The sequence below is a fragment of the Myotis daubentonii genome (genome assembly GCF_963259705.1).
Source record: "Myotis daubentonii chromosome 1 unlocalized genomic scaffold, mMyoDau2.1 SUPER_1_unloc_1, whole genome shotgun sequence".
NCBI lineage: Eukaryota > Metazoa > Chordata > Mammalia > Chiroptera > Vespertilionidae > Myotis > Myotis daubentonii.
The window spans coordinates 790538-860999 of NW_026775446.1; the positions used below are offsets into that span (position 1 = coordinate 790538).

General features: G+C 49.0%; 1 protein-coding gene and 1 gene segment (V, D, J or C); one reads left to right on the top strand and one right to left on the bottom strand.

Moving 5' to 3' along the window:
* Positions 1 to 5511: 5511 nt before the first annotated feature.
* Positions 5512 to 25364, bottom strand: LOC132225724 (Ig heavy chain V region 1B43-like). The segment is given in 3 exon segments: positions 5512 to 5589; positions 6220 to 6521; positions 25276 to 25364. Coding segments are annotated over 3 exon segments (426 nt in total).
* On the top strand, positions 20250 to 22445 carry LOC132225674 (disintegrin and metalloproteinase domain-containing protein 21-like). Its single transcript, XM_059680711.1, has one exon. It carries the CDS (start codon positions 20250 to 20252, stop codon positions 22443 to 22445), a length of 2196 nt encoding a protein of 731 aa, XP_059536694.1.
* Positions 25365 to 70462: the final 45098 nt, after the last annotated feature.

The following is a 70462-nucleotide window of genomic DNA, read 5'->3' on the forward strand; positions in this document are numbered from 1 at the left end:
CCTTTTTGTTCTCAAAAGTCCCTAAAGCTAGACCTAGGAAAGGGCTTTCTGTGAGCTCTGAGGCTGAGCCTCAGAGCAAAACTAATTTAAGATGGAGCAGGAAATGGTATCTTTTCTCAACTCTGCACCTGCTCCTGGACAGGGCCTTGTGCTGGTCCTGAGCACTCCCTGCTGGTCATGGACGCTCCCTGCAGGCCAGCCCTGATGTCTCCTCAGGGAGGTTTGTGTCTGGGCTCACACTGACTTCCTCTCACTGTGTGTCTTGCACAGTAATACACGGCCGTGTCCTCGGCTCTCAGGCTGCTCATTTGAAGATACAGCATGTTCTTGGCATTGTCTCTGGAGATGGTGAAGCGGCCCTTCACAGAGGCGGTGTAGTATATGGTACTACCACCACCATTACTAATGTACTGGTATGCGACTCACTCCAGCCCCTTCCCTGGAGCCTGGCGGACCCAGTTCATCCCATAGTCTCTGAAGGTGAATCCAGAGGCTGAACAGGAGAGTCTCAGAGACCCCCCAGGCTGCACCAGGCCTCCCCCAGACTCCACCAGCTGCACATCACACTGGACACCTGCAAACACAGAGACACAAGGTGGACTGAGAATCACATGGAAGCACCAACAGGCACAGGAACAGGTCTCAGCGCTCCCCACTCCTGAGAACGACCTTGATAAATGATCAGGAGGAAAACGCAGCTTGGCACCAAGTCCATGGTGGAGCCGCTGGGGTCCTGTCTGAGGCGCTTGGGTTCTGGGTGTCTCCCCAACATGCCGGGCAAGGGCCCCCTTTTATGAGCGGGAGGAGAGCCCCATTTGCATGGATTCTGCATATAAGGTGCAGCTGGGACCCTGGGCTGCATGCCTGACCTTGTCATCCTAGGGGCGACCCCAGATGGGAAAGGACTCAAGGATGGTGGTCACAAGGGGTCTCATCTTGACCCCCTCCCTCCCTCCTTTCCTGAGACCCATCACCCTGACCCCATTCTTTTCAGGGCAGATTCCAGGATTGAGAGTCCTCCTTCCTTGGGGTTTTGATGAGGACCTAGGGGTGCTGCCTCCAAAGGACATGGATGGGGCTTTCTCTCACCCTCCTTCCCCCGCTGTGAGCCATGTTGCCTTTCTTGAGTTTGGGAATAAGAATCTGCATTAAATGATGCTTTTATTTTGAGACAGAAAGATTCTCCTTGTTATTTTCATCTATCAGATCATCTACAAAACTCAAACCTGTACATGTGAGGAGGCAGGAGAGGCTGGGCTGGACACTGGCCACAGCCTCCGTCTCTAAACTGCGGTTTCTGTCACAAGCACACAGCTGCCTCCTGAAACCAAAGATTTCACTCAACTTCCCTGCTGTTCACTTGCAAAATCCTGGTTCCCAGCCTCTCAAAGTGGGAGAATTTCCATCATTTACACATATCGCCCTGGCTGGTGGGGCTCAGTGGTTGGAGAGTCATCCCCACACCAAAGGGTTCGAACTCTTTAGAGTCACCACCACCATCATGTGGAGGCAGCAGGTCTTTATAATTGGGTGCACCTCCCTCTCCACACGGGAAGAAACGGATATGAACTATGTGGTACATATAGAACAAACTATATGTTGATGTAATAATTATCCAAACATGCAGAGCATGTTTATAATATTTTGTTGGGGCCAAACTGACAATTGTTAGGAAGCAGGACCTCAAATGCTACAGAGAATAACAGTTTGCAGCTACATTTGTGCATTTGAAGTTAAAGAGGGAAAGTGAGGAGTGACATGGAGATGGGAGAGAGAAAGGCGGGCACTGGATGCCAGGATAGTTCACAGGAGGTTCTCTCTCTCTCTCTCTCTCTCTCTCTCTCTCTCTCTCTCTCTCTCTCCTCTCTCCTTTCTCTTTCTCTTTTAAAATCTTTATTGTTAAAAGAATTATGTAGGCCTTCCTTTCTCCCCATAAACCCCATCCTGTTCCTGCCTGTCTCCCACCCATGTCCTCACCACGCTATTGTCAGTGTCCATGCGTTAGGCATATATGCAGACAAGTTCTTTGGTTGATCTCTTTCCACCCACCCTCCCTTGCCTTCCCTCTGAGGTTCCATGGTCTGTTCATGCTTCTATTTCTCTGGATCTATTTTTGTTCATCAGTTTATTTGGTCCATTAGCAATGCAGAGTGGTGCAGCCATTATGGTAAACAATATGGAGTTTCATTCAAAAATTAAAAATGGAACTTCTATTTGGCCCAGTGATCCCATTTCTAGGAATAAATCCTGATAAACCCAAAACACTCATCAGAAAGAATGTATGCACCCGTATGTTCATAGCTGTGCAATTTACAACAGCTAAGCTTTGGAAACAGCCTAAGTGCCCTTTAGCAGACAATTGGATTGATGGGGAAAATAAGGCATTTTGGGGGGCTAGCAATCTGAATCTGTGCACTAACCTAATGTACATTCTTGATGGTCTGTAATTAAGTCACTGCCCCTTTCTCCACAATCTGGTCTTACAAGACCGGTTTACCTAAGTACTGCTCCCATTTCACAGAGGCCATAAACCATGAAGAAGTCCCAGAGGGGGTTATAGTGCTGCAGCCAGGCCAGGCCTTTAGGTGTGGTCTCATGACCCTGACCCCAACACACGGGGCTTTTTGCAAAGCCCCAGAAAGGTCCAGAAGTCTGATCCTTCTTTGGGGGACAAAGAAACCAAAGGGTATAAAAGAAGAGCTTTCTCCATATTGGGTTGCTCAGGATTTGGAGAGAAACAGTCTCCCCTGAGTGGAACATCTGAAAATAAATGGGTTTTTCCTGTATCTCCTGTACTCCTGCGTATTTCTCGGTCGGCTGTTAAATTCTGTAACAGGATAACTGTGGTACAGAATCTACACCGTGGAATACTATGCAGCCATGAAAAAGAAAGAACTCTTATCATTTGCGACAGCATGCGTACATCTGATGAGGGGTTAATTTCCAAAATGTATATGAAATACGATTTTTTTGGACTGGAACACCCAGTACTCCACTAGGCAGGATGGTTCCGGGTTCTTTGTCCCTCGGAGCAGAAGAATTAATTCAGGGACAGTAGGTGGGACAGCAAAGGTGGAAATTTATTAAAGAACAAGTACTGACAACCACATGGGGAGCGGGAAAGAGTCTCACTGAGTCCCCTTTCCACGGTTTATAAAGGCTGCAGGTCTTTGTGCCTTCATATCCCCTCTGATTGACCACTATTCCCTTAGACTGGTTATTATGGTAACTCCTGAGCTCAAAGTTCCAAGGTCACATGGGACACATGAGGTTCTCCGTCTCTCTTCCCCATTGTTTTCTATTCCCTTTAGACTTTCTTCTCCTTTTGGATGAGGGGCTTCCTCACCTTCATTTTGTAAATGTAGACCTTGATGTTCCCAGCTCCCTCATTCTAAGGAAATCTACCTTCTACTGCTCTGCAACCCTGTGCTTTTTCCATGGTCCCCTTAAATTCTAAAATTCTTAAAAGTTGCCGAAACCGGTTTGGCTCAGTGGATAGAGCGTCGGCCTGCGGACTGAAGGGTCCCTGGTTCGATTCCAGTCAAAGGCATATACCTTGGTTGCGGGCACATCCCCAGTAGGAGATGTGCAGGAGGCAGCTGATCAATGTTTCTAACTCTCTATCTCTCTCTCCCCTCCTCTCTGTAAAAAATCAATAAAATATATTTTAAAAAAAAAGTTGCTAAACCTGTCTTTTTTTTATACCTAAAAATGCCTCTGTCATATAGAGAACTCATACAACTTAACAAAAGGAAGACAACAACACAATTGAAAAATGGGCAAAGGGCCTCATAGGTAAGTCTCCAAAGTGGACACACAGATGGCCAAGACGTGCTCTCCTGTGGGTGGTCATGCTGATGTCAAAGGTGTGTTAACCCAGATGCACAGGAACAATGGATGGGGTGCTTAAGGCAAAGATGAGCCTTTTAGTAAAGAAGTCATAGGCCTGGGCGTGCCCACCCCGAGGACTGCCCAGGTAGGACATGTGATTAGACCCTCCTGTGAGGGTCCTGTCAGTCACTGAGTTTTGTCAGATTTATGACAGAGCCCCCCTTTTGTTCGTAAATAAAATCCTTAAAATACACATAGGACAGGGATTTCTGTGAGCTCTGTGGCTGAGCCTCTGAGCAAAACTATTTTAAGATGGAGCAGGAAATGATATCTTTCCTCAACTCTCCACCTGCTCCTGGTCCTGACCCCTTCCTGGTTCTGAGCGCCCACTGGAGTTCAGGACGCACCCTGCAGCCCAGCCCTGCTGTCTCCTCAGGGAGGTTAGTGTCTGGGCTCACACTGACTTCCCCTCACTGTGTCTTGCACAGTAATACACAGCAGGGTCCTCAGTCGTCACAGAGCTCAGCTGCAGGGAGAACTGGTTGTTCGATGTATCTCTGGAGATGGAGGTTTGGCTGTTGAGGGAGGGCCTATAGTTAGTGTTTCCATTATGACTTATGTCCCACATCCACTCCAGCCCTTTCCCCAGGGGCTGGCGTATCCAGATCCAGTAGGAACCACTGGTTGTAATGGAGAAACCAGAGACAGCACAGGTGAGGGAGAGGGTCTGCGAGGGCTTCACCAGTCCCGGGCCCGACTCCTGCAGCTGCACCTGGGACAGGACACCTGCGACAGAGAGAACACAGTGAGTCCTGATCTCAGATGCAGGATCCCTATCTTCTCAACTCTAAGCCCCTGAGTCACTCACATCTGGGAGCTGACAGCAGGAAGATGAAGAGCCACATGGGAGTCATGTCTTGCATGTGAGGTCCTCGTCCTCCAGAAAGTATTCTCCAGGGTCAGGAGGCCCTGCATTTAAGTGGCCACTCACTGTGTGTGTGTCTGGTGGCCGTGTGGGCATTTGCATATGGGAGGTGTCTGCACATACAAAGGGCAAGAGGTGAGGGCAGTCCCGGTCTGTGGGGCTTCTCCTGGAAGAGGTGCTCACTGTGCCTCAGAGAACCAGGCCCTCCTTGGGGTCCTGGTCACCATTCACAGGGACCTCTCCTTCCACACCAGGGTTTATGCTGCAGGAGATGATCAGTAAGTAGGATGTGGGCACAAACAGTGACTCCTGGGTCTGTCCACCACGATGCTCTGAAGCTCACGGGCCCCTGGAGGTTCCCTCAGCACAGGTGTTAGCTGTTGGAAGTGCTCCTAGGTTAATGCTCAGCAGTGTCTCCACCTGACACAGGAGGGACCTGCACAGACTGACATCATACATGGACACTGCATGTGTGTTCAGCAGGATGGATAAGGCCTGTTTCAGGCCAACTGAGTGGCCCTTGCCCTGGTGTCTCAGGGAGGGCCTGGTACAGGAGATGGGCATGAAGGGATGACGTGGGGCTGCAATTAAGGCAAAATCTACCAAGTGGGAAGGAGAGGGCAGAGCACAACCGCATGGGATTCCTATACAGGCCCCATGGATGAGAGTGTGGGTGGCAGAGGACAGAGGGTGAGTGTGGGATGGTGTCTGCGGAGCTGGAGGCACAGCAGAGGTGGGTGGGACCATGTCTCCCTTCAACAGGTTCTCAGGATGCTGGTGGTTCCCCAGGGGAAGCGGGACTGGTGTTGGGACACGTCTCCTGGGACCAGGTTCTGAGACCCACAGGGAACAGGGCTCAGGAGGGCTGTGACAGGGCCCATCATTGGACCTCCAAGGCACACAGAGAGGCAGCGCCCACAGAGGTCAGACCCTAAACCTCCATAAGCAGCCATGCCAGTGAGGAGCAATCAGCTAACTGCCACCAAAGGGCTCCTCCAGGAGTACAGCAAGGGCTGATCACCCTCAGGTGAAGTTTGGGGCCTGGACTCCGTGTGCCTCTCTCAGCACTGCATGGAAGGTGGGGGACATCACTCTCAGTGAGTGGACAGCAATCCCTACAATGAATCCCCAAACATCAGGGACCTGGTGACAGGAAGGCTCCAGATGAGAAGTCAACCAGATCTGAAACACAGCCACTTCTTGCTTTTTCCTGCAGAGAATTTAATTAAAGACACAAAGAAGGAAGCAGGCCCTGACCCAGGGACGCTAGGAGTGAAGAAAACATTGACCCCAATAGGAAGCCTGCACAACCCTCCAGGGACAGCAGCTGAGCTGGGACCCTGGGTTTGCTGGTCCTGAGCGCTCCCTGGTGTCCTGGATGCTCCCTGCAGCCCAGCCCTGCTGTCTCCTCAGGGAGGTTAGTGTCTGGGCTCACACTGACTTCCCCTCACTGTGCCTCTTGCACAGTAATACATGGCCATGTCCTCAGTGGTTACCGAGCTCAGCTGCAGGGAGAACTGGTTCTTGGATGTCTCTCGGGTGATGGAGGTTTGGCTCTTGAAGGAGGGGCTGTAGTTAGTGCTCCCATCATAACATATAATCGCAATCCACTCCAGCCTCTTCCCTGGGGGCTGGCGGATCCAATGCCAGCAGTAACCACTGGTTGTGATGGAGTAACCAGAGACAGAGCAGGTGAGGGAGAGGGTCTGCGAGGGCTTCACCACTCCTGGGCCCGACTCCTGCAGCTGCAGCTGAGACAGAACACCTGCAATGGAGAGAACACAGTGAGTCCTGGGCTCAGATGCAGGATCCCTATCTCCTCAAGTCTAAGCCCTGAGATACTCACATCTGGGAGCTGACAGCAGGAAGAGGAAGAGCCACATGGGAGTCATGTCTTGCATGTGAGGTCCTCGTCCTCCAGAAAGTATTCTCCAGGGTGAGGAGGTCATGCATTTAAGTGGATGCTAACTGTGTGTGTGTGTGTGTGGTGGCCGATTGGGCATTTGCATATGGGAGGTGTCTGCACATACAAAGGGCAAGAGGTGAAGGAGGTCCTGGTCTCTGGGGCTTCTCCTGGAAGGAGGTGCTGACTGTGCTCTCAGAGAACCAGGGCCTCCTTGTGGTCCTAGTCACTGTGCCCAGGGACCTCTTCTTCCACAGCAGGGACTATGCTGCAGGAGGTGGTCAGGAAGTAGGATGTGGGAACAATCAGTGACTCCTTAGGGATAAAACCAATGAGGCTCTGTTTCCATGAATATAGATAGATATAGATTTATAGATATAGAGATAGAGATAGAGATAGAGATAGAGATAGAGATAGAGATAGAGAGATAGAGATGATAGAGATAGAGGTAGAGATAGAGATAGAGATAGATATAGATATAGATATAGATATGGATATGGATAGAAATTGATTTAGATATTTTTTAGATATATATATATTTTAACTATAGATGCATTTGTAGATAGACGATATAGATATAGATATAGATATAGATATAGATATAGATATAGATATAGATATAGATATAGATAGATATAGAGATTGTTTTCTTTATCCTTACTTGAGGATATTTTCATTGACTTTTAGAGAAATGGATAGGAGAGAGGGAGAGAGAGAGAAAGAGAGAGAGAGTGTAGAGAGAGAGAGAGAGAGAGAGAGAGAGAGAGAGAGAAAGATAAGAGAGAAATATTGAACAGTGAAAGACGGTGAGAAAGGGAGAGACATTGATGGCAGGGAACATATTTATCATTTGCCTCCCATATCTGTCAAGACTTGGAATCAAACCCACAACCTTGTCATTCATTTGTTTTAATATATATTACATTTTATACATTTCAGAGAGGAAGGGAGAGGGAGAGACAGATAGAAACATTAATGATGAAGGAGAATCATTGATCGGCTGCCTCTTGTGTGGTCATGACTGCGAATCAAGCCCACAACCCAGGTATGTGCCCTGACCAGTAATGGAATCATAGATCGAAGCTCAACCACTGTGCCACACCAGCATGGATTATTGCATTTTTGAAATATGTTTTCAGTTAGTTCAGAATTCAACCTTGATGGTTACTCAATTGTCCTTCAGCACTTACAGTCCTCATTTGTTGCAGGAGGTTCGTGTTCAAGAGACCAGAAGTCCCATTTGACACGGTTTCACTTACAAAGTGATCAGAGGATAAACTAAGACAAGTGTGCGCCTAGAGCCAGTGGACCAAGTGTTGGGGAGAGCGTAGTGTCTGTGAGGGTCCCTGGGAACCAGAAACATGAACTAGAGAGACACAGACTGAGCTCCCGGGTCCTATTCCCTCAGGGCAGTTTGGTGCTGGACGTGTAGCAGCTGCACGGCCTCCTTTGTTGTGTTTTTTCTCTAGACTCTGTTATCGATTGAATTTCATGTCTTGGACATAGAAGAACCTCCTTCATGATCAGGTGTGTATGGGAAAGGTGTTGGAAATAATTTAGTTTAGGTTATGAAAATCTTGTTATTGGATACCTGATGTCTGCATGTGACCCTGTGACCACTGTGCCACGTTATGGGGTTCAACTGGAACCTACACCTCATCCAGAGCCACACTGGGGGTGGGGAGCTAACTGGGAACATGATGGGGGATTAACCAAGACCGAGGACGCACATGACCAAGGCTCTTGATTCATTAGGTTGTCATCTCCTTGTTGTGTAGCCAGTTCAAGTTTTCTTCCCTCACTTTCCTCTGAAACAGCCCACATGTTTCCTAGAGCCATGAAGACACTCTGTTGAGAGGGTGCAGGGGCACAAGCCATTTGTGTGTTGGCTTTGTATCTTCCATCTTTCCTGAATTCTAGTTCTATCAGCTTCTATACTGTGTTTAGGGTTTTCTATGTACAAGATCCTGTCATCTGCTTACAGATAAGGAGAAACATTTTAACTGGTTTCTTTCTTATTTAGACATTTGAAGTTTCCTTTTCTTGCCTAATTATTCTGAGAAGGACTTCTAGTTTTAACGAATAGAAGTAGTCACAGGGGAGCCCTTGTCTTGGTCCTGATGTAGGAAGAAAAGCTTTGAAATTTTCTCTGTGTAGCATGATGTCACTTGTTGGCTTTTCAAACATGGCCTTTAGTATATTGAGGTCCATCGCTTCTACAACTAATCTGCTAAGAATTTTAATTCTGAAGCAATTTTCAATTTTAAAGGCTTTATTCTGTATCTATTTATATGACGGTATACTTTATCCTTCATTATGTGGATGAGATTTAACACAGTTACTGTTTTACGTACATTGATGCATCCTTGGATGCAAGGATGGTTTCCCACTTGACCTTGGTAAATGATCCTTTCTGTGTGCAGTTTAGTTTCCTAGCATATCTTTGAGGGTTTTGCATGTAATTTCATCAGGGATATTGACCTGTCATTTTTGTATGTTTCTACTAGACTTTGATATGAGTGTAATGGTCACTTCAAGAAATCTGTTTGGAAGTGTTGTCTCTTTCCTTAATTCTTGGAAGACATCAAGAAGAGTTAATAGAAAGTTATCAAGTCCTATTTGAAATTCTGGTAGAATTCACCCTTGAGTCCATTTGGTCCTTGGCTTTAATTTGGTGGGAGGTTTTCACTATTAATTCAATTATTTTTTAAAATTTGTAGCAATCTAGCAAAGTTGGGATCAAGTTCCTAATTGGAGCTTCTACTAAGAGGGCTGAGAACTGTTGATCTTAACAGGTGTGGCCAGTGTTGAAATAATAGTTGCTTGCAGACCTCAAATTTATTTCGTATGTTTCATATGACATTCAAGAGAATGAAATATAACCCTATTTTTTATTTTTAAACAATTAAAAAGAAATATTTCTTTATTGATTTCAGAGAGGAAGGGAGAGGGAGCGAGAGATAGAAACATCAATGATGAGAGAGAATCACTGGTTGGCTGCTTCCTGCACGTCACCCACTGGGGTATGTGCGCTTGACCAGAATGAAACCCAGGACACTTCATTCTGCAGGCCGGCGCTTTATCCACTGAGCTAAATCAGCTAGGGATAACCCCATTTTCTAATATAGAATTCATAAAGTACAGTGTATAAAGACATGAACAGTTTTGTATTATTGCTCATGAGTGAATGCATGTCTTTTCCAGAAACGAGTGTGTGACTGTGTGTGTGTTCCTGTGACTATGTGTGTGACTGTGTTTGTAACTCTGTGTGTCTGTGTATCTTATGGTTTGTGACTGTGTGTGACTGTGTATGTGACTGTTTGAGTGTGTGTGACTGCGTGTGTGTGTGACTCTGTGTGTTTGCCTATGTGTCTGTGTGACTCTGTGTTTCCTGGGCAAGTTTTAAGAGGACAGTATGGATGCAGGGAGTCCCATGGACGCTCCTTGGCTTCCAACATGCTCCCGATGCACATCTCACCAAAGTGAAGCCAGAAAACCTTGGATCCAGGAGGAAAGGTGGAGGAGGAGTTTGATGATGCACATCCCAGCCTCAGGGTAACCTGTTACCACTGTGGGGTTAGCACTGCTTCCTGATGGACAGCAGGGGCCCCAAGTGTGCATGGATGTGGGACTCCCTATGTTTGGTGCACTGAGCTGACAGCTCTTCTGGGGATCAATGTGGACCCAGAGAGGATGGGTGAGGTCCACCAGCCCTGAGTGAGCTCAGGCCTTTCAGCAGAGGGAGGGCCCTGTGATCTCCCTGGAGCCAGGCGGGGGAGGGCACATGAGAGTCAGACACTGAGGGAGATGTGACCCCCAGGGAGGGAGACAGAGCTGTACACACAGCCCAACCCCAGAAACCCACCCGTGGAGTTCACACTCATCATCGAAACGTTGAAAAGACAGTGAAAAAGCCACTTTTAGAATTTGTGAAGGAGCCTTCGTGAAGGAGAGTCCTTGTCGCTGTCACCTGCAAACACATGTCCCTTCTTCACTGTTGTCTGCACTGAGAACATGAAAAGGAAGAGCCTTCCCTGGAGGCAGCTGAGAGCTTGAGAGGAAATCCCTGCCCCCAACATGAAGGCCTTTCCCTCCCCACCTCCCTCTGCCACTGCCCCTGGGGCTGCGGGTCCTTAGCGCCCCCTGCTGTCTGGGCGCCCCTTGAAACCTAGCCCTGCTGTTTCCCTCAGGAGGTTAGTGTCTGGGTTCACACTGGCTTCCTCTCAGTGTGTCTCGCACAGTAATACACAGCCGTGTCCTCGATGGTCACGGAGCTCAGCTGCAGGGAGAACTGGTTCCTGGCTGTGTCAGCAGTGATGGAGATGCGGCCGTGGAAGGCTGGGTTGTAGCTTGTGCCCCCTGTCCAGTACCCTATCCACTGAAAACCTTTCCCTGGGGGCTGGCGGATCCAGATCCAGTAGTCACTGCTGGTGAATTAGCCCCCCCGACACAGTGCAGGGGAGGGAGAGGGTCTGCGAGGGCTTCACCAGTCCTGAGCCCGACTCCTGCAGCTGCACCTGGGACAGGACACCTGGGACAGAGAGAACACAGTGAGTTCTGAGCTCGATGCAGGGTCCCCACCTCCTCACGTCTAAGCCCTGAGTCACTCACAGCTGGGAGCTGACAGCAGGAAGAAGAAGAGCCACATGGGAGTCATGTCTTGCAGGTGAAGTCCTCTTCCCCCAGAAAGTATTCTTGAGGGTGAGGAGGCCCTGAATTTAAGTGGACGCCAACTGTGTGTGTGTGTGTCTGGTGGCCTTGTGGGCATTTGCATATGGGAGGTGTATGCACATACAAAAGGCAAGAGGTGAGGGAGGTCCTGGTCTCTGGGGCTTCTCTTGGAAGGAGGTGCTGCCTGTGCCCTCAGAGAACCAGTCCCTTTTTTGGGGTCCTGGTCACCGTTCCCAGGGATCTCTTCTTCCACACCAGGGGTTATGATGCAGGAGATGGTCAGGAAGTAGGATGTGGGCACAATCAGTGACTCCTTAGGGATAATATCAATGAGGATCTGCTCTCATGGATATAGATAGATAGATGGATATAGATATAGATGACATAGATATAGATTATACGTAAGATATATATATATAAATATAGTTATATATATCGATATAGATAGATCATGGTGCCCCCCCATCAATTGCCCTGCAGAAGATGGCCTGGGCCTCCCTCTGTGGGACGATCATGGCGCGATCTCTGAGCCCCCAATCATTGCATCACACCAGCATTGGTGGGCCTGGTGCCAGTTCGTGTCGTAGCGTGGTCGTCCGGAAGGTTTCTGAACGGTTGTTCTGATATTTGGTCATTTGGTCAATTTACATGTTATCCTTTTATTATTATAGATTATTATTATAGATATTTGACTGCTTTATTGTCTCCTTAAGGAGAAAATAAATGTGCCTCTGCTGGGATATATAGATATAGATATAGATATAGATATAGATATAGATATAGATATAGATATAGATAGATATAAATATAGGTATAGATATAGATATTGATATAGATATAGATATAGATATAGATATAGATATAGATATAGATATAGATATAGATATAGATATAGATATAGATATAGATATAGATATAGATATAGATATAGATAGATATAGATACAGATAGGTATAGATGTAGATACATATAGACATAGATATAGATATAGATACAAATATAGATAAATATAATATAGATATTTATAATAATTAAAGCCTAAGTGGCTCTTGTGCCCTCGCGTAATGCCCTCACATCATCACAATATGGCCAACACCATATAATCACAAGATGGCTGCCCCATTTAGTCACAAGAAGGCTACCACAAGATGGCCACCACAAGATGGCTGGCAGGGGAGGGTAGTTGTGCTGATCAGGCCAGCAGGGGAGTAGTTAGGAATCAATCAGGTTTGCAGGGGAGCAGTTAAGGGGCGATCAGGCAGGTGAGTGGTTAGGAGCCAGCAGTTCCAGAATGTGAAAGGAATGTCTGATTGCAGGACATCCCTGTAGGATCAGTCTAAACCCGCAGTCGGAATTCCCCCAAAGGTTTCTCAGATTGGAGAGGGTGCAGGCGGGGCTGAGGGAGCCCCCCCCCACCAGTGGCTGAATTTTGTGCACCAGGCCTCTAGTAGATATAAATATAGATACAGATATAGATGACATAGATGCATATATAAATATAGATACATATATAGATATAGATACAAATACATATGTAGATATAGCTCTTATTTTTTTAATCATCCATTGAGGATATTTTCATTTACTATTAGAGGGACAGGAAAGAAGAGAGAGAGAAACATCAATGATGAGAGACAATCATTGTTTGACTGCCCCATACTGGAGATGATGCCAGCAACCAGAACATGTGCCCTGACCAGGAATGGAACAGTGACCTCCTGGTTCATAGGTTGATGCTCAACCACTGAGCCATGCTAGCTGGGCTGTTCCTGCACTGTTTGGATTCACAGAGCTCCCTGTGTACCTGGGCTCTGGTCAGCAAGACTTTAGCAACATCATAGATGACCGGGCCCCAGCCCTTCCCTCACTTCCCTCTGACATCAATAGCTATGGGCATGTCCACCATGATGCTCTGAAGCTCAGGGTCCCCTGGAGGTTCCCTCAGCACAGGTGTGAGCTGTTGGAAGTGGACCTAGGTCAGTGCTCAGCTGTGTCTCCACCTAGCACAGGAGGGAACCACACAGACTGACACCACATGTGGGCACTGCACGTGGGCTCGGCAGGTGGTGAGGTCACTTCATGTCGCCTGAATGGCCCTGGCCCTGGCGTCTCAGAGAGGGCCTGGCACAGGAGATGGGCATGAGGGGATGATGTAAGAGACTGGCAGGCAGAAGCAGTTAGGGGCAATCAGGGAGGCAGGCAGGCAAGTGATTAGGAGGCAGCAGTCCAGATTGAGAGGGGGGTTCATTTAAAGCAACACCTAACAGGGGGGAAGGAGAGGGCAGACACGGCCACACGGGACATCCTGTGCAAGCCCCATGGAATGAGTGTGGGCGGCAGTGGACAGAGGGTGAGGATGGGGTGGTGTCTGTGGAGCTGGAGGCACAGCAGAGGTGTGTGGGACCATGTATCCCTTCAAAAGGTTCTCAGCATGAAGGTGGTTCCCCAGGGGAAGCAGGATAGGTGTTGGGACACGTCTCCTGGGACCATGTTCTGAGACCCACAGGGAGCAGGGCCCCGCAGGCCTATGACAGGGACAATCACTAGGCCTCCTTCCTGCCTCTATCAGGGGACATACTGGGAGTTGAGTCCATCTTCCAGGCTCACAGAGGGGCAGCGTCCACAGGAGTCAGACGCTGAACCTCCATCTGCAGCCATGTCAGTGAGAGGCAAGAGGCTAACTGCCCCCAAAGGGCACCTTCTGGGGCAGAGCGAAGGGCTTTTCACCCTCAGGTGAGTTTTGGGGCCTGGACTCCGTGATCCCACTCAGCACTGTGTGGAGGGTGGTGGACTTAGGTCTCAGTGAGGGGGCAGGAATCCCTACAATGTTTTCCTTGTCAAACCAGAGAGTGACCATCAGGGACATGGTGACAGGAAGGGCCCAGATGAGAAGTTGACCAGATCTGAAACATAGCCACTTCCTGCTTTTTTATTGCAGAGACTCTAATTAAAGACACAAAGAAGGAAGCAAGAACTGCCCCTGAGACGCCAGGAGGGAAGAAAGCATTGACTCCAATAGAAAGCCTGCACAACCCTCCAGGGACAGCCTCTGAGCTGGGATCCTGGGTTTACTGGTCCTGAGCGCCCTCTGGTGTCCTGGACGCTCCCTGCAATGCAGTCCTGCTGTCTCCCTCAGGGAGGTTTGTGTCTGGGCTCACACTGACTTCCCCTCACTATGTCTCTTGCACAGTAATACATGGCCCTGTCCTCGGGTCTCAGGTTGCTCATTTGCAGATACAGCGTGTTCTTGGCGTTGTCTCTGGAGATGGTGAAGCGGCCCTTCACAGCTTTGGCGTAGTATGTGCTACCACCATTACTACTAATAGCAGAAACCCACTCCAGCCCCTTCCCTGGAGCCTGGCGGACCCAGTGCATCCTGTAGCTACTGAAGGTGAATCCAGAGGCTGCACAGGAGAGTCTCAGAGACACCCCCCCCCAGGCTGCACCAGGCCTCCCCCGCACTCCACCAGCTGCACCTCACACTGGACACCTGCAAACACAGAGACACAAGGTGGACTAAGAATCACATGGAAGCACCAACATGCACAGGCACAGGTCTCAGCACTCCCCACTCCTGAGAACGACCTTGAGAAATAAGGAGGAAAACACAACTTGGCACCAAGTCCATGCTGGAGCCACTGGGGTCCTGTCTCAGGCACTTGGGTTCTGGGTGTCTCCCCAACATGCCGGGCAAGGGCCCTCTTTTATGAGCAGGAGGAGAGCCCCATTTGCATGGAGTCTGTCTATAAGGGTGCAGCTGAGACCCTGGGCTGCAGGCCTGACCTTGTCATTCTCGGGGCCACCCCAGATGGGAAAGGAATCAAGGACGCTGGCCACAAGGGCTTCCATCCTGACTCCCCTTCCTCCCTCCTTTCCTGAGACCCGTCACCCTGACCCCATTCCTTTGGGGGCAGCTTCCAGGATTGAGAGTCCTACTTCCTTGGGGTTTTGATGAGGACCTAGGGGTGCTGTCCAGAGGCACCTGGATGGGGCTTTCTCTCACTCTCCTTCACCCACCGTGGGTCATGTTGCCTTTCTGGGGTTTTCAAACGTGTCCTTTAGTATATTGAGGTCCATCACTTCTACAACTAATCTGCTAAGAATTTTAATTCTGAAGCAATTTTCAATTTTAAAGGCTTTATTCTGTATCTATTTATATGACGGTATACTTTATCCTTCATTATGTGGATGAGATGTAGCACAGTTACTGTTTTACGTACATTGATGCATCCTTGGATGCAAGGATGGTTTCCCACTTGACCTTGGTAAATGATCCTTTCTGTGTGCAGTTTAGTTTCCTAGCATATCTTTGAGGGTTTTGCATGTAATTTCATCAGGGATATTGACCTGTCATTTTTGTTTGTTTCTACTTGACTTTGATATGAGTGTAATGGTCACTTCAAGAAATCTGTTTGGAAGTGTTGTCTCTTTCCTTAATTCTTGGAAGACATCAAGAAGAGTTAATAGAAAGTTATCAAGTCCTATTTGAAATTCTGGTAGAGTTCACCCTTGAGTCCATTTGGTCCTTGGCTTTAATTTGGTGGGAGGTTTTCACTATTAATTCAATTATTTTTTAAAATTTGTAGCAATCTAGCAAAGTTGGGATCAAGTTCCTAATTTGAACTTCTACTAAGAGGGCTGAGAACTGTTGATCTTAACAGGTGTGGCCAGTGTTGAAATAATAGTTGCTATTTATAGATATAGATATATTACTGATATAGAGATTTTCTTTTTTTAATTTTGTTTTATTACTTAAAGTATTACAAAGAAAGAATATTACATATGTCTCCTTTTTATTTCCCCCTTGACTTTCTCCTAGCCTCCCCTACCCCCCAGTGTCTTGTGTCCATTGGTTATGCTTATATGCATGCATACAAGTCCTTCGGTTGATCTCTTACCACCCCGCCTCCCCAGCCTTCCCGCTGTAGTTTGACAGTCTGTTCGATGCTTCTCTGCCTCTGTATCTATTTTTGTTCATCAGTTTATAATGGTCTTTATTATAGATAAATGAGTGAGAGCATGTGGTATTTTTCTTTCATTGACTGGCTTATTTTACTTAGCATAATGCTCTCCAGTTCCATTCATGCTGTTGCAAATGGTAAGAATACCTTCTTTTTTACAGCAGCATAGTATTCCATTGTGTAGATGTACCATAGTTTTCTAATCCTTTCATCTACTGATGGGCACTTAGGCTGTTTCCAGATCTTAGCTATGGTGAATTGTGCTGCTATGAACATAAGGGTGCATATATCCTTTCTGATTGGTGTTTCTTGTTTCTTGGGATATATTCCTAGAAGTAGGATCACTGGGTCAAATGGGAGTTCCATTTTTAACTTTTTGAGGAAACTCCATACTGTCTGCCATAGTGGCTGCATCAGTCTGCATTCCTACCATCAGTGCACGAGTGTTCCTTTTTCTCCACATCCTCTACAGCACTTGTAGTTTGTTGATTTGTTGACAATACCCATTCTGACAGGTGTGAGATGGTACTTCATTGTTTTGATTTGCATCTCTCAGATGATTAGTGACTTTGTCCATGTTTTCATATGTCTCTTGGCTTTCTGAATGTCCTCTTTTGAAAAGTGTCTATTTTACCAAACGCACTAATAAACCGAGATTTCGCCAGAAAAAAGAAGAAGAAGAAGAAGAAGAAGAAGAAGAAGAAGAAGAAGAAGAAGAAGAAGAAGAAGAAGAAGAAGAAGAAGAAGGAAAGAAAAGAAAAGTGTCTATTTAGGTCCTTTGCCCATTTTTTTATTGGATTGTTTATCTTTCTTTTTTTAAGTTGTATGAGTTCCCTGTAATTGATGGAGATTAAACCCTTATCGGTGATAACATTGGAAAATATGTTCTTCCATGCAGTGGGTTTTCTTGTTGTTTTGTTGATGGTTTCTTTTGCTATACAGAAGCTTTTTATTTTGATGTAGCCCATTTGTGTATTTTCTCTTTAGTTTATAATGCCCTAGGAGCTGTATCAGTGAAGAAATTGCTTCGGCATTATTGTAAGTGAAATAAGCCAGTCAATGAAGGAAAAATACCACATGATCTCACTCATTTATGGATAATAAAGACCATTATAAACTTATGAACAAAAATAGATACATAGACAGAGCAGCCTTGAACAGACTGTCAAACTACAGCGGGAAGGCCGGAGAGGGTTGGGGGGCAAGAGGGGAGGGTAAGAGATCAACCGAAGGACTTGTATGCATGCATATAAGCATAACCAATGGACATAAGACACTGGGGGGTAGGGGAGGCCAGGGGATTGTCAAGGGCGGGGAAAAAAAAAAGGAGACATATGTAATACTCTTTGTAATACTTTAAGCAATAAAACAATAAAATAAATAAAATAAATTGCTTCGGCATATGTCTGAGATTTTGTTACCTTTGGTGTAGGCACGATGGTCCAGGGTGAGTGCCTCAGAGGTTTCTGGCCAAGGCCATCCTACCAACAGGCTGGGAGGGACACATACTCCCTGTACTGCCTTAGCTGTCCAGCACTGGAGGGCTGACAGTATCCATCCAGGCTCAGAGCACCTCACTTCCTCACGTTGGGGTCCGGGTAGACGTGTTTTTGTGGTCACCACTAGAGAGTGCCTCTCAAACACAGACACAGGATTGGTGGCTGGCTTTGGGTCAATGACCACATTCTCCCTGGAGGTGCCACTACTGACACTCCCACGGGAACCCTGGTGTGGCACCCTGCAGGGTCCCAGCCTCCTTGGAAAGGGCAGTTCCTTTTCAGTTGCAAATTCCTTTGTATCTGTACTTCTCAGGGACACAGGCACATCTGTTGCAGAGGAGCCAAATTCTGTTGCAGAAAGTGTTTCTACTGGCTTTCCAGGACATGGCATGTACCAGATCTCACAGACCTGGCATCTTTCATTCTTGCTGCCAGTGTTCATCCAGCCAAGACACCCCTCCTGGAGATCAGAGTCTGCTGAAAGGCCAGATGCTACTCCCTCCACCAGGGTACCCGAGGGTGCTGGCACCCTGCAGCCTCCACACCTCATGTCTCCTGCTGCACAAGCATGAAGTGACAGACTTTCTCAGCCCATCCACAGCATCCAAGAGGGAGGGTGAATGTATTTAGACTTTTTCAGCTCAGGTACCCACATGCCGCCCTCTGTGGAAACGGAAGAGGAGGTGAAGGAGTCTGTCAGCATCACAGTATGAGGGGCAGGTGAGCACTGTGGGAGGACTCAGAAGTCTTGCAGTGGGAAAGCAATGTGGGCAGCAGAGAACTCAATGTATAGCCCCGGAAATACACCCGTGACCACATTATGCTCAAAAAGTGACTGTAGCCTTTAATAAAAGGGCAATTGCCACCCTGTGCTGGAGAACAACCATCAATTCTTATCGCGACCTGTGAGTGAATTTCCCATCCTCTCCTAAAGACACTGCACAATTAGATAAAAATGTGTAAAATACTGGTTCACATGATAGGGAAAATGAGACATTTTGGGGGGCGGGGGGAGGGGGGCTAGCAATCTGAATTAGTTCCAGTAACCTGCTTTCTACTGCACTCTCTTGCTATCTGTAATTAACTTCATTTGTGAAAGAATGTGAGAGACAGGTTTGGTCTATCCTTAGTTCCTCCCATGCCAGGTGTCTCCTGGTTATCTGAGCTATGCTGTGCTCAAGGCTGCAAGCTCTCTACAAGATATCTGCTAAACACAATAAATGCTTCTCTTCCCTGTTTTTTTTTTTAAATATATTTTATTGATTTTTTTACAGAGAGGAAGGGAGAGAGATAGAGAGTTAGAAACATCGATGAGAGAGAAACATCGATCAGCTGCCTCCTGCACATCTCCTACTGGGGATGTGCCCGCAACCCAGGTACATGCCCTTAACCGGAATCGAACCCGGGACCTTTCAGTCTGCAGGGCGACACTCTATCCACTGAGCCAAACCGGTTTCGGCTCTTCCCTGTTTTGTTTTGTTTTTTAACTCCTTCAATATATGTAGAGAAATCTCATTGTCCAGGCAGTTCAGCATCTGGATCTTAGAGTCCCCTGAACCAGCAGCGCTGCTTTAATTAAAGGCTCTTTCCCGAACCTCACAGTATCTGACTGTCACTTCTGTGCCGATTTCATAAATCCCACATTCCATAACATCTCCCGTTAGACACCCGCAGGGGCCTGCCGTGTCTTCAGGGGAGAGCTGGTCAGCACGTGAGGATGAAGCATCTCTCAAAGGCCAGGAGAGAATCACAGGGAAGGACTCCAGGGAACAACCCCATGGCTCCCACTGGGCCAGAAGTCCTTCCCGTCGTCATCACCAGCTGGAGGAGGAAAAGGAAATGCTCATCCAGGAAGCCTCAGGTAGAGACTGGGAGACGCTTCCCTCACTAGCCCCCAAAGAGCTTCCAAGCAGCAATCAGCAGGAGCTCAGGGTCGGAAACTAATTAGCTGCAAACCAGAAGAAGACACATATAGTTACAATTTAAAGCCTTTCAACACCTATGAGGGTAAAATTAACAAAGCCCAGCTGGCCTGCCAGAGGCTTAGGGAGAAGAGGCCCCATAAAAAGGAAAACAGTGACCCCTGGGAAGTGACGCAGGCTCACAGAGCCAATGGGGTTGTAGGGACTTAAACTGCTGAAACTACACAGCATGTGTGCAGGTCGCTGGAGGGAAGCCTGAGGTGTGCAGGGGAGACACGGCCCTGCTTCCTTCTCTCTTATTTCCACCTTAGCATTCAGACCTGCCTCTCACCTCCCCCACCTCCACCCCAGCTGGATGCATGCCCAGCCCCACCCACTGCCACGCCCTTTCATTGTTACCTCAGCTAACACAGCCAGGGTGGGTTTTCTGTCACTATCCTCTTGGCAGGAAGTGGCCACCACAGATGGTGGGGACCCAACTTCACTGAGGACCTTCCCTCTCTCCATTCACATCGACGGTTCTCCCCCATCAAGGGCATGAGGCTGGCTGGGGGCCCCGTCACCCTGAGGACACCCCTCTTGCTGCTTGGGCTCTGGGTGGTGATGGCTCCTGCCCAGTGTTCTCAAGGTCGCCCCTCCTGGCGCTACATCTCCTCCGAGGTGGTGATTCCCAGGAAGGAGCTGCACCACAGCAAAGCCGTGTGGGCAGCAGGCTGGCTCTCCTACAGCCTGAGGTTTGGGGGCCAGAGACACGTCCTCCACATGCGGCGCAAGAGACTCTTTTGGCCTGGACAGGTGATGGTGATGACTCAGGATGACCAGGGGGCCTTGCAGGTGGACTCCCCCTTTTTCCCTCTCGACTGTTACTACCTGGGCTACCTGGAGGACGTCCCTCTCTCCATGGTCACCGTGGACACGTGCTATGGGGGCCTGGAAGGCATCATGAAGGTGGACGACCTTGCCTATGAAATCAAACCCCTCAAGGATTCCCAGAGGTTTGAGCACATCGTTTCTCAGATCTTAGCTGACACCAACGCCACAGGACCCACGACCAGGCTGGGATACAAGGCACAGAGGCACGCCCTGCTCTCCAACGTGAACACCAGTGCAGCCTCCAGGGTCAGCAGTAAGCTCTATGCATCCCACAGAGGAAACATGAAAGCCTGCCTCATGAGTTCAAATTCCATTTATACTCTGTACACAAATATGTCAGAAAACATCAAATTCCTAGTATATCTAGGGAGTTTAATGGACTCCATGTTCCGAGGCCTTGACATAAGGTACTACATCAGCATCATGGTCATTTATAATCAGAGGGATCCAGCTGATATGAACAACTTTGCGGTGCCCCAAGGTCCATTTGCTCAGAATTATCAGGCCAAAATTTATATTCCATTTAAGCCCTATACAGGCTTAATGATGCTGAAAGATGCACCCCATGAACTTAATTTTAATCCCGTTGGGAACAGTTTGTGCTCAGCCAGGAGTCTGGTCTATGTGGGTCACCTGTACAGGCATATATTATTGTTGGCGGTTATAGCCACCCAGCAAGTTGCGAGGACAATGGGTCTGGATTTTGATGAAAAGTCTTGTGTTTGCCAGCGAAGGACCACCTGCATCATGAATAGGTACCCTGTGTTGACAGATGCCTTTAGCAACTGCTCTGTGGTACACCTACAAAACTCCTATAGTGATAACCATGCAGCATGCCTCTACTTAACTGAATTTGTCCATGTAAACGAAAGCCTGACAGTCACTCGATGTGGAAACTCTGAGGTGGAAGACACAGAGCAGTGTGACTGTGGGTCCTTCAGTGAGTGCTATAGCAACACCTGCTGTGAAACCAACTGCTACTTCACACCTGGAAGCATTTGTAACAGAGAAATATGCTGCACAAACTGCACCTACACACCTGCGGGGACGCTCTGCAGACCGATCCAGAACATCTGTGACCTTCCGGAGTACTGCATGGGGGAGGACACGAGGTGCCCTGGGAATTTTTATCTCCAAGATGGAACCCCATGCACCGAGGACGGCTACTGCTATCATGGCAATTGTACCGACCGCAGTGTGCACTGCAAGGAGATCTTTGGGGAAGGCGCGCTGAATGCTCCAAAACACTGCTACGAAATTAATAGGCAGGGAAGCCGATTCGGACACTGTAAAATTACTCATCTGTTCAATCCAGGCCGTTGTTATGGCGATGACTATCTGTGTGGACGCCTACAGTGTGTGAACATCACTCATATGCCTCGGATGCAGGAACATGTGAGTTTCCATCAGTCTCTCCTTCGAAACACCTGGTGTTTTGGACTGGATACACACCGTGGAACAGGAGCAACCGACGTTGGTTTTGTGAGAACTGGTACACCCTGTCGTGATAACGCCTTCTGTTATAAGGGCTCCTGCAATTCTTCCATAGAAGAAATAAACTACGACTGCCCTCCTTCCAAATGTAACCACAGGGGTGTGTGCAACAACCAAGGGAACTGCCATTGCCATGTAGGCTGGGACCCTCCCCTGTGCATAAATAACGGTGCCGGAGGGAGTGTGAACAGTGGACCCCCTCCAAGAAGAACTCGGTCAGTGAGGACAAATCCTATGTCAATGATGTATTTGAGAATTGCTTTTGGTCGCTTGCTTGCCCTCATAGCCGCAATCCTCTTTGGCGTAGCCAGTAATGTGAGAGCTATCGAGGACACTCCAGTCACTGAAGTGGAAGTTAAAAACTAAACAGCAAGTCAGCCTACCAACCACTGTACAGCTCAGGCAACATGAAGAAACACCTAAAAAAAAGTCATCATAACCCGCTCTCAGAGCTCAAACCTACACTTCTGAGCGGCTGCAGGGGTCCTGTCCCATATCCAGGGTGAGTGCACCTTGGATGTTTTCACACCACTCTCTCTGACAGCTCACTGGCAGCGTCTGCAATAAAGCTTGAGCACCACATATTGGAGTCCTGTGCAGTTCTTGTAGGTCTGTAACAGCCCTGAGTGAGTCTGAGACTCAGGCCTGGAGAGGGGACCTGGTCAGCAGCTGGCCTTGCGCTGTGGACGCCTGTCCCAGGATTAGTGACATTGGCCACAGGTTCCTTTAGGACAAATTCCTGTCAGTTCCCCACAATCGTGCCCTTCAGCACCAAGTGTCCCCCAGTCCCTAGGTAAGGTCTCCTTCTCTAAACAGGTTGGGCTCAGGGCAATGGCATGCTCCCTGCGCACCCCCCCTCACCCCCCAACCCTGCCTGTTTCACACAGGGTGGCTGTGGGCTGTGAGTGAGGGTTCCTTGTCTGCTAGTGACACCTGAGCATCCTGGAGAACATCCTTCCCTGTGTGTAGGCGGACTAGTCAGTGGCACTCAATCAGAAAGGAGGAAGGAGTGGCCCACCTGACTCTGGCCTCAGGGTGCCAGCGCATGTGGGCCTCTCCTGCCCGCTGTGCATTGCAGAGAGCAGCAGTGAGTGTGATCTGAGTCCTGGGGAGGCACCAACACCCTCTTCCCCACAGGCCTGTGGGACTGGAAACCTCCCTCCTCTGTGTCTTCATAGTTTTCCTGGAAATACCATTGTACAATGTCATGTAAAACTGATGAAAGTAAAACTTTACCTGAACATTTTAAAATTAGAAATTTCCTCCATGCAACACAGGAACATCATGTGGAATTTAGAAGCCCAAATTCCCACAAATTGGTGGACCTGGGTGTTCATGGTGGTGTGGTTGAAAGGGGTCATATTCTAACCTGATTAGTTCAGGGAAGGCCTGCATGGCAGTTGTACAAACTCAAAGACCTAAAATAACCACAAAAGATGGTCTGAACATTAAATACTTAACTATAAACAGGTTATGGTAGGTAGTCATGTCCTAGGCCATTATTTTCCCTGACAAAGATCAACTTAGGTCTTTACTGAGCACATTTGTCTTTTTGCCTCTAAGAGGTGAAATGACTGGGTAACTTGTAATTTCCCTTTTTTTCTAGACCTCTCAGGGCACAGCAAATGGCACCAGGACATTCTCTCATTGTTATTGTTATCAAGTTATTTGCCAACTGTTAAGTATGTTAACTATCCTGTATCCATCTGTGTCAAAGAAGCACATGTTCATCATTTCACTTTTTACCCTATCCCAGAGGTCTCCTCGCTTTGCTTTATCCCACCTCCTTAATCTATCACCAATGAATTTCATGTGACCCATGTACGTCCCTTTCCTTTGATTGTAATGTATAAATACAGATGTAACCCACCATTCTCTGGAGCATTATCTCAATCCGTTGAGGTTCTGCTTTCCAGCATATGTGGACAGTTTAGCTCAAATAAACTCACAAAATCCTTTACAGGTTTCAATGGTTTTTCACGTTAACATTATACAGACATGTTCAGAGCTGAATCTGGGACATAAGTGGTCCCTTATTGATTGAAAGTGTCTTCTGTGATAGGTAATGTGGTAGAGCAGGGCCCCAGGCCTGTGGAGCTCAGGGTCTAGGTCTGAGTCGGTGAGAACTAGGACAGCAGGCAACAGTGGGTTCTGCTGAGGTGGTTTCCACATGCACCCAAGTCACTGAGCACCCAGATGGTCATGTGTGGTCAGATGGACACACACCTGTGGGTGGAGGTCCCGTTGGATGATCATAACCCCTGAAGGGCAGGTGGGCCTATGAGGAGGCAGGAGAGAAGTGGAGGCATATGGGCTTGTCGGGGACAGAGTCTGAGCTCAGCACTCAGGGGCCTGAGCTGTGCTGGGGTTGTTCTTGGTGGGAAAGTTTCCAACCACAGGGAGAGGAAAGCAGTCAGGATGGTCTTTGTCAAGAAAGAAAAAGGACATACTGGAATTCAGTGAAGAAAGGGTCACTAGGCATGGTGGTATCTCATCTGCAAATGGGCAGTGTCCCTCCCTCATTTGTGTCTGCAGTAAGGCCACGAGAAACTAGAGCCACAAAGAAGGAAGTGTCCGTGGAGACAGCTGAGCCTTGAGAGGAAACCCCTGGGCCCAGGAGGTAGACACTTTCTTCCCCACCAAGTCCACAGAAGCTCCTGGGTCTGGTCTCTATGCTGGGTAGGTCTCTGTCCTGGGCCCTCTGCTGGTCCTGAGAGCCCCCTTGTATGCTTAGTGCATCCTGGTATCCTGAGCCTCCTGTCTCCCTCAGGGAGGTTTGTGTCTGGGCTCACACTGACTTCCCCTCACTGTGCCTCTTGCACAGTAATACATGGCCATGTCCTCAGTGGTCACGGAGCTCAGCTGCAGGGAGAACTGGTTCTTGGACATGTCTATGGAGATGGAGGTTCGGCTCTTGAGGGAAGGGCTGTAGTGTCTCCATTATAACGTATGCACCCCATCCACTCCAGCCCATTCCTGGGGTATTGGTGGATCCAATTCCAGCAGGACCCACTGGTGATGGAGTAACCAGAGACAGCAGGTGAGGGAGAGGGTCTGAGAGGGCTTCACCAGTCCTGGGCCCGACTTCTGCAGCTGCACCTGGCACTGGACACCTGGGGACAAGGAGCATCAGTCCTGCCAGTCAAGTGCAGTCACAGCCATCCCATGACCCCTGTCTGACCCCTGAGACCCTTACCTTGGGGGGCTGTCAGCAGGCACAAGAGAAGACCCAGCAGCCTCATCTTCTTCTAGACCACAGCTCTGCCTTCCCAGAGACCTCAGCCCTGTGTGTGGAGAGAGTTGTGAGCCTGCACAGCCCAGGAGAGGATGTACCCTGGAGCTTGAAGAGATATTTGCATGTGGGGAAGCCTTTCCTATAAGTGTAGGGCCTGAGGTCAGGCTTTCCTGGTCATTCTGGGGTCCCTGTGGAGGCATCTCTTCCCTTGACCTCACTCAGCATGTAAGTCAAGGACAGGGGACCACCTGGGTCATGAGACTCATTGGATTCAGGTCAGATCACAGCCTTACCTTTTTGAGCATAAGAAGAAACATGGACAAGATGAGCAGGTTACACTTTTACCTTCTCAGCCACATTTAAAATAGATGTAAAAGGGATTAGCATTTGCGCAGACCATTTCTGAATCTGAACATTCTAATGCATCTACAATTTCCAAATATTTATTTCATAATTTCATACAAATAATTTCTACCTTTGTATAAAAAAGAAAAGATAAAGGACAGCCAGTCTCAATACCTTTTATCTTAATTTATGATGTTTCTTTGATCCCAGAAACTATCTCTCAAGAATAGGCAGATGGGACATTCTTGATTCTTGATGTTGGAAATTATTTTATTGTGTCTACAACTTGTGTGCAAACTCTTCCTTTATGCAAGCTCATGGCCTATTGCAGAGACACCAAATAGTTACATCAGAAATAGTCATGGTTTTAAATATTTTAATGTCTTTATTGATTTCAGACAGAGGAAGAGAGACAGAGACAGATAGAAACAATAATGGTGACAGAAAATCATTGATTGGCTGCCTCCTGCATGCCCCTTACCAGGGATCCATCCCAAAGACAGAGCTTGTGCCTTGACTGGGAATTGAACTGTGACCTCCTGTTTCATGGGTCAATGCTGAGCCACTGAGTGATACTGGTCAGGCTAGTCATGGTTTTAAGTGAAGAAAAGACAAGATGTAAAAACAGTGATTATGTATGTGTACAACTCGGAATCATTCACATGTTGAAATGATGATGGAATGAGATTGATCTTTTTTAAAAAATATATATTTTATTGATTTTTTTACAGAGAGGAAGAGAGAGAGAGATCGAGAGTTAGAAACATCGATGAGAGAAAAACGTCGATCAGCTGCCTCCTGCACATCCCCCACCAGGGAAGTGCCCGCAACCCAGGTACATGCCCTTGACCGGAATCAAACCTGGGACCTTTCAGTCCGCAGGCCGACGCTCTATCTACTGAGCCAAACCGGTTTTGGCGAGATTGATCTGTTTTCTCAGTCTAGTTTTATCAGTGATGTCAGAGTTCAGAGGGAGGTGAGTGAGAATTCCTACCATGGAATTTCTCATTAGAAAGGAAACCTCAACCCTGACAGGAATCCCTCACTCCTACCTCCCTCTGTCCTTTGTTGGGGTTGGTTAGTGTGGTCAGAGGGTGCTGGCCACCCCCCCCATAACATATAACATCCTTATTGTATAAATGTATACATTCTCCAATCACAAGTGATTTGGAAATATATTATTTAAATATGTTTGTATTTTAATTTGCTTAATGAAAGCTTTGGTGGGAAAATGTGTTTAATTATAACAGAGGCTGATTTAACAAAATTTTCCTTAATGTGGGTGATTTTACAAAGAATTCACAGAAAATGCTGAGCCTCCACTGATAGAGACAGCTTGTATCATCATAGGAAATACCTGAAAAATGATGAGCAGAAGTTGTTAGAAATAGAAATGATAAAGATCATGCAGGCAGGGATCAAGAGAAATAAGGAATCTGTCGCTGCAAACTGGTGGGAAGGGGACCCTGTTTCCAACATGCACATTCTCACAGTGTCTCTGTTCTAGAAGGTGACACCTTCCCGGGTCCAGGGTATTCCCACTTGGACATCTTTGGGGTCATTACTGATCTGATCTCACCTTGGATTCCTGAAGCTGTATAATTCATTCGGGTCCCATTTATGAAATCTCTAAACACTTACAGGGAAGAGTGGACACAACTCACTGGAAGAGCCTTCATTTCATTGGACCAGGAGCCCTTCCTCAGTTCATCTTGGACACCATCATTATCATCATGATCATCACCATCATTAACAACATGATTTTACTTATAATCATTATTCCACTCATTTTCTATAGATTTGGTTGGTGTCAGCAAATAATGACTATCTCATTTTTGATGATTCATTAAAATTGTTAAAGTAAATAGGTAGCAAGATTCTATATTATTTTATGTTGGACTGCCAATAACTGATGTCTCATTCCTGCATGTCTCCATCTTCCCCACACAGGAATCTATAAGAAAGGTTGGGTCTCCTCTTCACTTGTCACTAAGAGGTTGAAACCACACAGGCCTCTGTAAGGAGAATTCCTCCCCTCCCTCCACATCTACAAAACCAAAGCCAGAAGCCAGGCTGCTTTCCTGGCTCTATCAAAGCTCATCCAACTTCCTGAAAGGGCTTTCCTGTGCTTCCCAGGGATTCCCACTGTGCACCTAATAACCACTGCACATCCCTGGTGTGTGCATTTGTCATCACCCCGGACATCTGTACCAAGCCGCTCTGGGCCCCTCTGCCTGTGCCTCGTGTCACCCACTCTCAATGCTATGAGCATGATGCCAAGGCAATGACCATTACCACCCGGGGCCCTTCTTCTCTAGCTTGGCCTAGGAGTGTAGGGTCACACTCCTTTGGTGCCCGCTGTCCAGCACACACGTGTTCTGTTGCTGGCAGGCTGGGACCTGAGCTGTGTGGGGCTGAGCTGCACTGTTGAGTTAGCAGAGCCTCTTGATAGATTTAGGGGATCTGGTTCAGAAGATTTTATGATTAATTGGCATTGAGGCACAAGAGTAAGCAAATGCATTTGACTCTGCCTTTTGTGCGTGTGACAAACATTTCCTCCTACTACAATAAAACCCTGTAATTCAGATACTGAAGAGGTAACCCCACACCTGGCAGGAAACTAGCCCTTAAGGACAATGTGAACCTGCACCTGACCTGCAACCTGTTCTCAGTGTCTCCTGAGCGCCCTGCTGTATTGAGAGCCCCCTGCAGCCCAACCCTGCTGTCTTCCTCAGGGAGGTCTGGGATCACACTGAATTCCCTTCACTATGTGTTTCACACAGTTATACAAGGCCATGTCCTCAGATGTCTGCTTGTTCATTTTAAGAGAGACTTTGCTCATAGGGTTGTCTTAGCAGGAGGGACTGAGACTGGACCGGGGAAGGAGCTTTTCAAGCAACACCTCTGAGAGGCTGCACATCAGGAACGCGGGAGACACACGTGGGATTGCTGAGGTGCATCCATGCTTTAGAGCATCAGCCATCACAGACTTCAACAGGAGCCATACAACAGCTTCGTTCTTGGCATGCAAACGGTTCCGAATAAATGCAAGTGCACAGCCTCTTATGAAATACCCCTTTCTCCCTGTTTGAAGGAGCCCTGGGGGCCATACCCTCGGCCCTCATCCCCAGCCGAAGCTCCCACACTTTTCAATGGAATATTCAGCAAATGAGGCGCAAATTCAAGCAGAAGATGAATAAGAAAAGAAGCAGCAGACAAAATGTATGAAGTAATTGAAGTCCATCTACAGCATGTGTGAAACATGGAATTTTATAGTCAGAACTTGCCATATCTCCCTGGGTTACAGGAAGAAACCTTGTCAAAAATAGCAGAACAACACAAACCCCATAAAACCAATAATGTTATGAAATAAAAATACTTAAAAATAAGTACAATTTTTGTTGTAAAAAATACCACTTCAAGAATCAGAACTCCAGCCCTGGGCTCAGACATGCGGGACCAGCTGGGACCCAGGGCAGGTCCTCACCTGTGAGCTGGAGGTGACGCCTCCCACAGGGCCTCCCTGCTGCTTAGAGGTAAGTGGCCCCTGGCACCCATGAGGCCTCTCATGCGTCATTGGCATTATTCGGACTTGCTGACCAGCGGCTGAACATGCTGTCACCCTGCATCTCCGAGGACCTTGCATGTGGCAGTGGTGGCAGTGATGCCCAGAGACCCTCCGATGCTGGGTGTTGTCGCAGGGCAGGTGAGCAAGCAGCAGAGGTGGCTCAGGTCCCTCCCACTGGCCGGTCTCCCTTCCAGGCCTGGGGGTGCCACGGCACAGGCAGGCACACTGGGAGGCAGCCGGGGGAGGGCCTTTCGGGTGGACTGGCCTCCCTCTTCCCCAGAGCAGAGCTGATTGGCTTGGTGTGTCACCTGCCACCTGAGTTCCCCAGCAGGTCACCTAACCTCAGGCCACGAGAAGGTCAGACAGTGACCTCTCCCCCTCACAGCTGTGGGCTCAGGATTAAGGTGGCGCCCTCCCCGGGCTGGACTTCACACCTGAAGCTGTGAGCATCTTCGGAAGAGACGAAGGCCTGCCCTACAAATGCTATAAACCACTGACCTGGTCCCACTTGATGCCATGGGGAGAGTCAACATAGGCTACTGAGAAGTAAAAGAAATATGTAAATCGACCTATGTTTTATTATGATGATGATTATTTAGTGCAGGAAACAGTTTATTTTTTGTATGTTTCAAAAAATTGTAAATATTTTTTAAAATATATTTTTATTGATTTCAGAGAGGAAGGAAAAGGGAGAGATAGAAACATCAATGATTAGAGAGAATCACTGATTGGCTGCCTCCTGCCTCCTACTGGGGACAAAACCCACAACCCAGGCATGTGCCCTTGACCAGAATTGAACCCGGGACCCTTCAGTCTGCAGGCTGACACTCTATCTGTTGAGCCAGACCGGCTAGGGCTTAAATATATTTTTTATTGTTGATGGTATTATAGATATCTCCCATTTTCCTCTCCTTCCCCCTCTCCTCCCAGCCCCTACCCACCCCAGGCATATGCTTTAAAATTATAAAGTAGATTCCCTTTGTTCCCTGAGCTATATAAGTATCACATAAGCACCTATGTTCAGCCATCTGAATGTTGTTGGCACGGCTCCTGCCTGACCCGGCTGTTCCTATGGGACGCCCTCAACTTGATGGGAACTGCAAAATCCTCCCAACAACTTCGTTAATTACACGGCCATTTGGCACCTGAGTCTGAGCTCTTGCAACAACACTGCCATTATCCACATCTGCCTTGGGGTTTCCCAGCTCTCTGCAGGGCGATGAGATGTATCCGGAGGGGCCTGGCCGTGACCCATCCACTCTCCCCGCCATGTACCCTGACCGTGGCTTCACTGGGCTGGCTCCCCGCAGCAACTTGCTGGACCCTTCAGCTGCGCCCAAGCCCTGGCTGGTGTCCCTCACACTGGCGCCCTCCAGGGACACTTCCGTTCAGACTGGACAGCTGGTGCACAGTCACGGGCTGCACTTCTGGATGCCCCTTCGGACGCTTCTATGTTGGTGTCCATTTCCACGGTCGCCAAGCCCAGCTCCACAGGTGAGTCCACTCCACTGGGACCATGAGTTTTTGCACCAGAGGCTGCAGCTACGAGCATCTCTGGGTGGGCAGGGAGGTATGGGAAGGGTCAGGGCTTCCGCCTGAACCCTGTGGTTGATTAGACCCAGAACCAGTGAGCCTCAAAGAGGCTCTTCCGACAAACATCCCAGGTTATAGTTCTTATTTGTCAAAATAAAACATGCACATGAAACAAAATAAGATGCGAGGAAAAGCAAAGCAGCTGCCAGTCCTCCACTCTCCACTCTGTGCACTTGCCTACCTGCCAGCACCTGCTGCTACTGCACAGGGCCGAGCTTCTGAGCCCACAACCTGGGCATGTGCCCTTGACCGGAATCAAACCCGGGACCTTTCAGTCCACAGTCTGACACTCTATCCACTGAGCCACACCAGCCAGGGCCACAGGGGCTTGTCTTTAAGCATGACCGATTTTCTGCCGGGCCAGCCGGGCTCCGTGTTTGAGCATCAACCTATGAACCAGGAGGTCACGGTAGGATTCCCGGTCAGGGCACATGCCTGGTTTTCGGATTTGATCCCCAGTGTGGTGCATGCAGGATGCTGCCTGTCAATGATTCTTTCATCATTGATGTTTCTCTCCCTCTCCCTTCCTCTCTAAGATTAATTGGAAATATATATGGGGGGGGAGAGAGAGAGGGAAATATTCTGTGAAACAATGTAAGTGGAGAAAGGTAAGGTTGTGGCACCTTGTACCTCAGTGAAGCCAAAGGTGAAGTGACAATGTCCCGACCTCCCATGGCAGTGGGTGGGCAGATTTGGATGCTGAGTCTTGGGTGGGGGGACAGTCAGACAAGGAGAATTGGCCTTCGTTTTGTCCTCTGGAAGCCTGAAGGCACCGCTGAGATGAACAGCTGTGGCCAGTCCTCCTTCAGGGAGGGAGGCTGCGGGCTATGGCCAGGCAGCTGGACACTCCTGTCCTGCAGGTCTTGGTTGTGCTGTGTGTGAGCTTGGCCCTTCCTCCCTGCAGTGGGCTGTGGCCTTTCCTTGCAGGGCTCCCTGACCTGCCCGGCAGCCACCCCCAGAGCACATTCCTGGAGGAGGGTCCGGGCACCAGCATCAGCCAGGCAGGCAGCTTCCTGGTGACACAGCCCCCACCACAGGCTCCGGAGTTGGTCCTGCCCCAGAGGTAAGCCTGCAGAGCCCTGGTTCATAGTGTTGGCCGAGCTTGTGCCGATGAAGCCTTTTGCTTACAGGTTTCCGGAAACTGCAATAGTCCCTTAGCCTATGTCTCCCACAGAGAAGAGGGTGGGGTTTCTCCCAGACAGAATGGGGAACACGAGAGTGGACAGGACATCTGTGCTGTGGACGGTTTTTAGGCCTCTTCCCTGAGATTTCCCTGGCACCCAGCAGCCTCTTTCTGGCATTTTCTTCTTCCCAGATAAAGGCTGTCAGAGTTTCTGAGCAGCATGGAGATCCTGGTTTTCTTTCCAGAGTGAAGTTTTAAAGGGCCTTGGCAGCCTAGGTGCTGTGGAGCGGCCGTGGGGCCGGGACAAGGGTCCAGGAGCCTGAACACAGGAGGGACAGAGGGATGTGACCGGGGAGGGGGGTCCTCTGCTAGAGGGAATTTCTGAGAGTGACCCCTAGGACCGCATCCCCAGAGATTGGGTCTCACTAATCTGACGCTGAAGGCCAGGTGCCAAGTGAGGGCAGAATTACAGGGGGACACGAGAGGGAGGGGAAGTCCCAACTCAGATGGTGGGAGAACCCTGACCGTCCTCCATAGTGACCTGGAGTCGGGAACAGACGTGTGTGATGGCCTTTAGGGACCTGCTGGCAGGCCTCCCTGGCAGCTGCATCCCTCTGCTGCCTCTGGTTCGGGTGTGAGGTGCTCTGTCTCCTTCACCTCCCAGCCTGTCCTTCTGCACAACCTTCTCGCTGCACGTGTCCTCCGTGAGCCGCTCTGGTGCACTATCCGCCCCCCCCCCCACTCACCCCCAGGCCATGTGCTTGTCGTGTCCCATGGGCCCCTTTGGTCGCTGTGCCCTGAGGTCCCTCAGAGAGGAGATGGGTCTGAGGGTCTGGCACACGGGGAGCTCCTGGTGGGCAGACACCCTCAGGCATGTTCCCCACGGGGTGGAAGGCGTTGCTTGGTGCCCACTGGAGACCAGCCCTGTTCTGATGTGGCCCCTTCTACAGCCTCCTGGAGCTGGCTCCTGCCCCGTCGACTTTTCCCGGGCCTGTGCCTGCTGGGGAGCTGAGCGAGCCCCTGCTGTCCAAACAGGAGGCTTTCCTAGGAGGCACTGGGTTCCTTCCTCACTCCTGGATTCACTCGTGCCTTCGGAGTAAACAAGTTGGCCAAAGATGAGCTCGAGGGAGTCGGGCAGAGGGCGCCTGCATGTGTGATGCTGTGTTGTCTTTCCAGGCGCCATGGTCTGACAGCCAGGCCTCCAGCGATGCCTTCTGGGTGGCCAGGATGCTCCTTGAGCTTTGGAGGGGGGGGGGGCAACCTGGGCTGAGCTGCCCCCGGGAGCCAGGCCAGCATCCCAGGGAAGACAGGTGTGGACATTCGACCATTCAGTACAAGTTACAGAGCCTCATCCTGATGAAAAGAGGAGGTTCCCGCGTTCCCTGGGGGTTCTGCTTGGAGGTGTGTGCGTCCCTGCTCCAAGCCGTGTTTATGCAGTTGTTTGGCAGCTCCTGATGTTGTAGGAAGCATTTGAGAAATGTTCATGGATCCCAAGTCCAAAGGGGTGTGTTCCACTCAGGCCACGGCAGACATTAGGGCCACCCCTGAGCAGTTGTGGGCAGGAGACTGTTCCCCTGCCGGCCACCCTCCTGCCCGCCAGACTCCCCACCGGTAATGTGGTGAGTGGGATGTGGAAGCGTGCTGTCAATCTGTGCCTGTGGTGCCTCTCCAAGTGGCGTGAGTGTCCCAGCAGGGTGGCGGGTGCCTTTCACTCTAAGGTTGTAATCCGTTCGGTTTGTAATTCTGTTCAATTACATTAAAGTTTCATGGTCTGGACGCCTCGTATTTATTCATCTAGCTGCACCCTGAGCACTGCCTGTCGCTGTGGCTGTCAGTCTCTGACCAGCATCGCACAACACGGGTGCGGGGACCCAGGCATCACAGATACTGTCGAGTCGTGCGTTATATGCAGGGTCACGGGGGACATCTCTGCCATCTGCCCTGAGCTGATGGTGATGTTGTGGGAACAAGAGCTGCCCTGGGGGTGGCAGTGGCCAGACACAAGCACCCTGACCGTGGCGCCCTGCGTGCGGTGCACCTCCTGGCGCCAGAATTCGGCCTGGCAGCTGTATCTCAGTGGTCAGAACAGTGCCTGTACCCCAAAGGGTCCTGGCTTTCATTCCCAGTCTGCCAATTCCTGCTCAAAAGTGATCCTCTCCTGCCCTCCTGTGGTCATTCAAGGAATTACGCATTGTGTCTCTGTCCATGGTGCTGATATTCCAGCAAAAGCACTTTGAACCCCACCCCAAATTTCACCATGAAAGCAACAACAACAACAAAATCAGAGAGCCTGGCCAAGGCCGTAATGATTCCCTCCCTGGATGTACTGAAGTCATGGCTCTTTGTTCTGCACCTTTTCCCACCCCAGTCCTGCAAAGGGAGGCCCCGGAGACAGCTGCATTGAGTTGCCCTTTAAGGTGACTCACCCTCCCTGCCTAATATGTTTGTTTGTGCCGTTTTTAACTAGAGAGTGGTGAGTGTATGTCCGGAAAGCCAATGGTCTAAACAGTGATCCACATCAGCTAAGGATGCTATTCTCTATTAAAATATAAATTTGAGCTCGGTCAAGGGTCATAGGTAAACTCTGGGGATGGGGCTAGGGAAGGGGTGGCTTTAGGGTTTTAGGGTGATGGGACAGGATCAGGCTCAGAAGTAGAACAGGTGAATTTGCTTTGGAGATGGTGACTTTGTTTTGTAAAAGGTGAATTTGATTGTATTTCAGTAGCATCAAAATGATTCTGCCCTTCCAGGATCTTAGCAAATTCCAATATTGCTTCATAGTTTTTCAAGTTACTGCAGTGACATTAGGTTATTATGACTGCATACATTTTTTCTCCTAGTAAATTAGTTGTAAACACCTTTTCCTGAATAAAAGATTCTAGTTATTACCTTGGTTGAAACGCAGTGGTTTCAAAACGTGTTCTTGTAACTCGAAGGGTTCTGCTTGATTCCAATGTGTGTCATTTTCAGAATGAAAGATAAAATAAATCTGTAGAAATGTGGTAAGACCCAGCATCCCTTATTTTGTGATTTATCAAAATGTAACCATAGAGCAGACTTATACTCTGGATTTACAGGATAAACGCTTATATTTCTCCTTCAAGTAAGTTACTGATTATACTGTACAAGTCTGTGGATTTATATATTATGCCTGCCTTTAAAGGATGCTGTCAGCCAATTCCTGCGCAAAAATAATCCTCTGGTGCCCTGCTGTGGCCATTAAAGGAATAACAACTTGTGCCTCTGTCCATGGTGCTGCAATCCTGGCAAAGCCCTGTGAACACGACTGAAAATTCTAATCAGAAAAAACACACACCCACCAAATCATCGAAGCGGCCCAGAGAGGCAATCATTCTGTAGTTACGGTCCTGTGTTTTTCACCTCTCCCCGCCCCATCTCTGCAAAGGGAGGCCCCTGTAGACTGCTGCACTGAGGTTCCCCTGATGTGACCCACCCACCCTGCCTCATATGTTCGTTGGTGCCATTTTTAACTAGAGTGGTGAGTGTATGCTTGGCAAGCAAATGCTCTAACCAGTGAGAAACACCCGGTACCAATTGTATGCACTTTTGTTGTTATTACTCTGAATTTATTTTTAACTCTAATTGACTTACAATAACACATTACTTTCATGTGCAAAACATAGTGATTCAACATTTACATAACTTACAAGTGACTGCCCCATCAGTCTAGTTTCCATCTGACTCTATTGCCTATGCTGCAGGTCCATATCCATGACTTATTTCATAAACGGTGTGATGGACTTTTCCAGCCCCAGTGGGGACAACCCCGTGCTGGTGTTGTTGAAGGTGGATAGTGAGGAAGATGGTGACAGAAGAGCAGCTGGAAGCTAGTGTGTTTCTGGAGGGACGAGGGGTTGTGTGGTGGAGCAGTGTGTGTGTGACTGCAACACTTGAGGCACTCAGGCTAAAGGAGCAGTGGTTGTTTGGAGCTGACTGGGGGAAGGAGGTGAGATTCAAAGTGTCCTGCAGCTGCTGTAACAAGACAGGTAGGTCCTTCCAGAAGCTCTAGGGAGAACATCCCAGCCTTTTCTATCTCTATTGATGGAGAGGACCGTGGATTCCCCACAGGTCCTAGTGTGATCACAGTGGCCTTTATAAGGGGGAGGCAATAGTGTCAGAATCAGAGATGGATGAGACTGTGTAATGTGCTGTGGGCTGTGAATATGGAGGGGGGCCAAAGGAGAGGCATTTCTTGGTGGTGGCTCCAGTGTTATTGTGGGCTCATCCTTTCCATGGTTTCAGATACTAGTCACCAGATCCTGCAGGTTCTTTTTCAAACATGTGGTTGATGTGCCCTTGAGCATCTTGAGGGCCATAACGACGGCAGCCAGTGGGCTGAAGACCCAGGATGCCCGATGCCGGATGGCGTGCAGGGACCCAGGAACCGCCCTTGCTCCCTGTGGAATGCTGCACAGCCGGTCGACACTGTAGGGGGTGCAACCAGGACAGTCCATCGGCAAGATCTTCTGGGCAGACTGCACTCTATTCCCTTCCCATCACGCTCCCTCTAATCATTTTTGAAAATATAAATGTGAGGGGCAGTCAAGGGTCAGAGGCCAAGGCTAGAACTGGAGTTGGTGTTAGGGTTTCAGGGTGAGTGGTTGTGGTCAGGGTCAGAAGGTGAATTTTAATTGGAAAGAGAGAATTTGCTTTGCAAATATAACTTTGCTTTGTTAAAGAATTTGAAGTGTAAAAGGTGAATTTGCTTTGCAAAATGTGAATTTGGGTTGCAAAATGTGAATTAGTCTGTATTTGAGAAGCATCCAAATGAGTCGCCCTTTCCAGGATCCTAGTAAATTCCAATATTGTCCCATATCTTTTTCAAGTTACTTCTGTGACATTAAGGTTATTATTGCTGAGCACTTTTTCCTCCTAGTAAATTGGTTGTAAGCACGGTTATTTTTCTGATTAAAAAATTCATGTTAATAGTTTGGTGTTGCAATACAGTGGTGTTAAAACGTGTTCTTGTGACTCAAGGGCTTCTGCTCGGTACCTATGCCTGTCTCTTTCAGGATGAAAGATAAAATAATACTGCAGAAATGTGCAAAGAGGAAGGATTCCTTATTTTGTGACTTATCAGAATGTACTCATAGAGCAGCGTTGTACACTGGTTTTAAAGGTAAACGCTTTCATTTCCTTTCAAGGAAGTTACTGATTATACTGTACATGTCTGTCTGTGGAACCATATACATACTACACTAGACCTCCAAAAGAAGCCGTCATGCAAAAAACTATCCACTGCTGCCCTCCTGTGGCCATTCAAGGAATAACACGCCGTGCCTCTGTCCCTTGCGCTGAAATGTCAGCTAAAGCCCTGTGAACACGACCAAAAATTCTCCCCAGATAAAAACTGTCAGAAAATCAGTGAGGCTGGCCAGGGAGGCAATCATTCCATCCTGGATGGAGCAAAGTCACGGCTCTGGGTTGTGCACCTCTTCCTTCCCCAGCCGTGCAAAGGGAGGCCCAGGAGACTGTTGCACTGAGGTTCCCCTTAAGGTGACTGGTCCACCCTGGCTAATATGTTCATTGGTGCCATTTTTAAAAACTATGGAGTGGAGAGTGTATGTCTGGCAAGCCTATGGTCTAACTAGTGAGTAACACCAGCTACGGATTCTGTTCAGTTTTTAAAATATAAATTTGAGCTTGGTCAAGGGTTAGAGTTCAAAGCTCTGGCTGGTGCTTGGGCTGGGTTCGGTGTTAGGGTTTTAGGGTGAGGGTTCATGGTCAGGGTTGGGGTTGGGGTTAGGGTCAGGGTCAGAAGGGGGAAAGGTGAATTTGCAGAGGAAATGGAGGGTTTGCTTTGCCAAAGTTGAATTTGCTTTGTAAAAGGGGAATTTTCTCTGCAAAAGGTGAATTTTTTTTTTAAACGGTGCATTGGTTTGCAAAAGATGAATTTGGGTTGCAAAATGTGAATTTATCTGATAGTATTTCAGAAGCATCCAGATGAGTCGTCCTTTCCAGGATCCTAGTAAATTTCAATATTGCTTCCTATTTTTTCAGGTTACTTCAGTGACATGAGGTTATTATTACTGAGTATTTTCTTCACCTAGTGAATTAGTTGTAAAGAGATTTTTTTCTGAATAAAAGAATCTAAATAGTATGGTGCCTTAGCACAGTGATTTTGAAACGTGTTCTTGTAAGTCAAAGGGTTCTGCTTGATACCTATGTGTGTCTCTTTTAGAATGAAAGACGAAATAGTCCTGTAGAAATGTGCTAAGAACAAGGATTCCTTATTTTGCAATTTATCAGAATGTAATCCTAGAGCAGACTTATACTCTGATTTTATAGGAGAAACGTTTTTATTTCTCCTTCAAGTAAGTTACTGTTTATACTGTACACGTCTATGCATCTATGTACTTATTACATAAACCTCAAAGGAAGCTGTCAGCCAATTCCTGTGCAAAAACGATCCTCTGCTGCCCTCTTGTGGCAGTTCAAAAAATAACACATTTTGCTTCTGTCCATGGTGCTGACGTGCCAGCTAATGCCCTGTGAACAAGATGAGAAATTATACCCAGAAAAACAAACCAACCAACAAACAAAAAAACACCACACACACAGAATCATCGGGCCTGTACAGGGCTGAAATCATTCCGTCCCTGGATGGACTGAAGTTACGGGTCTGGCTTTTGCAACTGTTCCTGTCCCAGCCTTGGAAAAGGAGGCCTTGGCTGCTGCACTGGCATGGTGAACTTGTGCCTTCACGCTGTCATTCCAAAACCTATAAGCTGCCGTTATTGAGGCACTCATTACTTTGGAGGCCGCCGACTTTGATACAGCCAGTAACCTAGAATCCGCTATGATTGCGGCATTCCATACCGTAGAGGTCGCCATTACTAAGTCAGCCAATGTCCTGGATGCCGCCATTCCTGAAGCAGGCTGTCCGTACAGCGAGGTGTGAAGCATCGCGAGAGCAAGCGACCTTGCGAGAGTTGGCCCGTTACTGAGGCATTCCGTACCCCGGAGTTCGCCATTACTGAGGCAGTCCGTACAGCGGTGCCTCCGTGACCGAGGCAGCCCGTACAGGGCAGATGGCATTTACTGAAGTGCTTTAGGGCGCCGTGAATGTGACCTTGAGTCTGCTATGAGTGCGGCATTGCGTACCATGGAGGCCGCCATTAGTGAGGCAGGCCGCGGACTGGAAGCTGCCATTCCTAAGGCAGGAAGTCCGTACAGCGAGGGTGTAAAGTCTCGCGAGACCTGGTGAGCTCGCGAGAGTGCACCGTTTCATAGGCTCTGTGTATGCTGGAGTCCGCCATTACGGCGGTGCCTCAGGGACCGAGGCGGCGGTACGGGTCAGGTGGCGTTTAATGAGGCGGCCAGCAGGCTTCAGCGGCGTATACTGAGGCATCGAGTTCGCTGTAGGCCGCCGTCGGTGTGCCCTGGAGTCCGCTATGAGTGCGGCATTCCGTTCTGTGGCGGCTGCCATTAGTGAGGCAGGAAGTCGGTACAGCGAGGGTGTAAAGTACCGCGAGACCAGTGTACCTCGCGAGAGCGCGCTGTTAGGTAGGCGCTGTGTAAGCTGGAGCCCGCCATTACTGAGGCAGGAAGTTTGTACAGCGCCGTCATAAAGTCTCAGAAGTGCAGGCGACCTCGGGGGAGTTGGCCGTTGTGGAGGCATTCATTGCCCTGGAGGCGGCTTGTACTGCCTGTCCTCCGTGAATGATGCAGCGAGGATGGGACAGGTCGCCTTTACTGAGGTGACTGGTTGCTAGCTACCAGGTTACTGGTTACCGGTTACCAGTGTACTGGTTAACCAGTTCACTAGGTTAAGGATTACCACTTGCTAGTTTCTAGGTCATTAATTAGTAGGTACTGATTGCCAGCTCAGTAGGTTCAAAAGGTTCCTAGTTGGCAGTTAGTAGGTTACTAGGTACTAATTTTCTAGTTATTAGCTACCAGGTTGCTTGATAGTATTTACTAAGCGAATGGTTATTGGCTCCTATGTTCCTGTTCACCAGTGTCCAGGTGACTGTTTCCCAGTTGTTTCGGTTAAGTATTCCATCTATGCATATATATACTTATGACAGAAACCTTTCAAGACACCGTCAGGCAATTCCTTTGGAAAAAGTATGCTCTGCTGCTCTCTTGTGGCCTTTTAAAGAATAACACCTTCATCTTGTGTCCGTGGTGCTGAAATGTTAGCTAATGTCCTTTGAATTTGCTGAAGATTTGTACCCCCAAAAACACAACCAGCCGTGACCATTTTGATTGAGTGGCTAGAGCGTCAGCCTGCGGACTGAAGGGTCCCCGGTTCTATTCCTGTCAAGGGCATATACCTTGGTTGCGGGCCCATCCCCAGTAGGGGGTGTGCAGGAGACAGCTAATGGATGTTTCTCTGTTTATCCCTCTTCCTTCCTCTGTATCAAAAAATCAATTAAAATATTTTTAAGAAAATACAAACAGACCAACAAAGAAAGAGCACAGAAAACCATAGAAAATCATCGATGCTGTCCAGGGTGCAATTATTTTTTTCCCTCTGGATAGACTGAAGTTGGGGGTCTGGATTTTGCACCCTTTCCAGACCCATCTCTGGAAAGGGAGGCCTTGTCTGCTGCAGTGACATGGGGAAGCTGTGCATTCAGTATGTCAGCCCGTAACCTAGAGGCTGCCATTATTGAAGCAGTCAGTTCTGGGGAGGCCACCGTTTCCAAGGCAGCCAGTTTTGGACAGGTCACCTTTCCTGAGGCATCCGGTCAGCCGGAGGCCGTTGTGATTGTGGCAGGCAGTCCTTTGGATGACCCCATTATGGATGCAGCCGTTCTGTGCAGCGAGGTGCAGGGGTATCGGGACAAGGTGTTATTCCCACTTGACTCAGCGGCCCCTGGAGAGGACTCCTTTACTGAGTCAGCCAGTCCCCTTGCGGCTGCAGTGATAGATGCAATGAGTAGCCTAGAGGTGGGCATTCCGGAGGCAGTGCTTCCCCTGTAGGCTGCTCTTATTGATGCCATCAGTAGCAGGGAGGCTGTGATTGTTGATGGCACCTCCAGGGTTTTCATGAGAATGTGTTCTTACCTACCATGAGAAAAAAAATGAATGTAAAGTTTTTTGTAGAAACATAGTGAGTCTTTAAAAATTATTTTTTATTGATTTCAGAGATGAAGGGAGAGGGTGGGAGGGAGATGGAAACATCAATTATGAGAGATGGAAACATCAATTATGAGAGAGAATCATGGATCTGCTGCCTCCTGTACCCCACCCCCCACCCCCACTGGGGATCGAGCCCACAAGCAGGTCATGTGCCCTGATTGGTAATCAAATCAGGGATCTTTCATTTCTTAGGCCGTCACTCTACCCACTGAGCGACAGCGGTCAGAGCTACAGTGTGTTCTTTCGAAATGTTTATTTGTCGTATTTCAGAAAGGAAGAGAGAAGCATGAATGATGAGTGATCATCATCGATTGTCTGCCTTCCTTGTGCAAGAAGAAAGAGTGACATGTGTTGTCATCTGCTAAGCGGAAGGAATAGGCCCTGGCCAGTGTTGCTGGGCGTTTAGACATTCGGATGGCCAGCGAAGGGCCGCTGGTGGTATTCCTGGTCCAGAGCACATACCTGGGAGCAGGTTTCATTGTCTTCCCCGGTGTGGGCTCCTGTGGGAGCCCAGGATCCATGTGTAGCTAGTCAAGCGGAATGAAGTTAAGTAGAAGAGGACGTTCTGCCAAGAAAGGACGGAAGCCTGCAAGCAGGCCACGTCAGAACAAAGTCTTGCAAGCAAGACTTATTGTTCAGAGGCAGAACTTTCGTTGAGGTGATAAATAGTCCATAAGGGCATGGAGAGTTCAAGGGAGGGTGCACGGCTGCAGGTGGAAAGAGTGTTTGTATCACATAGGAAATGAATAGTGTAATGTATAACTTAGCTCAGATGATTGCATAAGCATGCCTGCTAATCATTGTCACTTGCTGCAGTCCATTGTGATTTGCTGTACTCCCTGAATAAAAGCCATGAGGGCTTTGGGGGCCTTTGCTACTTGCCTGAGTAGCAATAGCCCTCTGCTTCTCTAAACTTAATCGTGCACGCCGAGCTCATGTCAGAGTCACCGTTCACAGAGAACATCAACATCCATGTGTCTGTTGCATACTCATGTTTGCTTGTTTGCTTTCTCTCTCTCCTCCCGCTCCCTCCCTTCCACGCTCTCTAAAAAAATGAATGGTGAAAACATCTCCTGTGTAAAGAATTAAGCAAAAGATACAGACGAAAAAAGTACAAAGCAGGAAAAGATTTGGAGGGTGTGAAAAAGCACCATATCCACAAAGAAAGGCACCATGATGCATATAGCATTCAGCTCCACTGATGTTTTTCCATGCGATGTGTGTATAAGATAAAAATAAAATGTTCGAGTGTCCCTGAGCTGCCAAGTTCCTGACACAACAGGATGAGGCCACTCTAGCAGGGTCCTTTCAGGGTCTCCCAAGCCAGCACGTCAGGGGCGAGGCTCTCAGGGGCGAGGCCAGGAGGAGCAGAGGAAAGTGAGGTGTGAAGGAGGTGGGAAATGGACAGAGGAGGGTCGTGCAGGTGTTCCCATCTACTGCGTGGTGTCACTGCTCCCACAGTCACTGCCACTGAGAAGATGCGAGCAGACTCAGCTGGTGTCAGTGACCGAGGGACACCCATACCTAGGGACCCACAGAGAGAGGGCCAGACACACCATGGAGTTTGCAGTGGCCAGGAGAGGTGACAGACATCCTGGAATGTGTGGCCACTGTGCTGGTTCCTCATATCCTTCTGGAGGTACCTTGTCAGTGTTTTTTGACTCCAGAACCGTGTATTTCATTTCCCCACACAACCCCTACTTCATGGTGACTCTGTCCAAGACAGAAGACCTGTTTGGACATCCATGTACACAACAGTTGTTTGTTTGGAAAATGATGTCCAACTTGTTTTATGTAGTTATTATCTGAAAAATCAATGAGAGCCAAGCAGTTATCTGTTTGATGTATTATACATTTGTATTCTAGATAGATTTTATTTTAGAAAATGACATTTCTTGAACAAAGCTCCCTTTGTAAGTGTAATTAAATGAGCATGTTAAAAACTTTTTAAGTGTGAAGATATCAACTGAAGGACTTGTATGCATGCATATAAGCATAACCAATGGACGTAAGACACTGGGAGGTAGGGGAGGCCAGGGGATTGTCAAAGGCGGGGAAAAAGGAGACATATGTGATACTGTTTGTAAACTTTAAGCAATAAAACAATTAAAAAATAAAAAAACTTTGTAAGTGTGGATGTTTTACTTGGCAAATGTTTAGAATCTTGGTAAGTATGAATGTGTATCAATGCCCAATGAACTGTTGGGGGTCATGTGTTGCGACCCAAGCCGAATCTTTGGTAAATTACTGTCCCCGTTGTCGAGACAGCCTGCATGGTTTTCCCTTCATTGTATGTTATGAAGCAATAGGCAGAAGGTAGAAGGAGAGTTGTGCTGGGGTCCAGCCTCAGTGGTCCAGGGGTCTGCCAAGGTGTGGACGGTATGGACGAAGAATGAAGGCCACGGAGACAGCGTTGAGCTGATGAGCATGATCAGGTTCTGTGTTTATTGCCCTGTTACAAGTGTGTTTATGGTATTTGATTCTATAAGCAATCGTCCATAGTTATATCATGGTATGTTTTGTATCCTCCTTTGACCTGTTAAAAGTTTCTTGTTTTATGTTTACAGTTTCTTATGTGACCTCTGGTAAAAATCTCCTTTGTATTTAGCTCTGCTGATTTTAATCTTATTTATTGTCTATGTTTGTCCATTCTATTGTAAAGGTTAGTTTCTGTGTTCCATGATCAGGGCTAGTTTGTTATTTGTATTGTATGGTTCCTGTTGTATTGCTCCACTGTGAAGCTGTAAGGCCAAACCAGGAGGTTTTCCTATTGTATGTCGTAAGTCAAGGTTGTGTAGCTTAAGCATGATTGTTGTTGGCTATGGTGATGAACTCTCTGCGTGGCAGTTCGTTGAAGTCTTTGTGGTTGCATAGCTCCCCTAAGGTTTTTAGAGAAGGAGCCTGCCTGCATTGTTTGCAGTGGTATTTCTTTAAGTGATAGTTTTCCTTTTAGCCTTTCAGGTTCAGGTGGTCTTCCTTGGGATGGCCCTGCGTTGGCGGTTTTTAGGAGTGTATGCTTTGGTAGTTTCTCTGGTGGGTTGACCCCTGGGGATGTGGGCCTAGGAAGTCCTAAATGCATTGGTAACAGTCTTCATCTGAGTTCCTCCTAAGTGTCATAGTGTATTTCTGTTCCATGAGGCAGTTTTAGTGATTTTCTTCCCTTCTGTAGTCCCATTCATCCCTAAGTGTAGGGAAACATACCCAGCTGGGGAAACTACCTTTCCCAGGAAGGTGGCCGTGGTCAGAACACATAGCACTAAGAAGGGGAGCAAATGTATTGAAAACAGTATGCCCTAGACGCCAGGTCCCTTGGAACATGTGCTGTGCAGATGTTTCTTCCCTGCAGCGACTGTGTGAAGCAGCAAGGATGGAACGGTTTGCGGCAGACTTGTAGTGATGCAACACTTCCCAGTTGCTGTGATGATGGAAACAGGGCAGGGTTGACGCTGAAAGCAACCTTAGAACACCAGCAATGTAAAGCTTGTCATCACCGTATGATGTAATATACCCAGCCAGGGCCACATTGTGTTTGTAGTCAAGAGGTCATGCAAATAGCAACACACAGGTCAGCAAGTGAGGGTTAATGATTGACTGTTGAGGCATGAAGCAAGAAGCCCCCTTGATTCCTGGTAAGGGCACGCCTATCAGGTGATAGACTTTTTTGTCTGGCACATGCATGTTTGTCTTTCTCTCCCTCTCCCTGTCCCTCTCCCTGTCTGTGTCAGATCCATAACAAATTCAAAATAAAACTGGACAGTTTTGATTCTCCTCCTATTCTCCCCGCAAAAGGTATCTGATTTTAGTGCAACCACCTACCCCTTTTCTTCATTAGTCATAGTGAGAATTCTGTTTCCTGAATGTTCTCACTATGTCCCATGCAAACCTGTGTCCACACATCCACACAAAGAGCTGAGCATCCCATCTTGGAGAATTTTCCAGTTTTTTGCAAAGGAAGTGAGATTCCTCCTATTGGAAATGGAAAGAGATGGTAGAAAAAGCTGTGCATGAAGATGAAGGCTAATGAGTGTGAGCTGGAAAAGATGTATTGAAGAAATGAAGGCATGATGATTCCAAGCAGATCCTGTATGTGGAGGTTTGGGGACGGGGGGGGGGGGGCACCAGTATTTGCAATGTGAATGAGGATTTGATTGTGCAAAGCTTTTGTTCACTCCCTGAGAGATAGTCAGCAGAGGTGGTGAGCCACTTGGCAATGTGTGGTCTTCCAAGGCGAGGCTGGGGGGGTGGGTTGGCCTTCATGACCTGGGCGAGAGAGCCCAGTTCCCAGCGTGCACAGCGGGCCCCTGCCTGTGCGTCATCAGGTCCATGAGTCAGGGCTGGCTCCTCCCCAGTCAGCTGAGACCCACAGAAAAGAGTATTCCAAGGGGCAGATTTCACCTGGTCTCGAGGTGCTGTGTCAGGATTGGGTTCATGTGGGAAAAGGCGAGTGTTTTTCTGTGGCTCAATGGTTGGTTTTGAGATTTTCAGTTTACCCCCTTCCCCCTAAGTCCTCAATCACTGTAGAGAAAGAGAGAGGTTCCCATTGTTGATATGGCAATGCCATCATTTTTTCAAGGACTCTGTGCATATGAGTGTTCCACATCACACTTGATGCTATTTCCTTTGCCACCTGCAAAGAAACTGTCCCAAGAAGCAGCTGGTCTGAAGACTTGCGAGTGCTGGGATCAGCCGTAAGAGAGTTGTGGTGAATTCTGAAGTCCCCAAGAGAGTCGAAAGGGTGATGAGGTTTTTGAGGGGACATTGTGGAAAGGAGGAGATGTTTGTGTTTAAGAGCAGGTGAGTGGATCCCCCGTTTGTTGCACAGCCTCCAAAGGTGCTGTTGTGTAAGTGGCCAGTGAGTGCCATGAGATCCTGTGCACTCACTGGAGGGATGTGTATCAGACCATGAGGTACGCAGACCTTAGTCCTTCATTTGGACTCAGCTCCCCCTGGTCTGGAAGCAGGGCCAGGTGTTTGCACCTGGCGTTCTCTCAGCAGCAGGATAGACAGACAGACAGACAGACAGACAGACAGACAGAGACACAAGGGCTCTCGTAGAAGTTCCTGATGAGAAGTTTGCTAATGATGTCATGCTCTTGTCCATATTTCAATTCTAAGGGGCATATGCCCATTTGGAATGAATGTTTTAGAGATGGAAAGACCCAATGTTTTTATTGTAGCCATTTTTTTGTAGCATCCATTTCCCAAACATAGTGAAAAGAAGAAGAGCTAGGATGCCCCCATGTTCTGATCGTGAAAGATGTGTTGTGTTTCCTCAGTTTATTTCACACAGCGTGCAGGTGGTCTGTAGGTGAATGGTGACGCAGAGATGAGATCAGCAAGCAGGATTGAGTTTTAGAGAAGCAGAGGGCTACTGCTCGTTGTGGCAAGTAGCAAAATGTGCAAAGTTCTCATGGCTTTTATTGGGGAGTCCAGCAAGTGACACTGATTAACAGGCATGCCTATGAGACCATCTGAGCTAAGTTATACATTAAACTATTAATTTCCTCTATTGTTCAAAGACCCTCTCAACCAGCAGCTGTGTACCCTCCCTTGTAGTTTCCATGCCCTCATGGACTATTCATCACCTCAAGGAAATTCTGCCTCTGAACAATAAGTCTTGCTTGCAAGACTTTGTTCTGATGTGGCCCGCTTGCTGGCCTCCACCTGTTCTTGGCAGAACGTCCTCTTCTAGTTACCTTCTCTTTTCACTTGAGTGGCTACAAATTGTTACTGATTTTGGGTTTTGAAGTGTGCTGGCTTGAGAAAGTTGATGAATGTATATGCACCGGCTTCTGCTCGTAAAAGTTCCCTTTAGGATGGGCAAAGGCCTCTAGGAAGTGGTGGCAAGAGGCACAGGAGAACATGTGTATTTGTAGTCCGGGTGTGTGGGGATGGTTTGAAATGGAGTCTTGCAAAAGTGAAGAGAATCAATAGCCAGTGTTTGTCAATGGTCGAGCATCAGCTTGCAAGAACTCCTCAGCACTCTGGTGAAACAGACAGCAAGGAACATATTAGGCAGGGAGGGTGCTCACTCCCCTTGAAGGCCATGTGAGTGCAGCAGTGTCTGATGAATTCCTTGTCAGTCAGTGCTGGGAGGGAAGTGGTGCAGACTGAGAGGCTTGAGTTCATTCCGTCCAGGGGTGGCATGATGGCTGCCCTGAAATGTGGTTGTCTTTTTTGGTGACAGTCCCATGGCTTTAGCTGGTAGGCAGGTCAGCATCACAGGCAGAGGCACAAGGTGTTGTTCCTTGAATGGCCCAGTGAAACTTCCCTTTGATTCGCAAAGGAATGGTCATGAAATGGGTGAGTGAAGCAGTGTGACCGTGAAAATGCCAAGTGCGCCATTTTTCCTTTTCTTTGATGTTTTTCCATCTGTATTTTAATGTGAAGCCTCACGGGACCCTTGCTCATGCCCTCGTCCTCCTGTTGGCCCCCCATGCTTCGTTTGTGATTGTCAGAGTGTGATTTTTGGCTGCTGTTTAGATGTTGTTGTGTTTTTCATGTTGTGAATTGTTTGTCATTGAATTCTGGAAAACACTGAGACCTCCTGTATGTATTGATGTGCATATGTCTCTTTCTCCTTTTCCCTTTGTTTTAGCCTTTGAAGAAGATGGTGGAGAGAGCTTGCAAGTTTCCGATATTTTAAAAAGCATGTTCTTGATTTTTTACCTAGAGGAAGGGAGAGGGCTAGAGAATGAGAAACATGGATGAGAGGGCAACATCCATGAGCTGCCTCCTGAGCACCCCCTCCTGGGTATGTGCCCCTGACAGCTGAGCGGTTAGAGTGCCGGCCAGGTGTGAGGCTGAGAGTGAGGTTATCCTTGCTTGCAGGATGTGAGGATGTGAGGAGAGCCCCCGCCTGCCCCCAGTTGTGGTGCGGGAGGTGCCAGAGTGTCCTGGACAAGTGTAGGGGCCCCAGGTGAGGTCAGTGAGGCTTGGCTTTCTTTTGTTGCTGTGAGTTTTATTTCTGAGGCGAGATGGGAGCCACAGCCCCCCTCTGTGTGTTCTGTCTGCTGTTGTGTGGTGAGCTGTTTTGTGTGTCTCATTGCTCAGGTTGAGTGAAGGCTGTCGTCCAAATGATGTGTTTGAGGTGTCACCTTATGTCCCCGTAACTTGTCTTGTGGCTGTGATCCCAGGTGCGGTCGTGGGTGTTTCTGGGTTTTTGTGGTCTCCTGACCATCATCTTTGAAGTCAGTGAAGATGAAAGGGCAGAAAAATGTGTTTGTATTTTAAGCTTGGAATTTTGCCAAGACTCCAGATTGAGCTTGTGGATGTGAAAGTTGTATTGACCGTAGGAAGGGTGTGAATGTAGAGGAGCACAGGTTTTGCAGTTTGCATGTTGCTGTGCAACTGCTTTTTAAGTTCAGAATGAAGCTGTATTTCTCCCCCCTTCCTTCCTAAGGCATGTCCATGGCAATGGCTGGTGTTAGGAAGGGAACGTGACCCTCAGTGTGTGAGGTTTAGGTGTTAAGGCTGGCAGCAGGAGCCTGTTCTTGTGTTTGGACTGACAAGAGAGCAGGTTGGAGGAGCCAACGTGAAAGGACACTGCCTGTGAGGCCATCGGTGTGGCCAAGTGATCCGCTGCTGCTCTCTCCTGGCCGTTGCAGGAAAACACATTGTGCTTCTGTCCTTGGTGCTGAACTGTCAGGTCCACACAAATGTTTGCCCGAAAAAGGCAAACAAGAAATCCCTGAAAATCCTGGAAGCTGTCCCAGGCGTCCACGATTCCGTGGCTGAATGGAGTGAAGTGACGGGTGTCGATGTGTGAGCTGTTTGTGGCCCAGGCCTGCAGAGGGAGGCATTGTAGAGCGCTGCCCTGGCTTGGTGCCCCGGTGCGTTAAGGATGTGCGCTGGTCCCTGAAAGGGCAAGGTCTATGCCCTCCATCTTGCCCCGTATCCTCCATGTTGGGGCAGCAGCCATGTGCTCAGGAAAGTACCTTCTTCCCGGAACCCAGGCCTCTGCTGGCCACGCCCGGAATCTTTTTAATCTAACTAATGACAATCAGGGGATGTGCGTGCCATGGAGATGACCACATCCTGTGTAACAAGACCCAACTTGCACCTAGCCAATTGGCAGGGCCCACAGTCATCGCCCCTCCCCTCACTCCACCCCCCTATTAAAACCCCATTTTTTCCCACGGGTGGTCTCTCTCGTCTCGTCGTTGCATCAGTGGAGGCTGGGAGCCAGACCTGGGTCTGTGATAATAAAAGACTCTTTTGCATCGGACACGGCTTGCTTCCTGGTGTGGTCTATTGGGGATCTTGAAATATGGACATAACAGTCCCCTGTAGGTGGGCATTGTTGAGGCAATGAGTAATTTCCCAGAAGGCTGCGATTGTGGAGCATCCATTCTGTCGTTGGAGGGGCAGATGTATTGCGAGAATCTGTTATTCCCACCATGGTGAGCGAGAGGCGAGCATTGTTGATGCCCTGAGTCACCTGTAGGCCTCTCTGATTGAGGCAGCCATTTCCTAGGGGATGGCCATGAGTGAAGAAGCAGGCAGCTATTGACGTGGATGCTGCCATTTGTTTCCTCATTCAGTTATTTAGTAGCGGGAAGGCGAGGCTGTCCATGTTGAGTCTGTCCATACCATGGCGACCTCCACTTTCCAGGCAGTCAGTATCGGGGAGGCTGATATTGCTTTAGGTGGAGGTAGACACAGTCATTTTTTGTAATGGGAATGTGTTAGTACCAGGAGAAAAAGATTGTGGTGAGTGGCTTGTTGCAGAAAGAATGTCTTTATTTTGGTAGGAAGTTATTTTTTATTATTTTAGAAAGGAAGAGAGGGAGGGAAGGAGAGAGAGAGAGAGAGAGAGAGAGAGAGAGAGAGAGAGAGAGAGAGATTTGTGCTGAGAGAGAATTCTTGATGCTAGAGAATTCCGTGAAGTTACTTTTCTGGCTGTGGTTTGTGCACCCCCTGCAGCCCTGTGAAGGGGCGTCCTAGAGACGGGTGCACTGAGGTTCCCTGTGAGGCGACTCTCTGACCGTGTCCAAGCTGCTGATTTCGTGGCCTTTTGAAAGAAAGCAGAGAGTGTTGGTTGTAGCAGGTGTATGTGTGAAGCTGATGCAGTGAGCAGTATGGGCTAGTGTTCGTCTTCCCTGTGAAAGATGTGAATTTGAAACCATTCCCAGGCACCCTAAGCAGAAATAAACATGCCTTCCTGAGGCAGTTTTGAGCACGTGGCATGCCTAGGCATTCCTGTTGAAGTGGCCATGCGATCAAGTAGGATGGTTGTGTTGTTTTCCCCATGCTTAGTGTGAATGTGATCAGCATCCATCAGTGTGTCCTCGTTTTTGAATGTTGTGAATCCTTTGAAGTTGCCATGGCAAATTCACTGTGTTTGAAATCAGCTGGGACAAGAGAAGCCATGTTTGCTGAAAGGTCCATGTTTGTATGGTATTTTTTTGTTGCACTCCTTGTGTGACTATGACGCTACAGAAATGAGATTTTTTTTTCAAAGCACAGGCATTGAGAATGACTCTGTTCCTTGGAATGGAAGTCTGGGGGGAGGAGAGCATCGTCGTGTTGTCAAGTTCCTCCCAGGAAGCTGTGTGGGAAGCCATGTGTCTGTGTCCATGTTGGTGAGAGGATTGCATTTGGAAAGGCCTGTCCCTGCTTGGCCAGCAGGTGGAGCCAAGAGCTAGCTGAGGAGGAGTGTGTGTGTGTGTGTGTGTGTGTGTGTGTGTGTGTGTGTGTGTGTTGGTGTTGGAGAGATTTGCTTGTCATCATTCCTGCAGGATGTGAGGCTCCTGAGTGGGCCCTGAGGGCAGAGGTGCCCCTTGGTAGCGGGTGTATGAAAGGGGGGATCCCGTGGCCCATTCTTTTTGTACTGGAAGCCGTATTTTTTGTCGGCCGGAGTGGCAGAATGAATTCCCAGCCAGAAAGTGTCATAGCCAGTGTGGAGATGTGTTGAAGACGAAGTGCAGACTGCCACGTATGGAGGATGAAAAGGGTCCCACTGGGTTCCTTTTTTCTGTGTCCTGTCAAGGATGTAGATCCTGGTGGCTGCTATTGTCTCTGCTGGGTCCATATTCGCCTTGGAGTTGGTTCCTCTAGTCCAGTGATGGCGAAGCTATGACACGCGTCTGAGAGGTGATACGCAAACTCATATTTTTGGTTGATTTTTCTTTGTGAAATGGCATTTAAATACATAAAATAAATATGAAAACTCTGTTTGTTTTCCTATGGTTGCAACTATCAAAAAATGTCTCTATGTCATATGGCCCCAGAGTTCATTTCGGGTTTTTCCAAATGCCTACACGACAGGGCAAGGTGCAAAGGTTGGCCATCCATGTGCCTAGTAAGTCCTGGGCTGCAAAGTTGACCTTGCCCTGGGCCTGGTGAGGTCCTCCCCCTGCTTCCCTCTGGGCTTTCTGGTTTTCCTGTGAATGCAGGGCTTTGTTGTCTTTGTTTTGTAAATGTTGACCTTTGTGGGGTATTTGCATTTCGTTTGTGTTATGCAAATGCGAGTGTTGGCATTCCTTTGTGTGATGGAGCTGTGAGCGCCCCCAGCTTGGTTGTGTTGTGGCCAGGTCCCTTGTCCCAGTGTGTGCTCCTGTGTTTTTTCCATGGAGCCCAATGCTTCCAAATGCGTAAGGCTGCGTGCATTTGCCCTGAAATTGTTGCTTGAATGTGAGCGTGTGCCAGCTCAGCTGGTGGTCAGGAAAAAAGATGTCTGCATTTGTCATGTGCCCTGAGTCACGCAGTCCCCCTGTCCATTGTGCTGTGCCTTTTTTTTGGTCCCCCCAGCCCAGCGTGTTTGAAGCGAGGCCAGCAGTCCCTCATGTTGCGAGGAGCCGGTTTTGCGGAGGGTTGGTTTGTCGCTGGGCCATGGAATTGTGTGATGTGTGAGGTGGCAAAGGCTTGGTGTTTGAGTGGTTGAGAAAAGGATGGGCTTCCCAGGTGAAGCATGTGAAGGTGTTTTCCTGGCATTGGGGGGGGGGGTGAGGTCTGTCAGCCATGTGAGGAGGGAGGGTCTGTGTCCTGCCCGCTCCCCACTCTGTGCCCCTGTGCCCGTGCAGGCTTGAGTATGTGAGCCCACACATGCCCAGGTGTTTGAGCATGTTGGGTGAGTCCTTGTGATGGGGTGGGTGTTGGAAGTCAGGTTTGCGTCATGAATTGGTGGCTGCAATTGGAGAAGCTGGCATCTGCCATGTCCCATTTCCCCTTCCCTGCTAGGATGTGGTTTGAATGCCAGGATGGAGTGTTGAGCTGGAGTCTGTGATGCCATGGAAGTGCGTTGAACTCTGTGGTCGTAGGAGAAAGCAGATGGGATGTTTGTGGTTGTTTTGTTTGTTTGGTGGATGTGTTGAATGTGGCCTTTGCAGGTTTGCATGAGGGAAGTGCTTAGCAGTGGCATCAGCCAGGGAAGAGGCGGAAGTCCCCAGTCAGGATGTCCTGCCAAGGCAACCCTTGAATTGCAAAGGAGTTTGCAGTGGTTGGTCCTGTCCTCGGGCCATGTGTTCTGTGAGCAAGATGCATTTGCATGTGGATGGAGGCTTTTGTCCTTTTGTGTGTGAGTGGAGGTAGGGAGGTAGTTGTGAAATTTCTTCCTCCCTTTGAAGTGGCTTTGTTTGTCCCCCTGAGGGTGCAGCCCCGGTCCGGTGGCTCAGAGCAGAACTCGCTGTATTGTTGTGATTATTTGAATGGTTAAGCCTGAGTGTCCTGCAGGCACTTCCCTTCATTTTTTTTTTTTTTTTTTTGGCCAAGCCTAGAGGTTTGGTCCACTTTGGTTGGTCCTACCTCTGCCATGTATCAGGCAGGCCTGGATTTAAAGTGATGCATTGAGCTGTCCTGGTGTGATTTTCAATGTGTCCAATAAGTTCCTTTGTGTGGAGAGAGCAAGGGCAGCATCGGGGTACCAAGTCTTTGAGAGGAGTTTTGAGAAATTGGAAGGAGGAAGTGGCTGTGGGTATTTGCAAGGGCTGGTAATGTCCCTGCTGGGGGGGGGGGGAGGGAGGGAGGGAGGGAGGGAGAGAGGGAAGGAAGGAAGGAAGGAAGGAAGGAAGGAAGGAAGGAAGGGGCGGAGGAGGTTTGTTTAGGATCAAGTAAATGTTTGTGGTGCAGAAGGTATGTGTTTGTGGCGTGATTGTGTATTTGGACCCGCTTTGTCATCTTGTTGAGATTCGCCAGAGGGTCCGTTTGCCTCCATGCAGCCCCCTTTTCCCTGAGTGTTCCTTGTGTATGTGGTTGAGCTGGTTCCCTGGGTTTGTTGTGGTTGTGTGTTTTTCATGGTCCTTGCATGTATTTCTAGGAGAATGGTCCCATGAGATATGTTTCGTGGTCAGATTATTTGGTAGAATGTGTGGTTTGTGTTTGTCGGTTGAAGGAGTTTTCATGGTGATGCATCTGTGAAGCTTAAAGTGATGGCCAAGAGGTGTTCCTGTTTGCTGTGAGGGCAGAGGCGATGTTGGGGTGGAGGTGAGAGGCGGGGCTGTGTTTGAAGGAGTTGTCTAGTGTGCTCCTGAGGCCAAGCTGTGGTACTCCGTAAGATGAGAAGGTGAAGTATGGTAGCAACCATTTCAGATTGAAACTGTAGTTTAACTCTAACCCTGTTGTTTGGCTTAACAATAGAAAGGTTATTTTGATTTTCTGAATTGTATAAATCATCCCATTCGATTGAATGCCTTATAGATTGAATGACTATCCCATTGATTGTTATCATACTGGTCTTAGAGAGCACATTCTACTGTACCTGGAAACAGGACAACACAATTACCCTAAATTGTTTTAGTGGCCACAGGTGGTGCGTTCCAGCTGACTCAGTGGTCCCAAGACCAGGACAGCACAATTACCCTAAATTGTCCTGACAACTCAGTGGTCGGGAGACGCGAGGGCTCTAGATAATGTGTTTCTATCAACTCAGTGATCCGGAGACCCAAAACTGTAATTTAGATAACATGCCTAAGTTTAACCCAGGTTACCCAGGGACTCTAGATAATGTATTTCTGTCAATTCAGTGACCCCGAGACCCAAAACTGTAATTAACATGCTTAATTCTGCTTCTGTAATCTGCTTTTTGGGGACCCAGGTGCCTCATTCTAAACCCTGGGATGCAATCAATACCTTTGTGATTTTTGCCTATATAAGTCTGGTTTTGCCACCATCTTATGGCTATGAGATTTGGGAATGGCCCCTCATAGTCCCAGATTGCAATAAATGTGACTCTTTTTTTTTTTTAATATATATATTTTTTATTGATTTTTTTACAGAGAGGAAGGGAGAGAGATAGAGAGTTAGAAACATCGATGAGAGAGAAACATCGATCAGCTGCCTCCTGCACATCTCCCACTGGGGATGTGCCCGCAACCCAGGTACATGCCCTCGACCGGAATCGAACCTGGGACCCCCCAGTCCGCAGGCCAACGCTCTGTCCACTGAGCCAAACCGGTTTCGGCAAATGTGACTCTTTAATTCGACTTCTTGAGGTGTCCTTCTGTGATTTGCGGGGTACATTACAACAAAGGTCCCCGAGGGCAGCCGTGAGGCGGATGTCAGTGTAAGTTAGAGTTTACAAGTGGTAGGGAGTTGGTGAGAGCTGCGGTTTGGTCTGGGGCTCCGGGTGGGGGCCATGAGTTGATCCTGTGCCATTTTTCGGTGCAGTCAGGCTGTGAGCAATGAGGCAGTGAGAAAGAGGTGTTGGGCAAGGAGTTTGTTTTGAAGTGATCTCCATGTCCTTTCGTTTTCAAGTAGTTGAGTGTTTTTTGGCATGGTCCTGTTAACGTGAAAAACCGTTGAAACCTGTAAAGAATTTTTGTGAGTTTATTTGAGCCAAACTGTCGACATATGCCGGGAAGCAGAACCTGAATGAATTGAGATAGTGCTCCAGAGAATGGCAGGGTTACATCCGTATTTATCCATGAAATTCATTGGTGACAGATTTAAGGAGGTGGGATTAAGCGTAGTGGGGAAACCTCCGTGATAGGATAAAAAATAAAATGATGAACACATACTTAGGTGGGTGCAGGAACAATTAACATGATAAACGAAAGAATCTGTGGCATCTGTCCTGGGCCCAGCACACCTGGCTGTGCCCCAGGGGCTCCGTAAAAAGGGAAGTCACAAGTTACCCAGACATCCCAAGGATATGTTATCTTAGATGCAAAAAGACAGATAGGCTCAGTTACGGTAAAGGTTGGACCTTATCAGTGAAGATATCGGCTTAGGACGTAACTGCCCACCATAACTGCTTTTAGTTAAGGTTTAATTTCAGACCATCCTCAGGCCAAAGGTGGATGGAGCTGCGGATGGGCCATTGTTGACAGGATGAGGGTGGAGGTGTGTGGCTCCCTGCAGGCATGGCATGTGGGTGTGGCCGTTGAGAGGGCAGGCAATGGTGCTGTGTGGCTAGAAGTGGTGTCTGGATGCTATTAGGTTTGCAAAGGGGAGGAAGGGTGAGGTTTTGTGCTTTGTGAGGGAGCCGGCTGTTATTTCTTCCTTTGTTCCCGTGGAGGTGTGTGTGCAGAGGGTGCAGCGGTGGCGTCGGTCGTTGTGTGGGACGGAGCCTGTGCGGTGGGGCGAGGCGCGTGTGGGCTGCGAGAGCCGGGTGTGGTGCGTGCCTGTGAGGCCTGATGGCAGGGACGTTTGTGAGTAGCCAAGCGAGGTCAGATTGTTGGTTGTTGAGTGATGTGAGGAAGGTGAAGGTGGTGTGGTGTGTGGCAAGGCCAGGTGGTGTGTGAGTCCCAGGGTCGGTGAACGGTCTCCTGCGGTCCACTCAGGGTAGGGTGTGGTGAGCGGCGTCCGTTTTCGTGGGAGCGTAGATGAAGAAGGGGAGGTGTGGTGGGGCAAGGGAGATGCGATTGTCTAGGCGTGAGGAGGCGTGTGTCCCAGGCGCTGAATCTGTTTGTTAGCAGCAGGTGATATATTGTGTTGCTTGTGAGGTGGAGAGTCTGTGTTTGTTGAGAGTGCAGGTTGTGTGCAGGGATCCCAGTGGGTCCCTGTCCTGATGAGGAAAGGGAGGCCCTGTGATGCGTTTTTTGTTCCCAAGGTTGAGGGATGGGTACTGTTTGGCTGGATGGAGCCATGGCATTGGTCCCCATTTCTCCAGAAGTGGCTTTTGAGGTGATTTCCGTGTGGGCAGTGATTTTGCTGAAGGGCACTGTTGAGTTTCGGTGAGGTGATTGGAATGTGTCCCCTCCAGGCATGCGCGAAGAAGTCTCCGCCCTGCAAAGTTCCTGCCATTGGAAATCCCGCCCAAAGTTGTTTAAAAGCCGGCGCCTCCCCTGACTGGTTTTTGTAGGTATTGCAGCTGAGCCACGCTTTGTGCGGCTAATGGAATGGATGTTGAATGCCTGAGCAGTGTGTCATCGTGCGTTGTTCATGGGGCAAGCTACCCAGCTGTTGTCTGCTGAGGTAAGTGGTGGAGTTGTGTGGTGATTTTTTTGTGCCTTTGGTGTGGGAGTGGGTGCACGTCTTGTTTTTGGGTACTTCCTTGTGCACGCGGTGGCTATTTTGGAGTGTTGTTTGAGTGGGTCATGAGCGAGATGTGTGTTTGGATGTGTGCCTGTTGTGGGTGTGTGGTGGAGCATGTAGGTGGGCCGTGCGTGCCGTGTTGGTGTCCAAGTGTGTTATTGAGCTGACCAGGATGTTGTCCAACATGTGAGCCTGTCGCCATGGGTCCTCCGTTGTGCGTGTGCAAGTTTCCTTAACGTAGTAGAATTGTAAGAGCGTGTTATGATAGTTTTCTAAAATGTCTTTTAGACTTTGGGCTTTCCCCCCCCCCCCCCCTCAGGTTTCTGTCCCTCTGTCCCTTCATCTCTGCCTGTGCTTCCAAGATGTTCGGTGTGAGAAGGGTGAGGGAAGGCCGATGTCCCCGCTGGCTGTTGGCTGTGATGGAAGAGGCCAGGTGGGTGCCGTGGCAGTGTCCTTGGTGCAGTAGGTTTTGATGTGGGAAGGAGGGAGGGAGGTTTGGAGGGAGGAAGGGGAGCAGAGAAAGAAAGATGGATGTGAGCGATTGTTGAATTGTCATTGTGAATTTTCTAGACTTGTGCTGAGTGTTGCATGTGTTTGTTTTGAATGGTTGTAGGTGGGAGCCGTTCGTTTGATGCAGGTCGTGTGTGTTTGTGCGAGTGTGTGTGGGGTCCTCCTGGCATGGTGGGTGTCGGGAAGATGGGTGTTGGTCCGTGTGTGCTGTGATCCTTGGTCATGTGGCATGTTGATGGTCGTCCTGTTGTCCCATTGTTTGCATAGCACTCGTGTGGGCCGCTGTTGGAGGGAGCTGTGGCGGATTGGTGGAGGTGGCGGTGAGTTGTGACAGCCCTGTGCCGGGTGCCGTGCAGGCGTGTGAGGGACTCCCCCCCCCCCCCCCAACAGTGTGTGTGGTGTGTTTTGGGTTCCTTCCCACTGTGAGTGGTGAAGGCTGCCGTAGAAATGTTTGTTGCTTGTTTTTTTCAGGGCAAGTCATGTATTGAAGGTGGACGTTCCGGTTTGGGTATCCATGCAAGGTCGTTGTGCTTTGGAGCTTCTCTGTGCAGTGACCCAGCGTGTCCTTGGTTGAATGTCTTTGTGCTGTGACGAGGTAAGAAGGTGTTGTGCTTCAGCAGGGTGAGCGCTGGTTCAAGTGACATGAGGTTCCGAGAGCAGGAGCGTTTGCCAAGATGGCCATGTCGCGTTATAGAGGAGTTGAGCGTCATGGTATTGTTGTGGAGCCACATTTGTGAGAAAAAGAACACCAATCTAATGAGGTCTTAAAGAACAAGCGAGGATTTATCAAGGTGGCCAGCGACTATAGTGACAGCATCCTGGTGAAGCAGAGGCTGAACTGCAGTGCCGACTCTAGGATTTACATTTTATTAGCCAATTCTGTGCAGGCCCAGAGAAAAATGTGTCTTTCAAGTTCTGGACTTCCAAAATGGAGGAAACTGTTTGTTTATGCTTTTTGCAGTCCTTTGTCTCCCCAATTTCGAATGAGGTTTCGGGCCTTCAGAGAAAGAAGGCCTGTGTGCTGGGAAGGGGCCAGGAGAGCCTATCTCAAGGCCTGGCCTCATGTGAGTCCCTTCTTATGTATGTGTTTTAGGAATCTATAGCACAGTATGACCCGATTGCCTAAGTGCCAGATATGCAGCCTACCCAGCACAGTATGTTTGGAAGGATTTTCCCGAGTGAGCCTCCAAAAGAGTGACAGGTGAGCCCATGAGGATGTGTTTTGTGTTTTTCTGAGAAAAGCTGTGTCCTGTCGTGTTGTTGAGTGATGCCCATTCAGTGTAAGTGTTTGTGGATGTGCATGTGTCCCATGTGGACCCGCTAAAGGATTGCCGTTCGTTTTTGTAGGTCAAAAGGAAGCAGGTATGTGTTTCTATTGGATGGCTCAGAGCCGGAGGTTTGGATGGCGGTTTGTTTTGAGTGTGTGCCGCTCGTGCCTTGCGTGTGGTACAGAATGGGATCCCGTGTGTGGAGTGTTGTAGGGGATCGAGAGGCTGGGGTACATAGGACCCTGTCGTCCCCCAAGGTTTGCAGTATGCAGTGAAAGTCGGGCATCCTGGAAGTTGGTTTTGTGTGTGTTGAGTTGGGACAGGTAGATAGGATTTCTGTGTGTGTGTGTGTGTGTGTGTGTGTGTGTGTGTGTGTGTGTGAGAGTGAGTGTGTGAGTGATGTTTCCTGTGTTGGCAGTGATGTTGTGTGAATTGGCGAAGCCATTTAGTATTTGTGAAGAAGACTGGAATGTTGTGCTTGGATCCCTTTTGTTCCTGTCTGATGAGCTGGTTCATGGGGAAGATGGTGTGTGTTTTGATGTTTGATGACTGTGGTGGTCCAGCCTAAGAGTGTGTCGTCTACCTCCCGGGTGAGCGTGGGTTCCTTTATCGCTGGCAGGTCCTGTGTTCCTGTGTGTTAGGCATAGGTGGAGTTTTCTGTTCTTTGTTCCCTGGGTCATGACAGGTGTAGGCAGTGGATGTTATTTGGAAGTGAAAGGAAACATCCATGTTTTGTGGCACGTCAATGTGTAAGAAACCGCTGCCTGGATGGGTTGTATTTTCCATGGAGCCTCCATGTGGCTGTGTTGCCTGTGAGTCCTCGGTCCCCTGCAGCAGATGTAGTTGGCATGGAACAGGAGCGTTCCGCCCATTCCCTTTGGCAGTATTTTGGAAGCACAGGCCAGGGTCTGACATGTGGTGTCTATGTGGGTAGTTTTTCAAGTAAGCAGTTGCTAAAGGGAAAACATCCACAAGGTATGTTGTGAATTTGCTGTCACACTAGGGGTTGTGAAAGGCTGTTTTGCAGGGGTTCCTGTCACGTGGGGCAGGAGGGCAAGGGTGTTTTGGATGGGAAGTGAAGGTTCAAGCACAGTGCAGGATGGGAGGCCTTTGGGTGAAGCGGTCTTGGGTAGGGCCCTTGCAAGTCACGGTGTCCTTGTTTGTTGTTGAGTGGTGGGTGGTTGAGGGAAGGAGTCCCATGTTGTATTGAGAGCAAGTGTGTGACTAAGGAAGGGTCAGGCCACGTGAAGAGTGGTTTTTTTGCTTGGAGGTAGGGGAGCCATGTCAGACCATTTTTTTTGCTTGTGTTAGACATGTGTATTTTCTTCTCGTCGTCATGCAATCTATTTGCCAAGTTTTTGCCAAGTTTTCTGTTGGAGTGGGCTATGCACATGGGTTTTTTGTGTGTTCAGTTTCCTTTAGCATCTGTCTTTTCTATTTAAGAAGACAATGTCTTTTTGAGTTTCCTAAAAGCTGTCCATGTAGGTTTTTTGCAGAGCATGTGTTTTTTGTGCTGTTTCTATTGAGGGGTGCCTGTCTGTCCTCCTTCTGTGGTGTGTGAACGGTCTGCTGTCTGTGAGCGGTCCCTCGTGAAAGTCGCAGCGGTGGTGGAGCTCCTAGGTTTTTGGGGGAGCTTGATGGATAGCAATGACCGCCGTTTTCAAGTGTCTTGGGATGTGTGTTGCATGGATGTTCCCACATAAAAGAATGTGGAGCAATCCCAATGTCCTCATTTAGATTGCTTTATTTTGCCATGTTTTTTTTTTTTTTTTTCCCCACCTATCCGTTCCCATCCTTTCTGAAAATGCACAGTGTGTGTCCTAAGGCAGTGTTATCCACAGGAACTTGATGGACCTTGTGCCGAATCACTTTGAAAGAGGGGAATTTCCATTGAAAAGCAGGGAGGGCGAGAGGCTGAATGGAATTGTTTGCCTTTGGTGATCTGTATTGTTGCAGTTTTTTAATGTAACTATATTTTCTGGATTGTTTTACAGGGAGGCATGGAGAGGGAGAGGCATGGGATGCAGAGGTGGAACCATGGATCATCTACCTTGTTCACAGCTCCAACTGGTGATGGCTGTGCCTACCTGAAAGGTACCCATGTTTGGCTGTCACGGAACCTGGGGTATTTGATGGTGCAAGCTGATGCTCTGTCCAGTGATCCAAAGCAGTTTGTGGCCATGGCAGCGTTTGAAGTGGCATGGGCATGTTTTTGAACTTGAGCGCTGTAGAGATGAAGTCCATGTGTGTTGGTTTTGTGAATCGTAAGTTAGCCAAGGATGTGTGTGAATGTTTAAAGGATGGATGAGCGTTTTTGTTTCTCTCAGCTGAGAGAAGTGGAGAGTATGAACAGGAGTATGATGGATGAGTATGTAGCAGAGTGAGGGTTTCATGGGTTATGGCCTGAAGGTGTTCATTCCCTGTTCACTGTTCCTGCTTGTTGATCGTGGTGGCCTGTGGCGTGAAGAGCCTTGTGTTTTAAATGGGTGCCATGCCCATCCTTATCCTGTAGGTGTGATGTGTGTGCCCGTTCATGTCCCATGCAGGAGAGGAGGCAAGATCCTCTGTAGGTGTGGTTTTCTTCCATGGACCTGTTTTTCTATCTCTGTTGCTCTTGTGTTGTGCTGTCAAGGTGCACAGGAAGCCATTGTCTTGAGGTTTGAAAGGAAAGATAGATGCTCATCTGATATGTGCACGGTTGTATTTTTTTTAAGAGTTGTTATGTTTTTCACATGAAAAAAATAAGTGCCCATGTGAGTGCCTCGCATGTGTGGTTTTGGAGTGTGAGGAGTTCCTATTGTGTAGGAACTCAGGTGAGCAGTGGCTTCCACACATGGTTGTCAGTTTCATGTTCTTCTGAGCCTGGTATGTTTTTTTCTTTAGGGCTGCCTGCCTGCCATTTTCATGGGTGTTCTTCACTGTTCCAATCTGTGTCAGGGCCATCCACGGGAGTTTTGTGTGTGTGTGTGCCCCAGCTTTTGTGGGTTGTATGTCCCCTGGCACCATAGAGGAGTGGAGTGTTTCAGTCCTGTTTTTGGGTGTGCATGCCACCCTTGGAAAGTGTGTTGTCGGAGCCATGCATTGCCTCCCACAGAGGGTCCGTCTGTCCAGTTGTGTGTGCTTATAGCTACCTGTAGGGAAGCCTGTTTGTTCTCACAGGATCGTCAGGTAAGGGCAGAGTGTATTTGTCATCTTGCAGAAAACTTGTAAGTAGAAGGCAGCATGTCTGTGTTGCTTGGGTTCCTTTCCCGCTGTTGCGGTTTGCAGGTATTGGACGTAGAGCTCCCATGAGAGGTGGATCCGGAGGAGCTATGGATAGCATGAAAGTTGAATAGAACACCCATTGTTGGAATGGTCATGGCTTGGGGATCCAGTGTTGTTGTCTTTATGAGTTGAGAAGGACATGCCTTGGTTGGGCCTAGCATCTCTGAGGAGATCTAGGAAGCAAGATGTGTAGGAGATGGCAGCTTACTAGGCAACCATCACGGGCAGATGGGCGGCGGGGATGGTGGGTTGTTGCCACTGTCCGGGAAACCTTGCTGAGACTGACATTTGGGTATGTAGGTTCGTGTTTTCCCAAAGACTTGCTGAGTCTTGAAAAGCTGTCGTCCATGCCAACAGTGCAGTGTAGGCAGCCCTGGAGGGTGCCACATCGTTGTCGTAAGTGCAGTCCATTCCCTAGGGATCCCCCTCTTGCAGAAGAGATCCTTGCTGCACCCAGGATCTTAAAGCAGGTTGAAGTGTTGTCGTCCATTTTGAAGTTCATGGGAGTGATATTTGGTAACTTGTAGGGGTAAAGAGTAGGATATCCCTCAGGTCTGTATTTCTTTGGAGTCTTCTGAGCTCCACGTGTTGGATGGGTGGTTGAGTGAGCGAGCGGGTGGGTGGGTGCCTTTCCTGGTGGCCATGTCCGGACGACCGAGGTTGCTGTTGTGATGGAGGGACCTGTGCCTTCTTTTGGAGGGACCTGTGCTCCTGCCGTCACCTGGCTAGCATGGAGTGATGTCTTGTGCTTGTGATGCCCCAGTGTCCTCTCATGGTGTGGCTTCCTAGAGAATGGAAGCTGTGACTGTGTGTGCTCCCTACCATGTATCTGTGTAGCTTGTGCTTGTGTGGAGCTGACACATGTGTCTCGTAGGACCTGTGAGCACAGTGTAGTTTGTGAGTGAATTGTGTCCTTTCCTATGTTTTTAGTGACCATATGAGCGTACACACACACACACAGTGTATTGGTTGGGTGGGCTGTCAATATCATTGTTTTATTTCAAGGATAGGAGAGAGAGACAGAGAAGACACAGACCAGGAGAGTATTGTGTGATGCCCATGGAGTTGTGTGCTTATAGCAGTTATTTCTAAGGGTGGGTCTTGAGTCCAAATGGAGGGGTTGGTTGGTTCCTATTGTGTGTTGCTGTTTCTGAGCCATTGAATAGTAAGCAGCACACTTTCCCTTGCAGTCCATGTCCCCTGAGGTACTCCATGTCGTGTCCCCAGCAGCCAGTTTTCAGTCCTACTTCATGCACCTCATTTAATGTTCTGCCTTAGCTGCATTAGGTTGAATGTGTGTTTGGTTTGCGAAGCATCCATACACCTGTAACCCTGTGTGAAGGTGGGCCACATGCTTTTAAGTGCTTGTCTGTTCTGTTGCACCCCCTCGCATGTTTCTTGGAAGTCAAGAACCAAGGGGAAGGCTCCGTGGAGTCACCCATGGATGATGTAAAGGTGGTTGGCATGGTTTGTTGGAAGCAGTGGACACGTATGGCACACACAGCCTCCTTTCTTGTGTCCCACTAGCTGCCCCCCTGTTGCACCTAGTTTGGTCTATAGGGTGTTCTCCCCTGCCCCTGTTTCCATAGAAGTAGCAAGGAGGCATTAGTGCACACCCCTACCCGTGTCAAGGGTGGGTTAGCATTTACAGCAGTAGCAGGATTTTCACCTGTGCTTAGTGGTGCCATGAATGCCTATGAAAGTGGTCCCCCCACCCTGTCAAGTCAACTGGTTTGCAAAAATAGCGGAGCACCCACCTGCTCATGCTTTTTATTGTGGATCAATGAATGCATTGTACAGTCTGGTGCCCAAATCCCACTTGGCCTAGTTCCTCACTGCAATGTGTTTGTTGCTCACCTGGGCCTCATGTGATCATTTCTTTACCCGTCCCACATTTGCCCCCCCCCCCCCCACTGTAGCCCGTTTGGTGTCAGCACATGTTTGCTCCTGTTCCCGTGTAAAGGCAATGTGTGTCATGGCAATGTGTAGCCAGGAGTCCCAGTGTTGGCCACTTTCCCCATTTCCCCATGCCGCCCATCCCCCTCCCGGCAAAACTCAGTTCCTCCTTTTTGCCTGTCAAGTGCCGGTCCTGTAGCCCTGCTGCCAGATGAGTGTCAGTCCTTTTTCCGATGCAGGTGTAAGGGGTGAACGGGCTGTCTTTAACCAGGCAGTTGCAGTTGATGAAAACCTGAGTGAAGACCCCGCCCCCGCCCCCGCCCCCCCTCCCCCGGCCCATGCCCCGCTCATTCGAGGAGGGCTCAGTCCGATAGCCGCTGGCCATCCTGTGGCTTCTGGGAGGGATGTGTTGGTTTTGTTCTCTGGAGTGTCCATCCACAGTCCTGCCCGCGCCCCTCCCTTCCTGTGGCTGGGCGGTTTGAAGCGGCAACCAGACGGACTATGCTGGGTGAAGCCAGCATCTGTTTTATGAGAAAAGAAAGAAGGTGTGACTCTGGCCTGTCGTCCAGGCCTCGCCAGTAGCGGCACCTGGCTCCAACCCCCCCCCCCCCCCCCCCCGCCCCGCGCAACGTGTTTACTTTGCCGTCGCATTAGCCCAGTCATTTAGCGGCTCCCGGATTTCAGCACCCCCCCCCCCCCACCGATGCATGCAAACCTAGGGCCGAATGCCGCAACTACGGTGCGTATTTGCGGGGTGGGAAAAAAACAACATGAACTAGTGCACGACAGTCTTTCATGGTTACGGCCAGCCGAGTCCTGCCGCCGGGCTTCATGCCCGTCATCACACAAAGTAGGGCTGCTGGTCCCCGCCAAATGCAGCCTGTTGCGCACTCCCCATTCTGCTTACGAGTGCCCACTTCATTCCGAGGTGCTGGCCTGACCCAGGGGCTTTGGGGGTTCCCTTGGAGCTGAAATAAATTTCCATGGACATGACTGAGTGTCCTTCTCTTCTCATCAATTTCCTCCCCAGATGTGGCCCCCACCTGGCAGCATTTGCATGGGTTATGTGGTGGAGCCTATTGTGAAAAGGGAACCACCGTTCCCGCCCAATGGTTCCATCTGTGTGTGCTCCTCTGTAGGTTGGAGGATGTCATGTGTGCCTGTGTCTGGGCAAGCATGACTCCCCCTTGTGACCATTCTCTGCGCCACCAGCTCCCTTCCCCCTCCCCCTGCCCCCGCGGAGGCGATGTATGCGGCTGAAAGCCTCCCCATTCGTCTGCGGGTCAGTGAGATCCCGATTCTATTCTGAAAAGCACCGACCCAGGCAGTTTTGTATGCTGTTGTCCAGCACAGGGACTAGCTGTTGGTCTTCAAGCCCCTCGGAAATCATCCCGGTTCCCGGTTCGCCTACCCCCTCTTCCCCGACAACGTGCCCGCGCCCACTCAGTGCACCCCCTGATGTACTGCCCTCCCTCTTAGAGATGCCAGATTCCCCTGTGTAGTTTTTGGGTTTGCTTCGAGCCTCTACAGTGCTGAAATAAATGAAGTCATTGTTTTGAAGCAGACTGAGTCTGCTTCTTTGGGCCCACATCTCTTGTTTCCCCTCATATCCCTTCAACCTGTGAAGTTGAGCCCAACGTCTAGGGTATGCAGAGTATGACCCATGTGGTAGAGCAGCCTGTGTGAAAAGCGTGATGAAGACCATGGATTTGTGAGCCCTATGCACCAGTGTTGTCTCCCATTGCCCCCCCCCCCCCCGCCCCACTTTGTGCGTGTTGCTGGATCTTGTTGTGTCACCCTGTGTGTGAAGAAGCATGCCCTCCCCTCCCCCCATCACCCCTTGGTCCTTTCCACTACTGCAGCGTGCTGCGCTCAATGACAGAGTGACTGTGTTGGTGTCCCTCTCCCCCAAGGGTGTTCCTTCAATGTTTTCCCTCAGCCCAGTGCTGCTCTGATCTGCACCTCCACCATCACCACTGACACGCCAGCAGTGCTTTTTGAGGGAGTCATGTCCCGGTGCATGCCCCACCCCAGAGCTTGGGCGAATGTCTCTTGGAGGTCCTTTCCCATCAGCTTGCAAGCACAGCATCCACATCTACTGTGTCTTCTGTGTTGTGTGTGCTGCTGTTGTACCTTTTTCCCAGTTCCCACCCTCACAGTGTCTTGTCTCCAACGTACAATGGATTCACTGAGCCACAGTCAGCAGGGTGGTGGGCAGAGCGACAAGGACAGGGGCAGGCAAGGAAGTGAGCATGGTGCAAGCTGAGCCAAGGGGTTCCCTGGAGGTGCATGGAGATCAAGGGATTGGTGCAAGGGCAGGGTTAGGGTAGGGTTAGGGTTAGGATTAGGGTTAGGGTTAGGGTTAGGGTTAGGGTTGGGTTAGGGTTAGGGTTAGGGTTAGGGTTAGGGTTAGGGTTAGGGTTAGGGTTAGGGTTAGGGTTAGGGTTAGGGTTAGGGTTAGGGTTAGGGTTAGGGTTAGGGTTAGGGTTAGGGTTAGGGTTAGGGTTAGGGTTAGGGTTAGGGTTAGGGTTAGGGTTAGGGTTAGGGTTAGGGTTAGGGTTAGGGTTAGGGTTAGGGTTAGGGTTAGGGTTAGGGTTAGGGTTAGGGTTAGGGTTAGGGTTAGGGTTAGGGTTAGGGTTAGGGTTAGGGTTAGGGTTAGGGTTAGGGTTAGGGTTAGGGTTAGGGTTAGGGTTAGGGTTAGGGTTAGGGTTAGGGTTAGGGTTAGGGTTAGGGTTAGGGTTAGGGTTAGGGTTAGGGTTAGGGTTAGGGTTAGGGTTAGGGTTAGGGTTAGGGTTAGGGTTAGGGTTAGGGTTAGGGTTAGGGTTAGGGTTAGGGTTAGGGTTAGGGTTAGGGTTAGGGTTAGGGTTAGGGTTAGGGTTAGGGTTAGGGTTAGGGTTAGGGTTAGGGTTAGGGTTAGGGTTAGGGTTAGGGTTAGGGTTAGGGTTAGGGTTAGGGTTAGGGTTAGGGTTAGGGTTAGGGTTAGGGTTAGGGTTAGGGTTAGGGTTAGGGTTAGGGTTAGGGTTAGGGTTAGGGTTAGGGTTAGGGTTAGGGTTAGGGTTAGGGTTAGGGTTAGGGTTAGGGTTAGGGTTAGGGTTAGGGTTAGGGTTAGGGTTAGGGTTAGGGTTAGGGTTAGGGTTAGGGTTAGGGTTAGGGTTAGGGTTAGGGTTAGGGTTAGGGTTAGGGTTAGGGTTAGGGTTAGGGTTAGGGTTAGGGTTAGGGTTAGGGTTAGGGTTAGGGTTAGGGTTAGGGTTAGGGTTAGGGTTAGGGTTAGGGTTAGGGTTAGGGTTAGGGTTAGGGTTAGGGTTAGGGTTAGGGTTAGGGTTAGGGTTAGGGTTAGGGTTAGGGTTAGGGTTAGGGTTAGGGTTAGGGTTAGGGTTAGGGTTAGGGTTAGGGTTAGGGTTAGGGTTAGGGTTAGGGTTAGGGTTAGGGTTAGGGTTAGGGTTAGGGTTAGGGTTAGGGTTAGGGTTAGGGTTAGGGTTAGGGTTAGGGTTAGGGTTAGGGTTAGGGTTAGGGTTAGGGTTAGGGTTAGGGTTAGGGTTAGGGTTAGGGTTAGGGTTAGGGTTAGGGTTAGGGTTAGGGTTAGGGTTAGGGTTAGGGTTAGGGTTAGGGTTAGGGTTAGGGTTAGGGTTAGGGTTAGGGTTAGGGTTAGGGTTAGGGTTAGGGTTAGGGTTAGGGTTAGGGTTAGGGTTAGGGTTAGGGTTAGGGTTAGGGTTAGGGTTAGGGTTAGGGTTAGGGTTAGGGTTAGGGTTAGGGTTAGGGTTAGGGTTAGGGTTAGGGTTAGGGTTAGGGTTAGGGTTAGGGTTAGGGTTAGGGTTAGGGTTAGGGTTAGGGTTAGGGTTAGGGTTAGGGTTAGGGTTAGGGTTAGGGTTAGGGTTAGGGTTAGGGTTAGGGTTAGGGTTAGGGTTAGGGTTAGGGTTAGGGTTAGGGTTAGGGTTAGGGTTAGGGTTAGGGTTAGGGTTAGGGTTAGGGTTAGGGTTAGGGTTAGGGTTAGGGTTAGGGTTAGGGTTAGGGTTAGGGTTAGGGTTAGGGTTAGGGTTAGGGTTAGGGTTAGGGTTAGGGTTAGGGTTAGGGTTAGGGTTAGGGTTAGGGTTAGGGTTAGGGTTAGGGTTAGGGTTAGGGTTAGGGTTAGGGTTAGGGTTAGGGTTAGGGTTAGGGTTAGGGTTAGGGTTAGGGTTAGGGTTAGGGTTAGGGTTAGGGTTAGGGTTAGGGTTAGGGTTAGGGTTAGGGTTAGGGTTAGGGTTAGGGTTAGGGTTAGGGTTAGGGTTAGGGTTAGGGTTAGGGTTAGGGTTAGGGTTAGGGTTAGGGTTAGGGTTAGGGTTAGGGTTAGGGTTAGGGTTAGGGTTAGGGTTAGGGTTAGGGTTAGGGTTAGGGTTAGGGTTAGGGTTAGGGTTAGGGTTAGGGTTAGGGTTAGGGTTAGGGTTAGGGTTAGGGTTAGGGTTAGGGTTAGGGTTAGGGTTAGGGTTAGGGTTAGGGTTAGGGTTAGGGTTAGGGTTAGGGTTAGGGTTAGGGTTAGGGTTAGGGTTAGGGTTAGGGTTAGGGTTAGGGTTAGGGTTAGGGTTAGGGTTAGGGTTAGGGTTAGGGTTAGGGTTAGGGTTAGGGTTAGGGTTAGGGTTAGGGTTAGGGTTAGGGTTAGGGTTAGGGTTAGGGTTAGGGTTAGGGTTAGGGTTAGGGTTAGGGTTAGGGTTAGGGTTAGGGTTAGGGTTAGGGTTAGGGTTAGGGTTAGGGTTAGGGTTAGGGTTAGGGTTAGGGTTAGGGTTAGGGTTAGGGTTAGGGTTAGGGTTAGGGTTAGGGTTAGGGTTAGGGTTAGGGTTAGGGTTAGGGTTAGGGTTAGGGTTAGGGTTAGGGTTAGGGTTAGGGTTAGGGTTAGGGTTAGGGTTAGGGTTAGGGTTAGGGTTAGGGTTAGGGTTAGGGTTAGGGTTAGGGTTAGGGTTAGGGTTAGGGTTAGGGTTAGGGTTAGGGTTAGGGTTAGGGTTAGGGTTAGGGTTAGGGTTAGGGTTAGGGTTAGGGTTAGGGTTAGGGTTAGGGTTAGGGTTAGGGTTAGGGTTAGGGTTAGGGTTAGGGTTAGGGTTAGGGTTAGGGTTAGGGTTAGGGTTAGGGTTAGGGTTAGGGTTAGGGTTAGGGTTAGGGTTAGGGTTAGGGTTAGGGTTAGGGTTAGGGTTAGGGTTAGGGTTAGGGTTAGGGTTAGGGTTAGGGTTAGGGTTAGGGTTAGGGTTAGGGTTAGGGTTAGGGTTAGGGTTAGGGTTAGGGTTAGGGTTAGGGTTAGGGTTAGGGTTAGGGTTAGGGTTAGGGTTAGGGTTAGGGTTAGGGTTAGGGTTAGGGTTAGGGTTAGGGTTAGGGTTAGGGTTAGGGTTAGGGTTAGGGTTAGGGTTAGGGTTAGGGTTAGGGTTAGGGTTAGGGTTAGGGTTAGGGTTAGGGTTAGGGTTAGGGTTAGGGTTAGGGTTAGGGTTAGGGTTAGGGTTAGGGTTAGGGTTAGGGTTAGGGTTAGGGTTAGGGTTAGGGTTAGGGTTAGGGTTAGGGTTAGGGTTAGGGTTAGGGTTAGGGTTAGGGTTAGGGTTAGGGTTAGGGTTAGGGTTAGGGTTAGGGTTAGGGTTAGGGTTAGGGTTAGGGTTAGGGTTAGGGTTAGGGTTAGGGTTAGGGTTAGGGTTAGGGTTAGGGTTAGGGTTAGGGTTAGGGTTAGGTTAGGGTTAGGGTTAGGGTTAGGGTTAGGGTTAGGGTTAGGGTTAGGGTTAGGGTTAGGGTTAGGGTTAGGGTTAGGGTTAGGGTTAGGGTTAGGGTTAGGGTTAGGGTTAGGGTTAGGGTTAGGGTTAGGGTTAGGGTTAGGGTTAGGGTTAGGGTTAGGGTTAGGGTTAGGGTTAGGGTTAGGGTTAGGGTTAGGGTTAGGGTTAGGGTTAGGGTTAGGGTTAGGGTTAGGGTTAGGGTTAGGGTTAGGGTTAGGGTTAGGGTTAGGGTTAGGGTTAGGGTTAGGGTTAGGGTTAGGGTTAGGGTTAGGGTTAGGGTTAGGGTTAGGGTTAGGGTTAGGGTTAGGGTTAGGGTTAGGGTTAGGGTTAGGGTTAGGGTTAGGGTTAGGGTTAGGGTTAGGGTTAGGGTTAGGGTTAGGGTTAGGGTTAGGGTTAGGGTTAGGGTTAGGGTTAGGGTTAGGGTTAGGGTTAGGGTTAGGGTTAGGGTTAGGGTTAGGGTTAGGGTTAGGGTTAGGGTTAGGGTTAGGGTTAGGGTTAGGGTTAGGGTTAGGGTTAGGGTTAGGGTTAGGGTTAGGGTTAGGGTTAGGGTTAGGGTTAGGGTTAGGGTTAGGGTTAGGGTTAGGGTTAGGGTTAGGGTTAGGGTTAGGGTTAGGGTTAGGGTTAGGGTTAGGGTTAGGGTTAGGGTTAGGGTTAGGGTTAGGGTTAGGGTTAGGGTTAGGGTTAGGGTTAGGGTTAGGGTTAGGGTTAGGGTTAGGGTTAGGGTTAGGGTTAGGGTTAGGGTTAGGGTTAGGGTTAGGTTAGGGTTAGGGTTAGGGTTAGGGTTAGGGTTAGGGTTAGGGTTAGGGTTAGGGTTAGGTTAGGGTTAGGGTTAGGGTTAGGGTTAGGGTTAGGGTTAGGGTTAGGGTTAGGGTTAGGGTTAGGGTTAGGGTTAGGGTTAGGGTTAGGGTTAGGGTTAGGGTTAGGGTTAGGGTTAGGGTTAGGGTTAGGGTTAGGGTTAGGGTTAGGGTTAGGGTTAGGGTTAGGGTTAGGGTTAGGGTTAGGGTTAGGGTTAGGGTTAGGGTTAGGGTTAGGGTTAGGGTTAGGGTTAGGGTTAGGGTTAGGGTTAGGGTTAGGGTTAGGGTTAGGGTTAGGGTTAGGGTTAGGGTTAGGGTTAGGGTTAGGGTTAGGGTTAGGGTTAGGGTTAGGGTTAGGGTTAGGGTTAGGGTTAGGGTTAGGGTTAGGGTTAGGGTTAGGTTAGGGTTAGGGTTAGGGTTAGGGTTAGGGTTAGGGTTAGGGTTAGGGTTAGGGTTAGGGTTAGGGTTAGGGTTAGGGTTAGGGTTAGGGTTAGGGTTAGGGTTAGGGTTAGGGTTAGGGTTAGGGTTAGGGTTAGGGTTAGGGT

Bases quoted from the DNA above. Each gene is read 5' to 3' on its own strand.
- LOC132225674 (XM_059680711.1), top strand. From the start codon at position 20,250: ATGAGGCTGGCTGGGGGCCCCGTCACCCTGAGGACACCCCTCTTGCTG.